At 41.1% G+C, this 72089-nt stretch overlaps 2 protein-coding genes across 2 annotated transcripts in view; one reads left to right on the forward strand and one right to left on the reverse strand.

Moving 5' to 3' along the window:
- Positions 1 to 7613: 7613 nt before the first annotated feature.
- TENT5D (terminal nucleotidyltransferase 5D) lies at positions 7614 to 32588 on the reverse strand. The gene is made up of 3 exons (XM_073360934.2): positions 32309 to 32588; positions 21623 to 21746; positions 7614 to 13889 (listed from the first exon to the last, which is right to left on the reverse strand). Exon 3 carries the CDS (start codon positions 13868 to 13870, stop codon positions 12695 to 12697), a length of 1176 nt encoding a protein of 391 aa, XP_073217035.1. The 5' UTR covers positions 13871 to 13889; positions 21623 to 21746; positions 32309 to 32588; the 3' UTR covers positions 7614 to 12694.
- Positions 32589 to 64824: 32236 nt separating this feature from the next.
- CHMP1B (charged multivesicular body protein 1B) overlaps positions 64825 to 72089 on the forward strand; it is a 19311-nt gene continuing 12046 nt past the window's right edge. Inside the window, exons 1-2 of the mRNA XM_073360935.2 lie at positions 64825 to 65048; positions 71095 to 71192. Of these exons, the coding sequence (XP_073217036.1) occupies positions 65033 to 65048; positions 71095 to 71192 (114 nt within the window). The 5' untranslated portion in view covers positions 64825 to 65032. The remainder of the gene's footprint in view (positions 65049 to 71094; positions 71193 to 72089) is intronic.

Consider the following 72089-nt stretch of genomic DNA (forward strand, 5'->3'; position numbering starts at 1 on the left):
GACAAGATGATCACAGGCCTTGGAATCTAGGAATGGAGTTGTGCCTTGAAGTTGAAGGTGAGGATGAGGAATTTGAACTCGACATGGAGGATGAGGAGCAGCCATCAAAGAGATTAATAAAAGGAAATGACATGGTCAGAGTCTCATGAGAGAAAGGTATGTACAGGGCCTGCATAACCTTAGTCACATACATAGCTCTTACTCATGGAATTAACTGAGGTGAATGAGTCTATTCATGTGAGTGGGAATGTACAGGTTGGTGCCAAGAGATTACTGAGACCTATCAACTGTTAGGAAACTATGTATCCTCAGACTGAAAATGAATAAGGGACAGTGCCTGGAAGTCTTCAATATACTGTTTAAAACAATAAGTCTCCTGACTCCTTTTGTTTTGCTAATCTTTGTGTGGTAGTATGTAGAGAGAAGGTTTTTTTTATATATATGCACACACAGAGAGACTGTGGTCTCATCTGTATGTGCACTATCATTATTATTATATTTGTATTACCATAGTGCCCATTTATTATTATTTATTTGTTTGTTTATTATGCATAATTCACCACAAAATGGACTGAAAAAACCAGCAACAGCGACAGCTGCAATGGAATCTGAAAAGTAAATAAATGAACATATGGGCAACATAATGTTCCTGTCTTGTCCAGAAAGCAAAACAAATCTAATGAGGAGTGGATCTGCATCAACACTGGATGTTCATTTACAGGAAAACCACTATAAGAAAGAGGATCCCATATGTGGAGGTTAGAAAAAAACGAAGCTGCAGCCAGAACTAGCAAAATATTTTTTTCTTGTCTGCCCCTCATCAAACATTATCTGTGAAGGCACCTGTAGTGTTGTTGTTTGATTTTAATTATCAAAAATCCCAACTCAGTGTTATATTTTAGACTACCTCTCTGCCAACCATATAAAGTGTTAAAGCTTTCCTAGTTAACGGGGCCTCCTTGCGGAAGCCATTCCTGCAAGCTCTTTTCAAGCAGAACATCAAGAGGAGTTCCAGGCTTGGAGCTTAATAAAGAAGGCCTCAGATCTCCATATTTATAGGAAGAAGTTCAAATAAGGTTTGGACTCAGGATGATCCTAATTAAAACACAGTTCAAGGGCCAAATTCTGAGATGGAAACAGCTTTCAGTGTAACCTAAAATAGCCTTAATTGCTTTGGGATCTGATTACCTGAGTGACATTTTGCTCTGTGCTGTGTTACTGCAGTTGAGATTATGTGAGTTGCAAGAGTTTGTTATAAATGGAAGGGAGCAGCTGGCAGGGCATTCTCTGTGAAGGCGCATTGGCTTTGAAATTGTCTGCCTGCAAATTGGCCAACCAGTGCCTGGAATTGTAAGCCTCTGAGGTTGACGTTCTGCCTCCCCAGGCAAGTGGAGAATGGATGGGTTAAAGAATTGGTGTATATAATGAGAGAGGGGATTATTAGCTGATGACTGATTGGCAAGCTTGTAGTAATGCAGCAATGGCAGTTCACTAATTTATTGTCCTGAATATTGTCACTTTAATGTATCAGTATATATGTGAATGGTGTGGACCCAGTTCCCCAAAGTTTCTTTATAATACATAGTTGAATGTCCAGCTTCAAAATCTATTATGATGTTGCACTGCTGTCCCTGGCACCAAATCCCAAACCGCTTAGTCATCTTTCTTCTAATATCATTTGCTTAGATTCTATATGTTGGATTCATTGGGAATTTATTAAGTGGGATTTTAAAGGAAAAAAAACCCTCTTCTCTGGGTTGCTTTCCATTTCCCCCACTTCTGCTCCAAATACTGTTTATCTGAAGTGTAGGGTAGGAAATGGCTAAGCACTAGTGGCTGTTGTAATTATACTTGTTGGACCTGTTGGTTAATGTAGTATAAACAAAGCTGGCTTAATAACTGGAGAGAAATGTTCATTATTTTTCCCTATAATTTGTTGAAATATTTTGTAATCACCTGGTCAGAAAATGAGAGGGAGATTTTTCACAAGTTTTCCAATTTTTCATTGAAAAATATGTTGAATTTTTTACCATCTCTGATTATAAATGTAAAAAATTATTTATTCTGACTCAGAGACATTCTTCCCTGATTTCACACATGATTGAAGAGGCCACTAGATGATCTGGTAGTCCCTTCTGGTCTTAAACTCTATGACTATGACTGTTAAAGTCATTGGAGTTTTGTGCAAAAATCAAGGGTAGAGTATGACCCATTTGTTTGGAAGTATTTTCTCTCTATTACAACCAGACATTCAGTAGTGGAAATGATATGAACTCAGTTATGTGGCTGGCATGTAGCGGTACAGTTCCCAGTAATTTTATTTGAAAATTCCTTCCATCCAACAAAGTAATAGTTGCAACACTTATTTCAAGCAGTTTGTGCATTGTATTGAACAAGTCTAAAAGATTGTGGGTGGGTGACTCTGCAAGAGGTAATAAGAGTACCTAAGTCATGAAAAACAAATAACCCCAACTATACATACAATAGGATGGGGGCTAATTTAGCTACAACTAATCAGGAAAGAGATCTTGGAGTCACTGTGGATAGTTCTCTGAAGACATCCACACAGTGTGCAGCAGTAGTCAAAAAAGCAAACAGGACGTTAGGAATCGATAAAAAAGGGATAGAGAATAAGACGGAGAATATCTTATTGCCCTTTGTCACAGGGTCCCCGTAGGCTTTTTCTTTTTTGAGCCTGCATGCTGCGTTTAGGTTCGTATAATAAAGAATCTTCCACACCTTCTTTTGCTGGATTACCCAAGTGTCTTTATTTACAGTGTTCATGCAGCTTCCAGGTCCCCCAACAGCTAGCGCCCCACAGACCCTCCCCAGGGTCTCCTGGCTTTTGAGGCTTCCTTCTTTAGTAAGGAGAGAGCAATACTACCCTCCTGTCTCTTCCCAGGCTAGCCTCCTCACTGAGGTTTGTCCAGGGCTTTTACAGCCCTCTCATGCCTCAGCCCAGCTGTCAGCACTTAGCTCAGCATGTTCCTCTGAGCCAGCTCTCCTTAGGGCTTGCAGCTGGGCTCCTGGCCAGAGAGCAGGCTGCAGCCAGCATTTTGGCAGGGCCTTAAGGGGGTTTACCCTTGCCCTGCCACACACTTATATAAATCCATGGTACACCCACATCTTGAATACTGCGTACAGGTGTGGTCTCCTCATCTCAAAAAAGATATACTGGCATTAGAAAAGGTTCAGAGAAGGGCAACTAAAATGATTAGGGGTTTGGAATGGGTCCCATATGTGGAGAGATTAGAGACTAGGACTTTTCATCTTGGAAAAGAGGAGACGAAGGGGGGATATGAGAGAGGTATATAAAATCATGAGTGGTGTGGAGAAAGTGAATAAGGAAAAGTTATTTATTTGTTCCCATAATATAAGAACTAGGGGCCACCAAATGAAATTAATGGGTAGCAGTTTAAAACAAATAAAAGGAAGTTCTTCTTCACACAGCACACAGTCAACCTGTGGAACTCCTTGCTTGAGGAGGTTGTGAAGGCTCAGACTATAACAGGGTTTAAAAGAGAACTAGATAAATTCATGGAAGTTAAGTCCATTAATGGCTATTAGCCAGGATGGGTAAAGAATTGTGTCCCTAGCCTCTGTTTGTCAGAGGGTGGAGGTGGATGGCAGGAGAGAGATCACTTAATCATTGCCTGTTGGGTTCACTCCTTCTGGGGCACCTGGCATTGGCTGCTGTCGGTGGACAGGATGCTGGGCTGGGTGGACCTTTGGTCTGACCCAGTGTGGCCGTTTATATGTTTATGTTTAAAATAAATTATCACAAAACTGACCCTTCAACTGTTTGTATGATATTACATGTTATCTGTTAACCGTAAAATTGAACTTTCCAAAAATTATATGCAGGGCTGAGCTATCTAGGACTAATCCAAAATGAGCAGTGAGCATCAATGGCAAAATGCTAAGGAGAATTTTGATTCAAAACTTAGAGGCAACATTAAAGCAGAGAGGAGAATTACCTAATTTCCCAAATGGAGGAATTTTATTTCACTTTTCATCTGTTCCATCTCCAGTTTGCTTAAGGTTCATTTAATCTCATTACACATTTGGTAGTAGAGGGGGCTTTCTTAGAATAGTTCAAAATTTCTGTAGCAAAGGTAACATGGTGTCTGTGTATTCTCAGATTAGAAAGAAACATGAAAATGCATCTGCTCTACACTTGACACCTGTTGCCAAAAATAGCATTGTCTGGGATGTAACATGGGCCACGATCCTTGGCTGGGCCACAAAATAAACACAGACACATGACAGACCACATCTTTTATTAAATAGCCAGTTGAACTGGATCAACCAGACCTAAAGTAGGCAGAAAGCCCCTGCGGTATGTGAATGAGTTCAGTGTGTGTTGTAGTAGACAGACAGCAAACAATGCACAAATCAAATCAACAAATCCACCCTGGAGTTTGAGCTCTGTCACTAGGGCTATCACTTCATGTCATGTTAATTCCATTTTACTGTGAGCCCGCAGGAAGCAGAGGAAAAGCAAACAGTGTGTTGCCCGTCTGCTGATCCAGAGCTCCTGCAAGCAGAGGGAGGTTTCTATTCTAAAACCAGATGGTTTTTAAAAATTATCCATACAAAGTTCCTGCTCACCACTCCAGCCCTGCTTTAGTCCTCTGCAGGAGGGTGGGCTAGGCAGTGAAAATATCTGAGAAGGGCCTCTACCCCCCTTGTATTCTGCGCTGTGCGGGGTCCAGTGTTGACCCAATGAGAGCAGCTGTGGAGAGGTATTTGAGGTATCCCAGGGAAGGCCCTATTTGATCTGCACTTAAAGCATTTAGTAGTCACACGACTCGTTGCTGAGGATGTAGAGAGCAGCAATAATTATTCCAGCCACAGGCTGAGATAGCTGTTATAGAAAGGCCTTCAGGTTGGGAGTATGACTTTCATATCTACTCCTACAAAATTCCCCACACAAAGCCTAATTTCTCAGGTGAATTTCAACCTGTATCAGATCATTTAACGTTAGAGTGTCAAGTTTTATGTAACAATACCCCTGATAGGGTAGTGAGTGGGGCCTGAACCTAGGACCTCTGGACTAAAAGCATCAGCTTCTACCAGTGGAATGAAAATAATCAGGCATGGTAGCTTGAAGGCAGTAAAACTCTTTACATGGTTCAGCCCGTACATGGAGACAAAGTCACACTTGGGTAGTGTGTTTCATGCTGTCACACAGAAGAGTGCTCAGTCAGGTGAGCAGCCCCACTGTTTGCTCACATGAGTAAGTGCTCACCAACGTAAGGGTTGTGCAGTTGGACTCTTTATACTCAGCAATATCTGGCATTGCTCTTAGTGTCACATTAGTCCTGTCTGAGGGCTGTGAGCAGAATTTCTGAACACCACCATCTGACAGAATACCCGTGTTTGCCTGATCCTGGCATGAGAATGAAACACAACAATGCTTCTTGAATGCGCTGATAATAGAAACTGGTTTTTCAAGTGTTGTTCTGGAAAGCTATGTTGTGCAATATGAATCTGCATCAACTTATTAAAATGAATAAGCCAATAATACCTAAAGATAATATATTAGAGTTGGCAGAAATCAGTATTGTATAACCATTTTTAATTGTGTACCATCATATATATAATCTTTTTATTCAGTTGATCGATCAAAACCAACCAAAGAGCTTAAGTAGTATTCCATGTGCTTTCTATAATTTGATTTATTATTTCTAATCATTCTTGGTGACTAAAACTCTAAGTTTCTGCTTTGTAGCTTCAGGGGGTTTCATGTATATCAGGTGGGAATTTCAAAAGTGTTCAGTATTGGCTTAACTTTTTCCCAGTGAAATCAATAGGACTTTTTTCTATTAGCCTTGGTAGGAACAGAGTTAGGCCACCATTAAGTGTCTTCGAAAATTACAATAGCCATGTACAACATAAACAAATCTGTGTCCTGAAACAATTTCTTATTATAGTGCATTTGGCCAATTCTTGCAAAGAAAATAATAGTACAACGGTACACCAGAGTAACTAACAAGAGGAAGCATTTAAGCCACTTACTTGCCCAGATAAATCAGGTTTAAATAGCATCCCCCAAATTAATCCCTGCTTGTCTTGTACTCCCTATTTAACTTCACAGGGGATTGCAGCTTCTCTTTATTTGAAAAGTATATGGGCAAAATTCTTAGCTGGTGCATATCAGTGTAGCTCCATTGACCCCTCCAGGCTAGCCCTCTCAGAAACTGATTATTTTATTGATGTACATTTTTTAAGGAATTCATGCGCTCTAGGCACAAGTACAAATATTATAAAATGAAAACAAATCAGCCCAAGATTTAAAAAAAATAAACCCTTTACCAAACCCTACTGGATCCCCCACAAAGCTCTCCCATTAGCTTCTCAGAACCATACGGCCACTAAGTCTCCTCCTCTTCTGCCTAGAAAAAGCTTGGGATATTTGATAAACCTTGCAACATGACTTCAAGAGGGAGCCAAGATAAACCAAGGGGGGAATAAATTTCACAGTTAAGATTAGAATTTTCCCTCACAAGCAAACAAGTAGTAATGTTCGCTGGAATGCCTCAGTGATCTAAGCTGCCATGGTATCACACAGGGACAGATGAGGACCCATTGTATTGTCTTTCTATACTACTCAGAGAAATGACCTTGAAAAATCTGGGAGGGGAAACTAGATTCATCACTAAAACATGGAGGACAGGAAGGTACCCACCTACACTAGGTTAGAACAGGAGCGTAGGATGGCATGCCTGCATTTCATACATTCATTTATATTGATGGCATTTGTATGACCAGACGTCCTATTGACCCAAGAGAACGAATGTTTATTATTACCTACAGTTTGTTATGAGGTACAATCAGAATGAATTCATTTTATTCATAGTAAATAATTAATAATGGTCCAAAATCCTGCTCACCTATCAGATCTTAATGGTGTATTTTGCTAAGAGGCCTGCAGCTGGTGTAGGCTGCTCAAAACTGAACAGTGGGAGACAGGGAGCATAGGTGCTGGAACTAGGGGTGTAGCACATGCTCCTGCACCCCCTGGCTGGAAGTGGTTTCCATCCTATCCAGGGTTTACACTTTGATTCAATGGCTCTCAGCACCCTGCTATACTAATTGTTCCAGCACCCCTGAGATACAGGCCCAATCCTGCAGGCCTTACTCAGGTAAAACTACCATTTAAGTCTCTCCCTTGACCTCGAAAGGGAGTTTTACTTGAGTATGGAATGCAGGATGAGGACAAAGGAGGAATAATTAAATGCAACACATATTAAATTCAGTGAAAATGTGTTTGCTTTTTGGAAAGTGCAGAATTTACACAAGTAACTTAGGGCCTGATCCAAAGTCAATAGGTATTAGATAAGACCCTTAGTTCCTTCAGAGCCATTCTAGTGTCTTGGGTAAATATGTACTTAGGCTTACATTAACATGTATTCACACTAGGTTAAAATATGCATTTAAGCATATGTAATATCAAATAAATTACCCAGTTAAATATGTATTTTGATGCATGTATTATTTATCCCCTAGACAATCATGGCTTTTTTAGGTAAATATGTATTTAGGCACTTAAAATGTGAATTTGTGACATAAGATGCTTTAATGACTGCTATAAAGCTGTTATAATTTATGACAAATGTGGTACTTTAGGGCCTGTTAGTCTGTACATGCAACTCATTTAAATCAATGGTAATTCTGAGTGTGGATCAATGGCAAAATTGGGTTTGTGGTTTATTGACCTAAGAAACCATAATGGCATTTTTTAGCTGTAATATGTCAATCTCACTGCCATGCATCCACTCCACACTGAGGTGTCTTCATGCTAAAGGTGACATTTTTGTACAAAATAATGAATGTCTCTTTACAAGCAAACCATGCATCTAGAATAAACAGAAGGTTGTTTTTAATGCTCTTTCCCCTGATACCCAAAGGCACTCATCAACACCGTGGACTCATAACCTACAAATCTGTGTGATTAGTACAAATTTTTAGTATTACAATAGTTTTTCAACAACTTCAGATGGCACATTACATGAAATACTTCCTCACTGTAACAGTTTGTTTCTGGATACTAATCTATTAGTAGAAAAACACACTGACCAAACAAGAAATCATCTGTAGGAATTCTGGGCGCATTGATCTGCCTAAACTGTTTTTGCTGTTCTTTTCTCAGGAATATTTCTATATACAAATGTGCCTGATTCACCAGTGTGTTACTCCAGTTATGTGTTGGTGTAACTCCATTCAGCAGGGGCAGAAGCTTCCTGTAAATGGAGGGTATGTGTTTGTGGAGAGCTAGGAGGGGGAGCATGGGGAGATACTGAGAATGGTAGGGGAGGGAATCTTAGACCAGGCTGGGAACGACAATCCCATTCCAGCCCCTCTGGGTCCCATTCCCTGCCCCCCAGCACAATTGCAGGCACAGTGGCAGCTGCTCCAGCCCCTCTGGGGTGCTGCTGTTGCCTCTGCTCACCACCTCCCTGGGTAGGAACGAGTTTATATGGGAGCTAGTCCCCTTCCCCACTGATTCTGCCACCCCGTCTCCACTGATGTCAATAGATTTACACATGTGTGAACCTGGAATAATTCAGTGGCAAATCAGACCAATTAGTTTTACTTTTTACACATTTGTAGGATCAATGTAACACAACAGACAACATAACATCATAACAGAGAACAATTTCACACCTTTTTATCCATCACAAAAAACCTTGTAATGTGTTGAGCATAAAGCTCACAAATTACAATTTAAACAAAATACCAGAACATATATGCTTCAAATGGACCTTTTACAATTTAACACAAAATTCAAATGACATTTTTTAAGAAAGCACTTAAAACCTTTACACTTATGTGCTGACATTAGGTTACTTGAAGCTGTAAACTTTGAGAAGTTTTTAGTATGATTAAATAAAATCAGCATTACAATTTCCAGTCATCATTATAATTATTAAACAGATTGCAACATTGTAACAAGAAATAATGTAAACATGTAGCTCAGGATACTGGTACTGAAAAAAGTCTCTTAGAATTAACTCTGTAGAGATTTTTATGTGCACATTGTAAAATAGATAAGAACTGGAGAAGAAGTTACAGTATAGTATCTTTCAGGTTGATGTCAACGTTTTCAAGCAGCAGTCTAAAAATATCACATCCCTGTTTTAAATTAATTTACAGAATCAGTACTACCTTTAAAAAAAATCTCCAGGTCCATACCGCTGCTAAATATCAATGTAATTTATTCAATGAAATGTTTAAAAAGTTACATTTTGTAATTGTGTGCGTGTGTATATATCAAATTATTACCCTCCAATAACCTCCAAAATTGAAAGACTACCTCTAGGTAAGAAATACAAGACCTTTTCAATAAATTAAAAGGGATTAATTATACCTGAGACATTTTTGCATATTGGTGTCTTTGTACATTTACCTGTAGGTACTATAGTACGTCCTTTATGTTCTCTTGGAGCCTGAAACAAAGCCCATTGAAGTCAATTTAACTAATGCCATTAATTTGAATAGGCTTTGGTCCAGGAACTCAATTTTATAATCTGGATGAATTTATAAACAGAAATGTGTCAGAATTAAAAAAAATAAATCTGAGCCGTTGTTATGTGATTGCTTTATGCACATCCTCAGCTATTTCATTATAGGCTGTACTTTTCACAATGAGATCTCCACTACTCAAATAAGTATTATAATCCTACTAGACACAGACGTCACATTTATGATGCATCTGCTTGTTAGTAAAAACTGCTAACAGTCTGAAATGTTTCCCCAGTTAATGGTGGGTTGGGTTTGCATGGGCTGTAAGAAACCTCTCCTTCTTGGCAGACCTTTTTTCTGGTTCTTCAGAAGGTCACAACATTTCTCCACAAAATTCTCGTAACGGCCAAGGAGGTTTGAGGGTTTCTTGATAAGTTAGTGTAACATTATCATGCTAAGACCCCCAGTCCTGCAATCACCTACACATGTGGACTGATATTTCAGAAGAACCCAAGGAAAGGGGTCCAACTCCCATTGAAATTCCATGCGATTTACATGGCTAACTCTTTTCGACTTTGAAAATCCCAGCTGTGCCTAACATTACCCTTGTGAGTGGTCACACTGAAGTTAATGACACTATAAATGTGCTGAAAGTTAAAGCCTGACCATAAGTATTATCAGGGTCATGTCTAAATGAGTTTACATGGGGTTATATGGTGCTGTTTATTTTGGTGAAAAGCAGAATAAAATTACAGATTCAATATTTTATCTAGCGGAATCAATAAAAATTTACTACACCAGTATGTGGATTACCTGGTGTTTTACTGGGGGAAATTTTCTGGAAGTGCTTAAGTGCCATATAGCCTTACCAAATACAATAAGATAGAAATTTAAATTGCCAATTTTATTAAGTACAGTTTACACAAGTGACGGGATAAGAAATCTATGAGCATAGTGGGGGAAGTGAAATGAAATGCGCCCTGAGACAAGCAACAGGGCATATTTGATAAATCAAGAAAAGAAACAGATAATGTATTCATGATGGAGATCACATGATTAATTTGCCTCTAAGTGGATTATTGCACCCTTCTTCCTTTGCACGATCATTTCACATATATCATTCCATATTATTGAGTAGTTTTTATATTGCTCTACATTATACAGAAAGAGGCTAGCCCAAGTGCTGAGATTCAGCAAAATCTTGTTTAAAAAACAGCTGTTTATGTTCTACTTTACAGACATTTTAGTGTCAGTAAGCAGAGTTACATTTCATTGGCAAGCAAATGATTATAGATTTTAGAAAATATAAACTTGGAAATGTTTGAGTTAACATACCAATACGTAGCATATTTCTATGTAAAATAAATCAAACATTTTGCACACAGGAGATATTTTTCTAAGACCTGGGAGTTGTCTGTATACAAGTAAAATATAGTCAACACTTTAAAATATAATGGTCAGCCAACGTGGCATGATGTGAAATGATGCTACATCCTGTAACATCATGAGCTTTTGATACGGTGGAGTGACATATGAAGCATCAGAAATAAGAAAACCTGATGTTGACTAACAGCGTTAACTTTGTAACAGTATCCACTCTAAATGTTTTTGTAATTAGTGATTTTTTTTTTCAATTCCTGCTCCTGCTTCCACTTGAGTCATTGGCAAAATTCAGTTAGTTTCACTGAGAACAGGATCAGGTTAATTAGCCCCAATGCTGCGCACCATGAAGTGAATGGCAAAACTCCCATTTACCTCACTGGTGCAGGATCAGACCCATTGTAAGTATACGATACATTATATAACCCACGGGTGGAGTTCCAACAGCATATGTTTCAGCTTTCCATATATATATATGGAAGATAGATAGAAATTTAAATTTTCTTTGTTTTCTTTATTGTTTCTTTCTTTTTTTTTTCAGGAGCTATCCAGCATGACCAATTCTAGAATGCACTACAGCTTTCATGGAACAATTGGTGCTAGGAGGCACTTAAGTGACATGTTTAAAACTTATCTTTGGTAAACACACACACAAAAACTTGCAACTAATGTTTTATTTCCTGATCATGAACGAGATTTTAATTTGCTATTAGTATATGTGCACGCACATCTATATGTATACAGGACATTTCTAGTATAAAATGTCATATCAAATGCAAGAACTAAGAACACTTTTTTAAAATCACTTCAAAATGACAGTACTGTTCTGGTGGGGTTTTGTTTGTTTGTTTTCATTATTACCATACATATTTACGCTTACTTTTTTTTCCCTGGTCAGTATCAAATATGTATAGAAAGAAAGCTTCCACATGCTGAATGTTCAATTTCTTCCTCATGCTTTTAATATACTTTTCATAACTAACTGCAGAATAATTAAATCACCTTATACAATCTTCACTATCTGTAGTTCAGACTCAGGGCCCAATGCTGCATTACATGCACACTCAAATTTCCTACTGAAATCAATGGGTGCACAAGAAATACAGGATAGGGCTGCAATTTGGATTGATCCTGCAAGGTGCTGAGCACTCTGGTGAAGGATCTCAACTGCTAATGTCCTTAATGAGAAGTGTTCAACATCTTGCAGAATGAAGCCCATAGAGAAACACTTAACCTATGAGGGTATTTCATCATTTCAGTCAATCAATGCAAATTCCAAAAATGATTTTACAGTCTGCATTGCAAAATAGACTGTAGCAGAGTTATATGAGTGAAACTGAGGAACAAATTTGGCCCTGTAGGTTCAATATATCCATAATATCAATGTTTTCTAAATCTATCATCTTTAAATCAGGTGTTTCTACTGAACAACTTTAAGTTCTGTATCTTAGTGGCATATTTTTTCCAGCTGCACTATTTAAGTTATGCTAATGAATGGTTTAGAACCTAGAACAATTGTGCATGGCACTTTGTACAATTAGAATTGTTAATATCTTTCTCTTTTTGGCCAAAAGGGATAGACAGCTCAGTCACAGAGTATATCTGCTTTAAGAACATAAACGGTTCTTATGACGGTCATCATGAACTTGTTGAATAATGGCCAGTGATTTTACATATACATAAATTATTTCATGATGTGCTTACTGATGGTTTCAGCCCTGACTGATCAAAGACCATTGGCAATCTGCACAAAAAATGAAATTGAGTGATGTAATACTTGCTGTAACGAGGCCTTTATTTTGGACAAGTGCGGGAGCGGGGTGGGCAGTGAAGAGGCTAACTTTTACTAAACCATTCCACTTTGCATTTGTATATGAAATGGATATGGCTGATAGATGATAGGTGGCTGTCCATGAGCAACATAGTAATTGCTGAAGTTCCTGTCACTGATATATGGAGCGGGCTGATAGTAGCATGTTACGTTGGCTGCATTGGGGATGATGTTTTGTTCTCCAAGTACTTTTAAAGCGAGAATTGTAATCATGTTTAGAGTTTGTCGTCGTTCATGTCCCATGAGACAGACTGTGCTCTCATTTACAACTCCACGCAGAGTCATCAGGTAGTCATACTTGCTCTTTTCTTCCCCAATGAAATGGTTGCGCAAATATGACTCAATTTTCCTTTGCTGCTCAGCCACATCAGGAAAATCAATGAAGAATCTGGAACACATATAACGTTCTAAAGATTTAATTTCAGCCTCATCTGCTGGCTTAAAGTCACGAACCAGAAGGTTGCTGTATTTCAGAAGGCCTCCACCTCTGATTTCTTCAGGGTTCCTTGTGGAAATAAGTTTGTATTTTAAATGGTCCATTGCCTCATTGAAGTCTCCATACATGCTCTCTGCAATAATGGTGGGATGTAAGTCTTCTCTCAATTCACATTCCGTATCACTGTAAACATTTAACATGGAGTCCAGTATTATTTGAAAGGAGTCAACGCTAAATTCAAACTGTCGTCTGAGTGAGTTTACAAATTTTAGTTCTACATTCTTCCCACTGTTGTTTGACAATGAGATGAGGCTCCAGCGGTCATGATCAGTGGACACTTTGACCATCTTTTGCACATATGCATCCTTCATAGTCTGAGCAGTGATCTTTTCTTTATTGACACATTTTGGTAAAAAGTCCAGTAGGCAATTCAGAACTGCCTCCTTAACAACCTGAAATTCTTGTTCACTTGGTAGTTCAACACCAAAAATGATGTCCAGGTCTTTGTAGCTAGTTCCATTCTGTTTCACAAGGATGTGACTAGCTGTTGAACCATTCAGGCGGATGTCTCTAACAGTGATTTGCTTCTCAGTAAGCTGCTCCTTTACGACATGAATGATATCCTTTGGCTTTACCTCTAGTGTTGGAAAATTTCCTCTTCCATGAATGGGTATTACCTCAGTTAATACTTGATCCAGTATTTTTATCTGATCCCAAGTGAGACTACTGAATCTGTGATCTAAATCCTCAGTCATTGTGAAGTCAGTTGGTTAACTAGGAAAAAACAACGGAAATATTAAGAGGAAAACATTAGGGACACACAAAAGCCTGTCATATGCCATGACAAACACACATCTTACCTGTAGAAGGCACAATGAGAAAGTAATACATTTTACATTGAGCTATATCGTGAGCTGGATATCTGACTAAACCATTGCATTTTCATTGGCCATATTTGAATTTGGATTTTCTCAAGGTTTAACCCTATCCAATAACATTATATTATTGTTTAGTCCAAAATACTCTGAAGTAAATTTAGGAAACAGTATATGTTTCAGTGCAAAACCACTCACAGATTAACAATGTGAGCTTCCTGGTTGTTACAATTAAATTCAGTACAGTTTTCAACCTCCAGAATTAAATGGGCAAGTTCAGTTCTGTAGTCCTGAATAAAAAGCATCCATATACACATGGAACTGCTGAAGTGAATTATTTAACAAAAACAGAAATAATGCAAAATATTGATCTTCATGTATCTACCTCAGTATTTCTAATGCATTTGTTGCTGTAGTCTTCTAAATGCAAGGGTGCACAGCATCTCATATTTTTTCTTTTCTTTCATTATGGCTTAAGAGCTGGATGCTGAGGAATCTCTGGGCAAGTCTATCTGACCTATCTAAATAACTGTCTGGCAGCACTGTGCAGACCTTGCAAGTTCTGGTTCGCAGATAATGAACCCACCTCTGGTTTGCATTGAGGTTTGGGTGCCATTAAGTAGAACCTTTCTGGAAGCCTCTCAAGTCAGTCTCCAATATTTGTGACTGGAAATCAGTATAAAAGGCACTGGGTGAAATCATGACTTTAGCAAACTTAATTTTTATTTTTTTTTAAATTTTTTCTTTTACATCTTTATATTAAGATAAGCAGGCAGTTAGACCAGTCTGTGGATTAATTGGTTTAGGATTATAATTCACAAAAGTTGAAAAAAACAAAACAAAATGTTGTGCTTAAGATACTGCTAACTGAACATGTCCAAAACATTATTTTCATGAAGTTTCATAATGGGTTTTATGTAATTAAATACTCTCATTTTGAGAGGGTAAGTATGTACACTACAAATGTAATTAAACACAGTTACACAATTAGATAATTAGGTGTAATTATAGTAATTACATAAGTAGTGAAGAACTGCATTCAAGAAACTACAAAGTGAAAAAAATTCACAGTTGAGTGTTAGACTTCCAATATGTAAGGAGAGAGTCACTATCTTAACATTACCAATTACTAACTGAAATATTATTATTACTGAGTGGAAAATACTCTCCACATTTCTAACCTTTTCCCCCAGAATCTATTACTCCGCTACTAAATAAATAACTAATGCCATTTTGTGATGTTTCCCCTGTTGCCTGCCTAAGCCTCCTCAACTCCTCTGCAGCAGTTAACCACCAAAAATGTACTTAGTAAAGGAGTTTTATTGCTGAAACGCTATCAATCTTCTCCCTTAAAGGTCATACCATTTTTCATCACTCTTCCATAACTCCCATCATAACTCATGCATTGATACTGTGATTTGTTGATAACTTTTCAATTAAACTCAATGTTTGGGCTCTGACTCAGTGTGTTGAGTCTGAAGCTGCATATTGAGGCTGTGTTTGCTCTGACTCACTGGGTGATGGAAAGATGGATGGACCCTCCTGCACAGCCCAAGAGAAGATGCGATCTTTTGTTAATATGCTCACTCATGAGACTATCCAAATATTCAGGAATGAGCACTAGAAATTCCCCACCATGTGAGAGCTTGTTGCTCAGACATCTTATGGACATAGGTTTAGATAAGTACTAAAAATTGGCTTTGGTTAGTGGAAGCTATTGTATTTTCCTGTACATGCAATGTAATTTTTACTCCTATACTGCACAAGCAGTTGAAGTCTTGTTTTTAGAATACACTGCCCTTGGTTTTGTGGATGATTAGCTTGTATAGGTTTATGTTAAACTGAAGATATTCATATTTTGAAATTTGTTCCTTAAATTGTGTCAGCTGTTTATAATTATAATCAGTAATAAATGAGTTTAATGTGACTACTTTCAAAACACATTACTGCAACACAATAGAATGATAAGGAAGACAACCCTTACAATATACCTGAGCACTATATATAAACAAAACTGATGTTTCTTGTTGGCAGTGTAATTAATCAAACTTCTTCTAAAAGTAAAATACCAAATTCCTTCATTACAATGACTTTTGGATTAGTAGGTGTTCATTGTAACATGGATATTTTATTAAGTTGATACATTAAAATGTTGGAGCTTAGAACCAAAAGGTCACTATTAAATAACAGACAGGAAGACTTTAAAGTGTAGCTATAAAGATTTTGTAAAAGACAAAGAATGTTTTACCATTATACTAAAAAGAAAAGGAGTACTTGTGGCACCTTAGAGACTAACCAATTTATTTGAGCATAAGCTTTTGTGAGCTACAGCTCACTTCATTGGATGCATACTGTGGAAAGTGTAGAAGATCTTTTTATACACACAAAGCATGAAAAAATACCTCCCCTCCACCACACTCTCCTGCTGGTAATAGTTTATCTAAAGTGACCACTCTCCTTACAATGTGTATGATAATCAAGGTGGTCCATTTCCAGCACAAATCCAGGGTTTAACAAGAACGTCTGAGGGGGGGTGGGGGGTAGGAAAAAACAAGGGGAAATAGGTTACCTTGCATAATGACTTAGCCACTCCCAGTCTCTATTCAAGCCTAAGTTAATTGTATCCAATTTGCAAATGAATTCCAATTCAGCAGTCTCTCGCTGGAGTCTGGATTCGAAGTTTTTTTGTTGTAATATTGCAACTTTCATGTCTGTAATCGCGTGACCAGAGAGATTGAAGTGTTCTCCAACTGGTTTATGAATGTTATAATTCTTGACATCTGATTTGTGTCCATTTATTCTTTTACGTAGAGACTGTCCAGTTTGACCTTCAGCCCCCAACTAAAACCCCTCCAATGCATTATTAAGGATCTACAACCTATCCTGAAGGGTGACCCAACACTCTCACAAATCTTGGGAGACAGGCCAGTCCTTGCCTACAGACAGCCCCCCAACCTGAAGCCAATACTCACCAGCAACCACATACCACACAACAGAACCACTAACCCAGGAACCTATCCTTGCAACAAAGCCCGTTGCCAACTGTGCCCACATATCTATTCAGGGGACACCATCACAGGGCCTAATAACATCAGCCACACTATCAGAGGCTCGTTCACCTGCACATCCACCAATGTGATATATGCCATCATGTGCCAGCAATGCCCCTCTGCCATGTACATTGGTCAAACTGGACAGTCTCTATGTAAAAGAATAAATGGACACAAATCAGATGTCAAGAATTATAACATTCATAAACCAGTTGGAGAACACTTCAATCTCTCTGGTCATGCGATTACAGACATGAAAATTGCGATATTACAACAAAAAAACTTCAAATCCAGACTCCAGCGAGAGACTGCTGAATTGGAATTCATTTGCAAATTGGATACAATTAACTTAGGCTTGAATAGAGACAGGGAGTGGCTAAGTCATTATGCAAGGTAACCTATTTCCCCTTGTTTTTTCCTACCCCCCACCCCCCCTCAGACGTTCTTGTTAAACCCTGGATTTGTGCTGGAAATGGCCCACCTTGATTATCATACACATTGTAAGGAGAGTGGTCACTTTAGATAAGCTATTACCAACAGGAGAGTGGGTTTGTGTTTGTGTGCGTGTGTGTGTGGGGGGGCACCTGGATTTGTGCTGGAAATGGCCCAACTTGATTATCATACACATTGTAAGGAGAGTGGTCACTTTAGATAAGCTATTACCAGCAGGAGAGTGTGGTGGAGGGGAGGTATTTTTTCATGCTTTGTGTGTATAAAAAGATCTTCTACACTTTCCACAGTATGCATCCAATGAAGTGAGCTGTAGCTCACAAAAGCTTATGCTCAAATAAATTGGTTAGTCTCTAAGGTGCCACAAGTACTCTTTTTCTTTTTGCGAATACAGATTAACACGGCTGTTACTCTGTTACCATTATACTGGTAAGTACAATATTTTAATTTTTTTTAACATACAGTATTCCAGTTCATCCAGGTATAACAGCTGGCAATGTTCTGTGGGTAACAAATAACCTCGAAACCTTCCCCCAAAGAGGAAAACTTAACTGACACGTAAGCAGTGAGTAATCCTATTGACTTCAGTGGGGCTATGCACATATTTAAAGTTAAGCATGTGTGTAAATGCTTGCGTGATTAGGTCCTTATAGAAGAAAGCACAAAGCACTTTTGCTTAGAGAACTTTGTTTCTTAAATTCCGTTTAAGGTGAAGAAAGGGACTTGACTGACTTTAAAAAATGGACTGGTTATTTGAAGCTCATCCTCTGGGTGCATATGAAATATGAGCTGTTTGACTAGCTCTGTAATGGAAAGCAGTAGCTTTATTGAGGATGTCTGACAACTGAACAAGCACATCACTGATGGATCAAGAGATAAGCCTCTCCACTGATAAGGAAAATCCTCCCATTTTCTTTCGGGAAAACAAAGATCAGCAAATTGTAATGATGTTATTGTAACATTTCCTTGCTTCATTTTATTTTCTAATCCACAGTGACAGCACATGAATATTGATGTGTATTTTCTTCCCCTCTCTTCAGTTATATACAATCTATATATTTGAAAAATTTCAGGTAACTTGTAAACTTAGGTACAGTTTTGGGTGGTTGCTAAAGCATTTATTTTTATTTTTAATATTGCTTGTAAGGGGCCCCAATTCAGCAAGCTATCTAAGCACATACGTAACTTTAAATGTGTGATCAGTCCTATTTAAATCAGTGGAACTAGTCATATGCTTCATGTTTTAAGCACTTGCTTAAATACCTCGCTAAATCAGGACCTAAATAGGTCAGTATTTTGTTTGTTTTCTTAAACTGATGCTGAAAAGACTTTTTTCATGTGTTAGACTCAATCCCATAGTCCTCACACAGCCCAAACTTCCCCTTAGTTTAGTGTGACATATATAGATTCGTAGATTCCAAGGCCAGAAGGGACCATTCTAATCTTGTCTGACCTCCTGTGTAGATAAACGCTGTACACCTGTATGAGTTTAGGGTAGACAGTATTCAACATGAATACTAAAGAAATTGCCCTTCTTCATATTCATTCCCTATGTGGCTATCATTGCACATTTATAATATTTACTAAAATCTGTTATAATGAAAACTGTGATCCTCCCTCCACAATCCTTCTCAAATCCCAGTACCCTGGGCTGGATTTAAATTGTGTGACATCATAATTTCTTACATTCCCATCGGAAATATTTTAGATAGAAAATCTTATTTCAGTGGAGCAATACAAAAGGTCTTGTGAAATGCTGTCATGGATGAGAATTTCCAAATTCTAATAATATTTTTTACCCAGTTTGTAACTTTTAAGGAAGAGAGCTACATAGCCATCAGATTTCCACAGCCCTACATCTCTAGCTATCCCCTCCTGCACCATGACAAAGAATTTAACTTAGCAAAAATTTTCTGAATGTGAAAGCATCTCATATGTTTTACATTCAATATATTCCTCTTTTAAAAACTCTAGGTGAACAATGGAGGGCTACATGCTGACTAGAAGCATTACAGTGAAAGAAAGGAGTAGTCTTTGAATATTTGTGTTGGAGACGTTTAATTTTTCTCCCAAGTAAATGATTCAAGTTCTGGGCTATCCTTGAGTAGACAGCATAAATCATTCCAAGTGGTAAATGGTTTGTAATGTGGAAAAAATATTTCCAGGGGTGGGTATGAGACCTTCAAACACATTTCCACTAAGTGTATATTAAAGGCCTGATCTAAAGTCCATTGAAGTGAATGGATAAACCTCCATTGATTTCAATGAGCTTTGAATCAGGCCCCTGTTAGAGAATTTGCATTTAGTTCTACAGTGGCAAATAGTTAGTTCTACACTACATAGTCCTCAGGTACAAGCAAGTTCCACCAAAAAAATAGATATGGAAAAAGAAAAACTTGCTGACAAGCGGTGTCTACTTCATAAATTTCCAAAGAAATCTAGATATTTAAAATCTGGAGGACATTCTCTTCCGATTTCAGTCATGTTTTGACTATAAACTTTTTAACATCCTCTTTTTATATGATTTATCTTACTGTTTCAAAGTATTTTCAGGTGGTTTATAATATGCTAACATTTTCAAACAGAACACATCCAAAACAATTTTTGTAAAGATATGCTTGCTCTATTTTGATCTCCTAGCTTTTATCAACACTAAGTATACAAACAAGCACACTGAATATTTTGATGCTCCATTTATCTTTACTTTTTTTCTGCACTTGACACAAATCACTGTGAGACCTGTCATAGATTACATTAAAAAGTCTCATCAGCTACATTAATTAGCCTTGCTCTATTCTATAATATTGTGATTTTTTTCCTAGTTCTGTGTTTTGGTTCACCGTACACTGGCTATCTCCATAGCTAATAACTTCTGTGCCATTTTGTTTAACTGTATAGCTAATTTAAAGACACGTTTCTCCATTAGGTAGGAACCTTTCTTGAAGTAATCTGCATTGACTTCAGGAACTACACCAGCATTGGCAAGTATGCATTTCTATTCACAGCACAAGTGTGCATGAGCGAAGTTGAAGCAATAATGGGGCAGAGATGAGGCACTCCAAGTAGGGAAATCTTCTGACCAGCCCCAATATCATCTTGGTTTTCAAGATCTTTTCCATTAAGCTAATGTTAATGGATGCAGTGAGGAGATTATTTTCCTTCTTATCCTGAGATTATGCACGAGTTGCCATAAATCAGTACAGTTACCATCTAGTTACTCTGAAATAACAAACAGTAACTCCGGGCCATCTGTTCTCCTGTGAGAAAAGGTTGCATGGCACTGCAAGTAAACCTCAACAGGAACCAAGTACTTCAGGCTGTACTACAGCATATCACCTTCAAGGATAGAACAAGTGAGTATTCAAAAGAGGAACAGGAGCATAACCAAATAAAATGTGCCTCACCTTTCTCCCAACCAGATCAAAGCTATTGGAAAAGCAGCACTGTCATGCACACATGCACTTGCCCACGTACATCAGTTTCCAGAACTGTGAATCATAGGAGCAGTGGTAATATACCCTGGCACAAAGCTGTGGATTTGGGAAAGGGAATCCCAGAGCATAAGGTGAACAAAATCATACAAAATGCTGTCCAAAGGACTGAACAGGTGGTTGGCAGAAGGGGTTAACAGATGAGTAATGAGGAGCTTGCTTTGTGCATCCAGCACTAACTTGCAATTCATGTTGCTGGTTTCACACAGATTATTTCTTTTTTCCCCTCAATCTTTCTATCATGTCGCAGAACATTCTTTTTCAGCTGCATGCGGATCCACTTTCAGGTTACATATTGTATGCCATTATACCTAAGTAATCCCTTTCATGTAGTATAGTCGTTTTTCCGTTTAACTTCTTCCCTACATAGCATGCAGGGTACACCAACATATATGATTCCTGATAAAGAATGTGGCTTATAGCACAACTTTCTCTTGTAATGTAACATCTACTGCTAAGTTAAAAACTAAGGTAGAATGCCCAGCATTAGATCTACTTTTGGCTATGATCATTTCTATTAACTTATAATGACACTTACTACATTATGTAAAGAAAAATACTTTTACTCTTGAATGCATACTACAGGCTCACTAAATTATGGTACCATGTTTCCAGGAGAATGGAAACAAATAGAGACTTACTGTGGTAGGAATATTGCCAATCATGTACTTCAGTAGAGTTAATAAGATGACTCACTGGGTCCTTTGGTAAAAAATATGAATCGTCATCTTGTCACTGATAAAAACATGAACCACCCAGGGAAAGCTGCAGGAAAAAACAAACAATTACAGTCTTTTTTAGATTAAATGTTAACTACTAGTCACCTGCTGTACATAATAAATCATGCATTATGGCTTGACAGCGCTGCAATCATGACAATAGCCTTGTAAGTCATAAATGATAAGGTAAGAGCTATGAATGGGAAAATAGAGCAGTACTTAGAAAGAATTTGAGCTTCAGGTCATTCTTAATCCTCTGCCAGTGTATTTACTCAGGCAGTAACTTGCAAGGCATTAATATTTTACTATTTCTCCGAGGGATTAAAGAATTATTACTTATAAACAAATTAACAGAGACACTGTGGAATTATACAAGCGAAGAATTAGAACCAATAACAACCCCAGCAAAATTAAATATTTTCCTTTCACAAATGCAGAGCAGGTTGTGTACATTTTCCAAAGATGTCTGCGAATCACAGAGGGCTCTCATTCCCTTGGCAAGCCAGACAGCAACCAATTCATTTAAGACAAGCATAAATGGCACAAGTGGGAACTCCATGCAACTGCATGTGTTGCATGGACTTATGGCTAGCTCTGCATAAACTATAAGGAATTTTTATTAACACTATATATGTGTGATCACAAAAATGTACAATTTTTATATACAATTACAATTATATATACATATTTTATATACAATTACTATTTAACATTTATTATTATTTAACATTTGTATTACTGCAGCACTAAGGAGCCCTAGTCACAGACCAAGACCTCAGTGTCCTAGGTGTTGTATGTACACAGAACAAAAAGGTGGTCCATGCTCCCAAGAGCTTATTTCAAGAAACAGTGACAATCTGATCATTTTTAATCTTTCCTCCAACACTCAGTTATTCCAGCTATATATGTCCCAATGTGTATAAACTCTAAGAAACAGCAAGGACCCACAATCCATCACAAGAAGGGCTCTAGGGATTCTGTGATCCTGCAATCACAGAATTTATTCCTTTCCACAGAAGTATGAGCCACAATCTCCACTTTTATTTAAAAAAAATATTTGTTTCTAATCTTTATGATTGCAGAGAAAACCTTGAAAACATGAACTGAGTGTAAACTGAGGCAGTGATCGCTACCTGAGTCTGCAAAGAGCGCAAAATAATTGCTCTGAGAGGTGTGAGCTGCCTTATTAATTTCAATTAGGGCCTTGTGGGTTTTTCAAAGATGCCACAGAACTCAGATTTTGGCTGCAGAATATGCCAGTTAGCTGCAGTCAGGAGCCTGACATTTTGTTTTCTGTCTCCTTACCCTGGATCTGCCTGCAGCTCCCTTTTGCTCTCCAGCTCTTCACAATGGTCAGCTAATTACAGTGCACACTCCCTGTATTATTCCATGGAGCCTGGCAGCACAGAAAAGGAGCCAGAGCAGGAATCCAGTTTGCAGACAGAGAGTGAAAGAAGGCAGAAGTGTAGGCTGGCAGCTGCAGAAAAAACGCAGCAGCTGAGGCCCAGGGAGCCTAGGAGATGATGGTTACAAGCTCTCGCTATCCCTGGAAAATACCGTCTAGGAGTCCTGCTCAGAACCTCCTTTCCCTACCAACTCTGAGAGAGCAGAGTTGGTCAGTCCAACTAGAGAGCATAGCAAAATACCCATCCCCAAAAATAATCACTGTAAAAAATAAATGGAGAAATTTCACATCAATGAGTATTTTCAACAGTGAGGTGTGGCTGTGTGTTTGTGCAGGAATGAGAGATGATGGATATTTCATGATGATAGAACTGATATTGCACTAGAACTTTGGGGTTGCCATTGTGGCATGTAGGGAATATTCACAAGGTAGGACAGAGTTTTGCTATGAAACATGCAAATTTTCTTATTCTGTAGTATGCTCATAAAAGCAACATCTGAGGCTAAATGCTTAAGCTGTTCTTTGGATATTAATCTCAGTAGTGGTCTATTGCTGATTCATATGCTATTTTACACTAAAGATACACTATCTTTCTCTCTTAACTATTCTACACTCATATTGTTCCCAATATTTTTCAAAATTAATAAATATTCAAAAGCTGCCATAGGCAAAGTTTGGTTTTGTCATCTCAAAAAGAATACTTTTGATTCTTGAATACAAAATTTGGGCTGTGATTATAACAAAGTAGAGACACACGCATTTTAGACCTAATTCTAAAGTCCTGTATACATAACGATTGATAGAACATAGTGACAACGAAAATGGCCCAGTAGGTAAAACATGGGATTGGGTTTCTAGTGTTCTGTTCTCTGATCTACAATTGACCCACTGTGGGGCAGGTCACATGCAGTCAGTTTGTTAAGCTGCTAACTCTCCATGTCTGGGTATCCACTTTGAGATATGGTGGCACAGATTTTCAGAACTGTTAAGCACCTGCAGCTCCCATTAACTTCAGCTGGAGTTATGGCTGCTCATCCCGTCTGTCTCAAATTGAGTACCCAGAAATTGAGGCATTCAAAATCAGTGGCCGGTTTCAAAAATTCCGGCCTTTTATCTTTCTGTGCCTCAGTTTCTAAGTGCAACAATTGTATTTATTTCTTTGGATTAATACAAAGTAAAACCTATCCTTTCTCTCCAGCACCATGACTCAATTTAAAATTCACATATCAAAAATACCCATCAGTATGACTAATCTCCAGCAAACGCAGGCAAATTACAGACTGAAACAACCCTCCTTTTCCATCTATTAACCATCCTCATAATTATCTCTCCTTTTCAAGTGATTGGGGGGGTGGGGGGGAGGGATGTGAGCTTTGCAGTGTGCCCTGAATGTTATCAAATTTGGACTACTGAAGACAAAGGAGGGAGGAAGGTACAAAGCCAAGGGGCTTTGGATGAGATGTAAAACTAAGGACACAGCCACTTGAGATCCATAAAGGTATCCTAGTTGCGTTAAACATCTTGTTCTGTCTAAATTCTAATTTAGGAAGTTGCATTCTGCCTATCTAATTTCTCTTCACTTCCTATTCTAAGATCCACCCCAGAATTAGCTGCATTTCATGACAGAAGAAATAATCCCTGTGTATACTCTATGCATAGTGTGTGTAGGTTTTTTAAGCATTCTGGAATCCTTTGTGATGAAAGATGTAGTTTTTTTAAAAGTTAGTTCATTATCTATTTATCTATTCATTATCTATTAATTATTATAAAAGTTAGTTCATTAGTTCAATAGTGTCAAGTGGAGTGCCCCAGGGGTCGGTCCTGGGGCCGGTTTTGTTCAATATCTTCATAAATGATCTGGAGGATGGTGTGGATTGCACTCTCAGCAAATTTGCGGATGATACTAAACTGGGAGGAGTGGTAGATACACTGGAGGGCAGGGATAGGATGCAGAGGGACCTAGACAAATTGGAGGATTGGGCCAAAAGAAATCTGATGAGGTTCAATAAGGATAAGTGCAGGGTCCTGCACTTAGGTCGGAAGAACCCAATGCACAGCTACAGACTAGGGACCGAATGGCTAGGCAGCAGTTCTGCGGAAAAGGACCTGGGGTGACAGTGGACGAGAAGCTGGATATGAGTCAGCAGTGTGCCCTTGTTGCCAAGAAGGCCAATGGCATTTTGGGATGTATAAGTAGGGGCATAGCGAGCAGATCGAGGGACGTGATCGTCCCCCTCTATTCGACATTGGTGAGGCCTCATCTGGAGTACTGTGTCCAGTTTTGGGCCCCACACTACAAGAAGGATGTGGATAAATTGGAAAGAGTCCAGTGAAGGGCAACAAAAATGATTAGGGGTCTGGAACACATGACTTATGAGGAGAGGCTGAGGGAGCTGGGATTGTTTAGTCTGCGGAAGAGAAGAATGAGGGGGGATTTGATAGCTGCTTTCAACTACCTGAGAGGTGGTTCCAGAGAGGATGGTTCTAGACTATTCTCAGTGGTGGAAGAGGACAGGACAAGGAGTAATGGTCTCAAGTTGCAGTGGGGGAGGTTTAGGTTGGATATTAGGAAAAACTTTTTCACTAGGAGGGTGGTGAAACACTGGAATGCGTTGCCTAGGGAGGTGGTGGAATCTCCTTCCTTAGAAGTTTTTACGGTCAGGCTTGACAAAGCCCTGGCTGGGATGATTTAATTGGGGATGGGTCCTGCTTTTGAGCAGGGGGTTGGACTAGATGACCTACTGAGGTCCCTTCCAACCCTGATATTCTATGATATTCTGTCATTATTGCAACAACAAAACCACTGCTGTATAAAAGCATAACAACAACTGTTGTGTCTAATAAGCAGAAACTTATTTTATTCACCTTTAAAATATCTGTTCACATTGTGATGATTTCTCCTAGTGATAAAAATTATTTTACAAAATGTTGATGCTATTTAAATATATAACAAAACCATCTGAATGCTAAAGTAAGCTCACTTCAGACCACAGTGGGATGTCAACATATCTTTATTAAACAGAGCTTCTTTAATTTGGCTGTTACTGCTGTAACAAGCTTTTAATTTAAGTATTTTTGAAGATAATTTCAGAGCCCTAAAATAATGTAAGTCCTGGTACCTATAACAGGGTACATCTTGCATAACCGATTACTCATAAAATTAGTTTCCTGGTCATGGGTAAATTTACCTTCAGTTGTTTGGGATTTTTTATATAATACTATAATTACATACATACATATATATTTACATATAATTTATATATAATTACTAGAACTACTAATAAATTATGAATTCATGTTTATATTTTCCAAATTACAAACACTATTCCATGACTACAAAATGTAATACTGGACTTTCCTTTTAATGCTACATTTACTTTATAAGCTACATTTTTGAAGTGGACATAATACATGAAATATTTTACTAATTTAAGTATCTGCTGTACAAGAGTTTATTCTTAATTTTGCATCAGTAAAACTCCCCTACAGCACTTCACATAACATAGCTCTTTTATAATTAAAGAAGTCTCATTCAGCAAGAGAACAAGTTTTTTCTACAATTCTATAATAAAGTAAACTGCATCATTTCATTCAAATCATATCAGGAAGAAGGAACAATACCGCAACCACAAGATCATAGTATTGCTGTTTTTCCATGCTGAAAGAAGGATGAAATGTCACTGATGACGTTATTGCCACACTGCTGAAAGACAGTAAAACTGATGAACCAAGGAAAAATGTGAAGCCTAGAACAGATGTGTGTGTTCATCAGTTTCATGCTGCCATCAATAATGGATGTTGAATGCCATGCAGTTGATGACATCAACTTCTAAGATAGTGTTATTCAAGCTTCCTATCACCCAAATTTATAAAAAGAGGAATCACCATGGCATTTGGATGTCCAAAGGCCAGGCCCTGTATGCCAGGTACAGATGTAGAGAAAGAGAACAATGTAGAAAAAGATCAGCTAACATTGTCACTAACACTGTAATACTAGCTCTGCAGTATTGAACAGAAAAATCACAGCCTTTTGTTGATATTTGGTAGAAGAAACAGTGTCTGCAGCCAGATACTTTGAATAAAAACAACAATAATACTACTAAATTCTATTTTATCAGTGGAATTCCATTTATTGATATTCAATATTTGTAAATGCTAGTTTTACAGATATTTTATATGCTACGTTCTAGTTTTGTAGATCAGTGGCCTGTGGGTAAACTGCTGATACCCTGTGATAACTGATGTAAATAAACCTGTTTTTTCTTGAAAGGTCCCTGAATTTTTGTCTCCTATCCCTGCATTGATGCTTGCAATAGACCTTTGTGTAGTTACAAACTCATTCTGGCTAATGAAAAGGAGCCAGATTAAATACTGAGTAAAATATATGAAACATGAGAAAAAACAATAGACACAGCGAGGCGGGGGACAAACTCTGTTCGAACACCCATGCTGCTCCTTGGAAATCAGTGGGATTACATGGATCCTAAGAGCAGAATTTGGTCCAAAATTGTTCATGACCAAACATTTTACCATAATGCAACAGATCTGTCCCCTAGATCCTGTTCAACACCATAGAACCATGCATACATTTAGTTTGCCCATGGTGCAAGAGCCAAATTTGGCCCAATATTTGGTTCCAAATCCTATAAAGGCTCCATAGGCTTGATCCTGCACCATTAATCCACTGGAAAGTATACCATTGACTACAGCGGATTACCATTGACTTCAATGGGAGCATCAGCAAACCCCATATGCAGAACTCCTACCGAAGTCAATGGGAGTTCCACACACAGAAAGATAAAACAAATCAAACGAGAGAGTGTGTTTTGTTTTTGTTTTCCTTATATACTGCCTTTCATTTAACATTAGCCAAATCATACAGTCCTAATACAGGCAACACTTGTACAGGAGTTTTATTCTGAGTAAGAACTAGAAAACAGATCCTCTTTCTTTTTTGTTTTCCTTATTATGTATTGTGATAACATGCTTGAAATTCATAGAAGTTGTAGATGCTGAACTGTTCGGTTTCCATATACAATATATTTTAAATGGCAAACTGTTAATCAACACTGGAATTACAACAGATAATGTCACCTTTACACATGCTGACTATTGCTTCTCTCCACAAGTAGTCCCAATGGATTTAATGGGATCCGCAGAATAATGTAGTATTCAGCATGAGTGAGGGTGGCAGGGTATTACACAAAGTGTCTATTGACAACTTTCACTATACATCACCCCATTATGCCCAAAGACTGAAAAAACCTGAGGGCACAAATTCATTCTTTTGCTACATCCAGGCAGCTTCATTTATTTCAAAGGAGTTCCATGAGTATAGCTGAGAGCAGAATATGATCATCTTTCTGCCCTACTGAAAATCTAAAGTAATGTCTTTGAAACCAACAGAACTACTCCGGATTTACACCAGTGTAACTGAGGGCAGAATCTGTCCCCAGAACACAGATGTTGGAGGAAAGTAAGCACAGAGAATACTGAATGTCACTATTGTTGTGTGTAGGAACTAGAATTTTAATATCTTTTGAATATATTGATATAAATCCTGCTTGCCTTACACACAAATAAGTAAACTTTAAGGTAACTTTAATATGATTAATCAGGTGATTTGCTCCATTTTTGATGTCTGTAACACTACTTGGTATGTTACTTGTCCCTCTGTAATGGTTGGTCAGTAGTGGACATGAGCCTACTCTAGATACTCATGACTGGAGTTCCTTCTTAACTGAAGTAGTAGTCTTACTTTTAGCTTTGGAAGTTCTAGGTTCATTCCCCTGCCCATGAGGACAGTCATTACATTACTTTCATTTGTATCATTTGAATAATTGCTCTCCATACAGTATATAACACGGTATAATTTATGCCACTATGAGGCAACAAAACACAATGCACAGAAAAAAATTGCCTTTAGACACAGACCAGAGCAAGGATAGTGTGTGAGCTGCACCTGTGAGGCTTCATGCCTCAGATACACCCCTTTGAGGCAAAATTCCATCTCTGTGTCAAGGGGTAGTAATCTGATGCTGATATATATCAACAGGAAATTACAGAACTTGCCCACCATCACTCATGCTGTTTCAGCTGTGCTGGCCAGAAAATTGTGGGAAAATGTTGCCCAGGCTCCACCCAGTCACCCCGCCATACCTGCTCGGCATCCACTTAAGGCTTGGCTTGGTTTGGTTCAAAACGCCCTGAATTCAGTGCAAAGACTCCCAGTGACTTCAATGAGCTTTGTATCAGGCCCTTTCTTCTGTGTGCTAGCTAGGTACATAGTTTGGACAGCTACACAAGAGTGTAAGAGGTGGGGTTCTTATCCATCTGTATGGCATGTAGTCCAAATCACAATATGACTTTAAAGTTCAAGACCACACAGTTTAAATCTTAGTCAGGGAGTCCCCACCATCCATTCACTTTGATTTCTCATTCATTTTCTGAGTTAACAGTGATCCATGTCACTACTGACAACTACATTGTGTTTTTTTAAATCAGTCCTGAAAAACCTGTTCTTTGGAATAAAGCACAGAATACAAAGCATATGCTTGTTTAATAAACCATCTTCCTTATGATGGAATAATAAGCATGTTTAGTTTTAAGAGTTAAAAATGTACCATAAAGAGATGTATTGGCGGGGCTGGGCAGAAGGAGATAAGGAGTCCCAGTTTATTTTTTGTTGTTGTGAAGGAATTATGTAACAAATGTATAGCCCCCCTCTTTTTCTCATCACAGGTTGGTTGTGAGCCAATCTTGATTTCTGCAAATGCATTCCTTATTTAGAAGTCACCATCAGATAGTTTCTGTGAACAAATTGCAATCCATTGTCTGTCTGTCCAACGACAGACCCTGAGCTCCTTGGGGTAGGGACTTTTCTCTTTCTGAAAGGGCTTAACACATCACGAATGCTAAATAATTAATAACAACATTGGTTGCTATTTAAACTATTTGCAATTTATTTGTGCTGTGTGATTTATCACCTGAGTCACATGGTATGATTTCTACTTCCTAGTTGGATGGATAATGAACAGTGAACAGCACACTTCCAGTATGATTTTTTGGGGAAATTATCATTTGTGCCAAAATTCATAAAACTTTTGGGATTTATCCAAATGTTCACAAATAAACCACTACTAATGTGCAGTGAATGATAAATCCAAACTAATGGCAGCAAAGCAAATCTGCCACATTCATTCACAAAAATATTCATAATTCACTTTTTGTATTATTTAATCCGCAAAAGTGACACACACTAGGCCCCAAAGTCATGTGGTTACTCTGGATTTTACACTAGTGTAACTGAGATCAGAATCTGGTTCATAGGTTATAAGCTAATTTATCAGTTAAATTCACATCTACAACAGGATTATTTTTAAGTCTGACTTCTTAAATGTTACTATAAACTCAACTAGTATTCTATTCCTATTTAGAAGCACTGAGACACTAAAGTGACAGGAATCATATAAGTAGATAGTAGACAGACAAGGTGGGTGAGGTAATATCTTTGATTACACCAACTTCTGTTGGTAAAACAGACAAGCTTTGGAGCCCCACAGAGCTCTTCACAAGTAGCTTTTGTCTCTTAAACTAACTGAAGTTGTTCCAATCAAAGATATTACCTCACCCACCTTGTCTCTCTCGTATCTGGGGACCAACACTAGATTACAGATGAATGAGTTCTGGGCAAGTGATGATTCCTCTGGGCAAGCTGATGAATCTGGTTTTGAGTTAAAAACCAAAACCAAGAGACTGTACACACCATGACCAGGTAAGATCTAAACATCGTGTAAATAGCTGGGAGGCTGTTTGCACCCTCCTATCCAAAGGGGACTATCATTTCCTAAATTTTTAACTGTTGATCTCCTATTGTTTATGCCAGGTGCCAGCTTCAATTGGTTATGATTACAAAAAAAAATTTTTTAAATCAACAGATCCCTTGCTTTGCAGTGAAGAAAATTATTTTAACCAGTGATTTATTTGTGAAATCCTTAGTATGGAAGAAGTTACACAATGGTCTTGAAAGTAGAGACCAAAGCGAATAGCCTGTGGTAATATTTAAGCGAATGATCAAATACATCACTACAATATGGAGCTCGAAGGAAACATACTTCCTCGGGGCAGCGAAGTTATTGAACAATTAGATCTACAGAACAGTTTATGCTGAGCGTCGGGGGAGGAAGGTAAGAAATTTCACTTGCTGCTTCACTGCAAATAAACCAGTGGGCTCCCCATTGACCCCTATTCCTAATCCTCCCTTACCCCCAAAATAGAAAGTATAGAGGAATGAACCCAAACCAGCGGTGCACACTGTGTCTCCAGCTTGTGCAGGCAGGAGCTGGGGTGAGCAGCAGCCGGCACGAAGCAGCCGGCACGAAGCACCATTACCTGCTCTGCTGTCCTGCGTGCCATCTGCCCACAACCCCGCCCACTCTTGCGAAAGAAGGAAAAGCCCAAGGGTCCCTATGGCCCCAGAAGGCACCTGTAGTACAAAGTACGACTCGGGAATGCCAGGTGCACGGGAATCTATAACCTCAAAGGTAAAGGGACCCTATAGCAGCCAGGGAGCCTAGTGCACCACGGAGCCTATAGAGCTCAGGATCTCTTATCACGCAGGGAGCCGCACCCAGGGACGCTATAGCACCAGAGGGAGCCTATAGAGCTCAGGATCCCTCAGCACCCCAGGACTCTTCGAGCACCCAGGAACCCTATCGCACCAGAGAGAGCCTATAGAGCTCAGGACCCCTGAGCACCCAGGGACCCTGCAGCACCAGAGGGAGCCCACAGAGCTCAGGACCCCTGAGCACCCAGGGACCCTATAGGACCAGAGGGAGCCCACAGAGCTCAGGATCCCTCAGCACCCAGGGACCCTGCAGCACCAGAGGGAGCCCACAGAGCTCAGGATCCCTCAGCACCCAAGGACTCTTCGAGCACCCAGGGACCCTGCAGCACCAGAGGGAGCCCACAGAGCTCAGGATCCCTCAGCACCCAGGGACCCTGCAGCACCAGAGGGAGCCCACAGAGCTCAGGATCCCTCAGCACCCAGGGACCCTGCAGCACCAGAGGGAGCCCACAGAGCTCAGGATCCCTCAGCACCCAGGGACCCCCACGAGCACGCCGGGATCCTGTGAGATCAGCGTCCCCGCAGCGCTCACGGGCGCTACGGCACCGACACGCACGCGGCGGCCGCCGGGACTCACCGGGCTGGAAGCTGCGCCCCCTTCTCGCTCCGTCCTCTCTCCCTCTTCCTCCCCACGGTCCCCGGGCGAGGGAGGCTCGCCCCTCACCGCCCCGTCCGCGCCGCTCGGGGCTGGCTCAGCCTGCGCCGCGGAGGGCGCCCGGCGGGGAGAGACACGCACAGGCGCAGGGACCCGCCGTCCCCCAGCGCTGAAGCGGAGCCCGCGGGGGGAGAAGCGGAGAGTCGCCGAGCCCGAGCCGCCGCTGCTGTCCGCGGCCAGCCTGGTCCTGAAATGAGCCACCGCCCCCTCCCCCGGATCTGCCCTTGTAGCGTAAACCCGTGGCCATGGCAACCCGGCGTCACACAATTTAAGGTGGCGGGGACCTGCGCGTGCCAGGGCAGCCCCCGCTCGGCTGCCGCGCCCGGGCCCGCCCCCTGGCGCCGCCCAGCGCGAGCCCTCCGCCCGGCTCGGGCACCCCGCGCGCCCGCCTCTCGCGCCCCAGGGCGGGCTGCAGCGCTGAGCCCCTCAGCCCCCTCTCCCGAGCGCTGCCATGGCTAGCTCCGCGGGGTGGGGGCGGCTCTCGCGGGCATACTACGCGGCTGTTACTCCTGCAAGAACCTGAGTTCCCGCCTGTTGGGGGCTGGGGGGCCAGCGGCTGGCTCCTACCCAGAATAAACGGCCGCGGAACCGCTCCCCGCCGCCCCCCCCACCCCCCAGCCAAGTTCTCCTCCCCATAGTTATTCTCTCTCTCTCCTGCCTCTCTTAGCAGTGTTGGCTTTAGGGTGCAAAGGCTCCCGTGTGCCTTATGCATTCACATTGCCCCGTGTCAGGATCTGGCCCGAGGGAAAACCGACGAAGGCTTCAGGCGGACGCAGCTTGGAAAATAATGAATGAAACACATGAATCGCGCAGTCCTGCCTCCGCCCACACTTCCTTGTCAGGCAACGGGAGTAAAGGAGGGCTGCAGGAGTTACAGTGCTGTGTGACCCTCAGGGGGACACGGATATTGACCAGTTCATGGTATTAAATTTCTTAATGGGGAATGATTTATAACTATTTAGCTGCTGTTCTGATCCAGAAAGGGTGCTGGGTTGATTGGAGAAAGCTGGGAATAGCAAAGACAAGTCTGTTTGGTGTGCTTGCTCATTTTAGCTAAAACCAGGACCCAGCACAGCTTCCAAAAAAGATCAGTAGAGAGATGAGAAGGGAACTTCAGACTGGGCAAGTTTTCATTTGACAGATCTTCCTGCATTGATAACCACAAAACTTTCTTAAGCCCCTATCTATCCTTAGCTAATGTATCTCTTATCAACTTAATTTTAAAATGTAAACATTTTTTTCCCTTGGCTGCTGCTGCTGAAATTCCTCACAGGGGGCAAAGGGCCGTTTATAAGGCCTTTTCATAGAATCATAGACATGTAGGACTGGAAGGGACCTCAATAGGTCCTTTAGTCCATTACGCTAGTCATTGTACACACAAGAGACAATCCCTGTCCCAAAGAATTTACAATCTAAATAGACAAGATAGAGAGAGAGCCCGAGAAAGGCAATATCATTACCCCAGTTTTACAGTTGGGGGATTGAGGCCTAGAGAGACCCAGTGTCTTGACCAAACTCACACAGGAAATCTGTGTCAGAGTCAGGAGATGAACACAGGTATCCCAAGTCCCTGGGCAGTTACTTGGCCATAAGAGAATCCTTCCTCTCAGAGAGGTGATCTCCTGCATGGCCTCCCAAAATCTTGCACCCTATGTCCGAGCGGATCTTGCCCCACATTGGCTTTGCTGTAAGAGGGCCCCTCTATGCATGCAGGATATGCCCCCTTTTGATGTAATATAAAATGTGACTTGTTTGGTTTCAATTGCAAATGGCAGATTATAAAAATCAGTCTTCCAGCAGTGAGCTTTTACATTTTATTATCTTTGATCAATTACTTAAATTGACTGGAATCAAATCTACACTGAATGAGGTTACAGTGTTTGTGATTTTTTTAAATCATCTGTATCTGTTATTGTAATATTAAATGTCTCAATTCTATTGTTGTGCATCTCCTTAGTTTGCTTGTTGAGCTATAGGCAACTAAAATGGCTAAGACTTATATCGTGATTGATTTTGAAAAAAGGCAGATTTAGTGCTGCAGTAACTCATACCAATGGACATACTTGGGGAAAAGGTTTCAACAATATATTAAACCATATTTTATTATAACTACTTAAATAATATATTGGACTACTACGCATTGGTAGACACTTTATCCACTCTTTGGCTGGCTCTTGGGCATAGTACAGACTCATCATTTTCATCTTATATCTCAGGAGCTGTACAGTCCTTTGCAATGATATCTGGCACACTTTTAACATAAAACCTCCAGATCAGCTGCTACTTTTTAGGGCCCTTAACAAACAAAATCAATATATCCTTCCCTTTCAAAAACAGTTTTGCTCATCCAGTGATAAGTGCTGTTGCAGTAAAACTGCATAATTGTCCAGGAATTTTAAAATATTTCTTGGGAATGGCCTTCTTTAAATCTTTAAGCTGTTGCAAATAAACAATAAGTACCTCTCATTACTTTATATTTTGCAGTTGTCCCCATGAAAACAAACTAAAATGAGATGTTTTATTGCTTCCAGATGCTCTTAAAACTGAAATTTAAAGCAATTCTTGGTTTTAACAGCTCTGTTTTCCAATAAATTGGCTCTGCAGTGGCTGGCCTGTTGAAGCCTGGCTGGAAGTTAAGTAGCCCTAAATAAACAAAACTTTGGCACAGCAGTTATTCCACATGCCCCCTCTAACCAACCGCCTAATCAGAAGGAAGCCTGTAGCTCTGCATAACCCAAATTATCTCCCATAGCAATCAAGTGATTAATCAGTCAGATTAATTAGTTAATGGTTTTCCTGCACTTCGAAAATAAGAAAGTGTTAAATAAGGACTAAATATTATTCACTTATGTATTTATTTATTATTTAAATATAATTAGGCAGGTGCCAGAAATGTCAGGTGGCTTGAAGGGAGGACTCCACTAAAGATACAGAGCTGGGCTTTCTCTGGATGACTGACAGGTCTAATTATGATGTCAGCCAGGCGGAGCTGTATATCTTGGCAATGTGCCTTTACCTCCTTAAGCATTGTAGAGGAGGTAAATATACAGCCCCACAGCTCATCCTTGATGTCACCATGAACGGACCTGTCAGGGGAGGTATTCAAAGGAATAGCAGCTATCCACATGTTTTAGAAACAATACAAACATGAGAGAGGGCATTAAATCACAGGGAACTATATCCACAGGATGAAATCCTGGCTCTACTGAAGTCACTGGCGTTTTGCCATTCACTTCACTGGAGCCAGGATTTCACCCATAATTGTTTTATGTTTGTTTTGGAAATGAGGATTCTAAAGACAAGCCCCCAAGCTTGAGTTCTCCACTGCAACAGTGTTTAGCACACCACTGCAGAATGGAGTTATGTAAAAGAAATGTCACTTTAAAATCTGGGTTTCTGTCCTCTCCCTTCACTCTGGCTCTGATTCAGGAAAGCACATGCTTAAGTCTATCCCAAACTAGCAAAACATTTAAGCACATGCTTAGTTTTAAGCATGTGCTTAATTTCCATTGACTGAGTGGGACTACTTGTGGAGTAAGTTACTACTCACTGTGACTTAGAGTGCAAGAATCTAGCTCTGAATCTTTGTTGTTTATATCAATTATTATAACCTCAGCTTAGTCATCATTTGGCAAAGTGACAAAGGATTGTTGATTTCTTGCTGAATAAAATTTTGGATGTTCAGCCAGTTTCCCACAGAAGCTTGAAATTATATCTTCAGACTGTTTTTATGAATACACAGCTCAAAGCCCATAATAATGTACCTGCACTGAGGATAATTTAATGTAGAGTAATATCTTTGTTGACATAAAAACACTTATGTTGTGCTAAACATCGTCCCTAGTTGCAAAGCTTTGGACCCAGTCCAAGTTTCAAATTTTCCCACATTTTTTGAGGATTTAGATGTGGGAATTTTGTATTGTAGAGAGAGGGCCGAAATGTAAAGGTCAGATCCTGATCTGAATTTCCATTGTGCTCAAGAGTGTTTAGCTCTTGGTTATATAACAGGCCTCTCTCTATATATTATGCATAACTACAGTGGAAGAAATTAGTTTATCTTGTTACCTTTTAAAAATTCCACCACTGAAATACATTTTACTTCAGAAGCTGCAAGATTCTATGTAATATGATGTATTCTCTGTTCAAAAAATTGTTGTAAGAGGAAATAAATCTATGACCTGACTGCTAAGTTAATACAAGAAAAAACAAATGCAGCTTCCAGATTGCAACTTTAGACATTCACTTTGCTGCTCCACAAAATGCTTCTAAACACAAATCAAAGAGCTGGTCCTTTCCAGACCACCACAATGATGTCACCAGATTCCACACAGTGCTGTCATCCCATTCTATGCTTTCCTTGTTGCTATAGCAGACCCTCTATTGCTGAGAGCCCTAAACTCAAATTCCAAAGGACAATTTTCCCTTTCCTTTCCTGCTCAGTATCTGGGTATGTGTATATATGAGGCACTGTGTGATAATCGGCTCTCACTCAGTCAGAGTGAGTAGCAGGGGACCATTTAATGTGCACGTCTCTCTTAATGAGAGTGGAAGAAGTGCTCTCCCCTAGGTTTAGAGTTTCTACAACTCCTATTACCTGATTGGACTTCTGTAAAGTTTTGCTTTTCAGGATGAAGAGAAAAGGATGAGTTTTGCACATTCCCTTTTATGTTTGTTTGTTTTTTGTATGCACCTCAGGTAGAAAGGGGGAAGGGTTAGGGCTATCTTTCAGTTCATTTTAAATGTATGTGCTTTTAAAATTCAGGTTGGTTTTTCCGCTACTGCTGCTTAGAGCAATAGCAAGAATGAGAGTGGCATGATGAGAGATTAAAAAGACTGGGACTATTCAACTTGGAAAGAGCTGATGAAGGGGGATATGATAGAAGTCTATACAATCATGAATGGAGTAGAGAAAGTGAATAAGGAAGTGTAACAGTGTAAACAGCCCAGGAGAGGGCGGTGGCTGGGAGCAAGCGGTTCCCAGGCTGATTGGGGAAGCAGGCTCAGCTGTGGCCACACCCTCAATCAGGGCTCTGCTGGCTCTTATAAGAGGGCAGTGGGCCAGGAGCAGATAGTCTCCTGTAGTGGGAGATGGGCCTGGCTGTTGTTGGGGGGTACATGCTAGGGTACCTGAGATGAAGTAGGACTGGGGAAGGTCAGAGGAGCTTCCAGACTGGAAAAGCCCTAGGCTGCAGGCCTGGCAGATAGCCTAAGATAGGATACTGGGGTTGAAACAGGGCAGCCCACAGGTAGGCAGAGGCAGCAGGTCTAAACCCCTGTTGCCTGGGATGATTGGCTTATATGCTGCAGCCTGCCCAAGTGTGCGGGGGCTCAACAGTGACTGGCAGTAGCCAAAGACTGAGGTGAGGTGGGGATAGTGGGTGGGGGTTCCCTGGGAAGGGGAGACCCAGAGACTGGGGGTTCTGCCAGGGGGCAGCACCCTTGGTAAAAGGGATATGGGGGTCTGGGAGGGACATGGGGGGCCAGCAGCAGCAAGACACCAGTCTGCAAAGGGTGCTCTGGAGGCTGGAAGAACTAATTCCCTGAGAAACCAGCAGGAGGTGCTGCAGGGGTGATTCTCACCCTGTGATAGGAAGGGTTAGTTACCCCTTCACATAACACAAGAACCAGGGGTCACCCAATGAAATAAATAGGCATAGGGTTTAAAACAAACAAAAGGAAGTACTTCATACAATGCACAGTCAACATGTGGCACTCATTGCCAGGGCATGTTGTGAAGGCCAAAACTATAACTGGATTTCAAAAAAAGAATTGGATAAAGTCATGGAGGATAGGTCTATCACTGGCTATTAGCCAAGATGGTCAGGGACACAACCCCATGCTCAGGTGTCCCTAAGCTTCTGACTGCTACCTGCAGCAATTGGATGACAGGGGATGGATAATTGCCCTGTTCTGTTCATTCCCTCTGAAGCGTCTGGCATTGGCCACTCTCAGAAGTCAGGATATGGGGCTAGATGGACCATTGGTCTGACCAATATGGCCATTCATATGTTCTTATGATAACAATTAAACTTCTTGTCTCAAGTCTTCTCCTGCCCAGAGGCTCAAGCTTTGCATTGTAAGTAGCTAGAGTTTTGTCACTATGCTGAAGGGGAAAAGTTTGAAACTCTCAAATTTAAAAAACAGTATTTTCAACTTTTGCTCAGAAAAGTGTGTATGTGTATAAGCAATTTGCTATTGTAATTTTAGTTTGAAATAGCTTCTAAATTGTAAGGGGGGGGGGTCACATTCCAAGCCCTATACAGAGCAGGTTTTGCAGATGGGATAGACAACACACTATAAGGCAGTTTAAAGAGGTATATGTGTAAGGTTTAATTTTAAAGGGAATTTTAAATTGGTAGGTTCTGTATGAAAAACATTAATACAATAGATGTCTATTCAAAGATGTGCTGTCTTTAGTCTAGTCCAGTTTGAACAGAATTGACAGTGCTGTTTGAAAGAGAGTGGGGGAATCCCCTGACAGTAACGAGAAGCAAAATCTTATTCAGAAACGGGATGAATGATCTAACAGAAGATAGGGTTCCCTGTACTGTGATTCAAGTGAGGAGCCAAGATGGAGGATTGGCTCTGGGACATTTCTCTCTCTGTTCAATCTCTTGGATTTCACAGAGGCACACATAATTACAATTTTTAAACTTAACTTTAACAATACCCCTTGTTGTCAGGCTATATACTGTTGAGAATGAGCTGGGTATCATGACTATGTAGACTTTAGTAAAGTGGGGAAGAAGCTGATAATGCAAATCAGTGAGTTCAGTTTTGCTTCATTTGCTCTGGGATGCCTTGAGAAACAGGAAAGAATCCAGGGTCATAAACCTGATTATCCTTCTAAAGACAGCCCATAGCAACATTAGACAGTATTGGAAACACATAGTCCAGTGCAATGTGCACAACACAGCATATAAACTTAATTGGTTACATGAAAGAAGAAAATCCTGTGTCATGTTTTGATTTAAATAGTACAGTATTATCAGCAAAGTGCTATTGCTTACCTCTTCAAACATAACAATGCTGAAATCTGGAGCAATTTAAACTAATTTGACTGCATATGTAAATAGAATACGTCCTCAGCAGCTGAATTTGAGTTCAGTGCAAGCTATTATCCACCTGTGATGAGACAATTGGAGAGCTGTTCTGTCTGAGACCAAGTATAGAAATGCTTGGACCTCTAATCTCCTCTTAATTTCAAAATATTAATTCCAGAGAAAAACAATAACACTCAAGAAATCTGAGAGATTTCCATAAATTTTTTACTAAAACATTCACAGTCAACTTTTGGTCTGATTTAGAACTGTGCAGCCACATGGCAGGAAATGGGACTGCATAAACATAAATGTTTTGTTCTGGCTCTTTTGGTTATTAGGGGTCAAATCGTCTTCCTTGTGCAAAGCTCAAGGAATTTGGTTTTGTGCAAAGGAGGTCCTGTAACAGCTGGGGAAATAGGTGAAATCCTGCCCAGCATGCTGTGGCTTAGCAGTGACATCAGAGTGACTCCACAGTCATCTCCCTGCATAGATATATTTGAGCTACAGAGTTAGGTTTCTGTTGGTCATTCCTAAACCCAAATACAATACCACACCTTTCCAATATTCTTTCCGAAGTTATCATGGATGGAGCTCTCTTAGAGCATAGCTGTGTGGCATAGAGGGGATGTACAGCTTTGTTTGCTTCACGCAATATTTCTGGACCACACAAACCACTGACAGGAAGCATAAATGTTTGTTAATGAGTAAACAGCTTGTTGCAGACTCTGGGCTAGGTTTACTAGTATGCTCCAGTTGTTTTTGTGCTGCTACAGCAATGTCAAGCAGCTATGAACTCAGATTAACCAGCCACTGGATGATTCCCCTTGCACAGGAGAGTCCTTGGGCAACATAGAGTTGTCTTGCCTTCTCTTGGCCCCTGGCACACAAGACATACCTGAGGAAGTATGAGTCATGTGTGGGATATTCCCGCATCCACCTGGTCCCTAGCTGCTGTAGCTACGTCTGGGGGGCTATTGGCAGATGCTGTAAAACAGAGAAGCCTGAAGGCTGTTCTAACATGCTAGGAAGTGGATTGGAACTAGGATGGCCACAGGATTGGATTCTTCTGCCCTCTAATCATGTACTGATTATAGCTCAGCCAAACTGGAGGATCTGGTCCAGTGTTTGTACAGTAGTTAAGTGAATGCCTCTAACTTTTGCCACATTAAGACGCTCCAATTCAATCAAATATACTACATGTCATCTTTAAAATAATAAATATTAGGGGGAAACAATTCTGTTACTTTATTATCTGTGCCTATGAGAAATATCCCTTATTTTGTGGGGGACAGACCTCACTTATGATGCAATGATTTTGATTTGCTTTTACTGATTTCCTTTGCCATGTATATTTTAAGCAGATACTGACTTCTGTGGAAGAGAGCATCAATATTTATTAATCTGAGGCATAACTATTGACCAAGGTGAAACTGAAGTCAGTGTTTACCTTGAGAAACAATAAATCTGGAAGTTCACTGACACACAGTATGTATTAGCATATATATGTGTGCATATTCCGAGGGCCAAATCCTCCTCTTAGTTATACACATGAAAACTTGTAAAAACCCAGTGAAGTCAATCAAGTTGGCTGGGTGTAAATGAGGGCAAAATTTGGCCACAAAATGCTAATTCTGCATTCATTCTATTGGCCAAAAAGTATCAGAGCCTCATCGTGGGGTGTCAAATGGTGGCTGGCCCATTTAAGGGGAGATGGGCTCAGCCCTACCTGTCACATAACCAACTTTCCTCCCCAAGTAGGGAGAATGAGGAGGGTCAGGTGGCCAAATCAGGCCTAGCATAGATAAGGAATGGGCTTTGAGAGAGAAGGGTGCAGACTGATACTGAGAAGGTGCCTGAAGGGAAGGGGGTGGGTGCCTCCTGGCCTCTTTCAGTTTGGAGAGGAATAAAACAAAGAGGAAGACAATCAGCTAAGTGAGGGCTGCAGCTGACTGGGATTAAAACAGCCTTGAGGAGATTGTGGGGCTCCTTTGTGAGGAAGAGAAAATAGCAGAGAAACAGGTAGGAGGAACTAGGCCTTGCCGGAGACTGGGCAAAAGAGACTTTCCTTTGAACTTAAAGTAGACCCCAAGAAAGGGAACTTTGTCTTATACTTTTGAACTCTCTCTAGTCTTATTACGATGCCCTGAGAGAAGGGGAAACTGAGCCACCCTGGACCATGAGTGGATGCTGGGGAGGGGGTGACCCTGTTTACAAGCGGGTTGAAGAGTTTAAGAAAACTACTGAACAACTGGCAGAGCAGGTAATGACAATCCCTGCTTTTCGAATTCATCGCCTTTTTCAGCTGAAGGAACTGTATTAACAAAATTATAGTCAGCATGAAGCCTAGTATGTATGCTAAGTAACTGAGATTTACTCACCTCAGACTAAATCCTTAAATGCTTTTTGCAGTCAGCCCAGGTCAAAATGCAATTGAAAATAAACAATTCTTTGGGTAATGGTGGTGGGGGAACCTCCCATCTATAGGGAATCTGTGAAGTAGAATTCCCCAGCCCCCTGTGTCCAAAATAAATGACTTTTACGTCACAGGAGTGTACAAAGAAACATGAGGGGGATGAAAAATGGGTATGTTGCCTGCACATGGGAAAGCAAGCCATGGTTCCAAGTATAGTGCAAATCTGCATAGCACAAACTACACATGGCAAAAAGCAGCAGGTGTTTCCAGTACCCTGGCCCCAGTGCTTAATTTATAATGAAGGAGATGCCTGGGCTCAAGCATTTTTTTTTAAAAAACTTTTGTAACTGACACAGCAAGCCCAGAGGTACTGGGGCTGTGAAGTGCTAAGCCTAGAGGTGCCAGGGCTCAGCCCAGGTAAGCCCTGCAACAAATTAAGCACTGCCTGGCTCCCAATATCCAGCAAGATCTGTCTGCCAGCCAAGTAGTTGAGTATTCTAGATGAGCATCACATGTAGGGTCTGAAGATTCTTTTTCTGAGCTCCAACAAGCTGCAGCAGGATTTCAAGTAGACAAAGCTTTTCTGTTTAGGATTGGGTCCCTATTGAATAAGTATAACTAGACTGTCAGTATGATTTCATTCCTCCAAGATAATACGAGTTAAATATGAAATGGATGTGATGTGTTTACTGTAAAACAATTTATATACTCTGCAATGACACTGTATTCAAAGTGACTAAGTGCTCCTGTAACCATGATTTGACTAAAGTGTGCACAAAGTTAAACACAGACACAGAATATTTTATACAAGTAAAATGTTTAAAAGAATATTGATCTGTATGAATGATCATTATATACAATGGCATTTGTTGGTCAAATCACATTTTTGTCATATCAATTTACAAATTAGAATTGGTAAATAGTAATAATACTTAGCACTTCTGTCGTACTTTTCGTTGATAGTCCTCAAAGCACGTTACAGAGGTGGGTGAGTATCACTCTGCCCATTTTAGAGGGGGAAATTGAAGCACCGAGAGTCTTTGCTTTGACTACAGTCACACAACAAACTAATGGTTCCCAATTCCTAATCCTTTGTCCTATTCACTGTCCACACTGAGATCAATTAGATAGTCTAATCCATGCCCTTGGTTCTAGTGTTATGTCCAACCTACTCTTAACCACACACTGAAATAAAAGTTTTACTTAGAGCTTGTTTAAATATAAAAGTTGTACTGCTTTGATTATACGGGATAGTTAGTGTGACGGGTTGAACCCCCACATGCGGGATGCCACCTGATGTGCTGGGGTTCCACTGAGCCTGCCCATTCTACCAGCCTGGGCTTCTTCACCCTGTCCTTGCTGGGCCAGGCCCTCAAGCCTTCTCTAGCGCACGTCCAGCTGCAGACACAGACTGAAATCATCATTGTGAGGTAGGATTCAGCTCGGAAATGTACCCAGAACTCACGTGCATACCTCCTTTGGGCTGTAAACCCAAAATAATATTGTACAGAAAGATCTGCACAGCGCAACCTCATAAAAATTTGCCCCCCTTCCTCAATGTGGAGAGCTTCCCCCCCCGATATGAATTACACAAAAACAAGACATAAGTTTAATAACTACAAAAGGTAAATTTTAAATGATTATAAGAAATAGCAAACAGAACAAAGCTGATTACTAAGCAAATAAAACAAAACATGCAAATTAAGCTTAATACACTCAAGAAACCGGTTACAAAATGTAATTTCTTACCCTAAATGTTGTTTTAGGGAGGTTGTAGAGTTTCTGTAGTTTAGAGAGCCAGTTATTTCTCTTTATAGACTGGACTTCTGTCTCAGCCTGGACTCAGCCCCTGCCTTTCCTTTCAGGTGTTTTTAGCAATCTTCCTTCTTGGACAAGGAGGCAATGGAGAAGAGTCCTGGTTGCCTCACTCCCCATCCTTAAATAGAACTTACATAAGGCAGGAACCCTTTGTTTCCAGTGGAAAAATACTAGCAGTGTCCAAGGTGGTATTCTGTGCCAGGTGACATCATCAGATGGCCCTGCAGTGTCAAAGCAACATCCCAGGAAGCTCTTCAGGATGGTGGAAGATTAGTATCGTCAAAGTTCTATTGTCCTTGTTAAATGGCTCATTCAAGCTGATTGCCTACTGTCTAGTGGGCGTTTCCCCAAATACACACAGTTGTAATTGTTACAAAGTCAATATTCCTAAACTCAGATACAGAAATGATACATGCATACAACTTGGATAAACACATTCAATAGATCATAACCTTTTCAGTGATACCTCACATGACCCATCTTGCATGAAACATATCTTAGTATTGCCATATGTCATAACAATGTTTCTGTGAAGAATATAGGGTGTAATGTCACCGTGAGCACAATACGACTTCCCTAGTGTGGACAAAGTTGAAGCAATATAAAGGTGCTTTATACTGGTATAGCTTATTCTTATAAGGGAAGGACAATAAGCTACATGGGTATAATGTACCTTTATACCAATATACAGCATCCATATCAGGGGTTGTATTGATATAACTAGATCAGTATACAATCACACCCTTAACTGAAAAATATTCTGGTACAAAAACTGTATGTAGACTATGCCTTATTTACTTATTATGGGCAATATTCTGCATTTCTTACTCAGAAGAAGTCAATGGAAGCTTTGCTGGAGTAAAGGGTTAAGAATTTGGCGCTATGGTAACTGGAAGAAATACTGATGCTTTTGGGGGCTTTTTTAACATTGATAGATATGAGTGCAAAGCCTCGAGCAGCTTCCTTCCTGTGTTTGCATACCCACAGTCCCTTGCAGATTCCTGTCTTCAACACCCTCCTATGCTCTGGCAACTCTCTTTCAGGGTCTCTGATCTTCTAGTAGACTTTCTAGATGCACAATAAATGGATGCCCCTAGAGGACATAGGAACATAAGAATTCCCATAATGGATCAGATGTGAGGTCCAACTATTCAAATATTCTGTCTCAGAGAGTGTTTAGCACCACATGCTTCAGAGGAAGGTGTCAGAAGTCTGTCGGATAATCTGCCCCATACATGGATCTCATCCTTCTCTCTAATGAGAGAGCTGCGACAGGAGAATGAATTCAAAGAATTGGACCAGTAAATAGAAGGAAGATTGGAGGCTACGTGGAATGAGGCCAGGACAAGAAAGCAACAGAGATAAGGGAGATCTGTTAGGGGAACCTGTGGCTGATCTTCTGGATAGAGTATTGTATGTGAGATTCCATCTTGCAGCAGATTGCAAAGTGTTCTGCTTAAATAAAATATACAAATATAACCTGTAATTCTTCTGCAAGGCTGTATGTTTGACTGCAGGACTAGAACAAGAATTGTTAAGAAAACTTTTGAAATATAATCTAAGTTCAGTCCATACTCATAGTACAAACCAACCCAGGACAAGGAGAAGAAGAAAACAAGTCTTTATAGCTGAACTTCAGCATGACAGGCTCCAGAGTATGTGAAGTAATTGGCAAGGTCCTGTACTCTAAATCCTTTATTGGAGGCACACTCAAATGTGACACTTATATCTCCTTCATGCAACGTCCAGTACAATATGAGTATTCATAAAATCAAGTAGTTGCAAAACCGCATTTAAAGTCAGGTTAAATCTTCATCATCACTGACAGTTTCCAAATCTTCCTCTAAATCAAATGATTTTGGGCCAGATTTTGGTTCCCCAGCATGGGTATGTGAAGATGCCACATGGTGACCTTACCCATTAATCTTGTTGCCCTGGGATCAAGGTATAGCAACTGTGATTGAGGCCAGATGTGTTACTGCCCTGAAAGGGTAGATTAAATTGGGGTGTTGCCAGGGTCTGAGCTGACTGAGGCAGAGACGAGGAACAGTGCATACTGCATCTCCAAAAGAAGATATAAGAGTCACTTCCAGCATCACTGCCTCCAGCATCCTCAGAAACATTGTGCCTGCCACAGCATCCCACAGGCAGAATGGCTCTGGTCACTGTCTCTGCAGTGCATCTTTGTATCTGCACTGCTAGCACGGTTCCTTGCAAACAGTGAGCAATCTAGCACTTAGCAAGGTCTTCAAGATTAATTTGAATTTGTTCCTGGCACAGGGTGTTTCAATAACTGTTCTCATGTTTAGTGTTAGAAATATGTAAATATTTATTTGGTCAGGTAGGATATGATCAGACCTGAGCAAATAATACATATAAATTGATTTGACCAGCTTAGTTTCTTTTTCTCCTTGCTGCTTCTCCACAAGCATTCTTGTGATATTCTTGATATTATTTGCTGAAAAAAGTCTGCAAACAGCTTTCAGCATGTTGGTTATTTGCAAGCAATTATTGATATTCCATAGTTGCTTCCAGCTAGAGTTGTGCAACATTTTTGTTATGAAACCCAACTACATGAAACTCTCAATGTCTGATTTAGGTAAAAATTCAAAACTCTGTCCGGATTAGTTGAAAGGTTTGCTAAGTTTCTTGAACATTCGTGCGAACCTTGCGGTAATATAAATTTCACATTAAAACTAGATGAATGTTAGTGTTTCAGCTGAGTTTCACTTTGTGTTTGGGAGTTTGTTTGAATCTGAAACTCAAAGTAAAACTCAATATTCTGACTAATTTTGTGCAGATGAGAACTCAGTAACAGAACACACAATCCCCACTAAGCCAAAATAGCCCCATTTTGAATTTTCTCCTTATTTCCATATAATTGACAAAGTACCTGATCGTGTGGCTCTAACAATCAATGGTATTTGCTCTGGTTTTGAGTCAGAAGACATTGCTTCTTACAGAAGCAAGGCAAATCATTTTCCTAAAACTTCAAAATATGGTCTTACCAATTTTTTTTTTTAAAGAAAATTAAGTAACGAGTAACACCTAATGCAGTTTACCACTTGATGTTTGGTGGCATGTGCATACCACTTGGTGTAAACACTGACAGAGCACTGCACTGTTCTCTCCTTTCTTATGAGAATAGATTAGGCTATTTTTGTCAAAAGGTAGAAATATTTCTGTTAAGGTTCCTCCCCCACTCTGAACTCTAGGGTGCAGATGTGGGGACCTGCATGAAAACCTCCTAAGCTTACTTTCACCAGCTTAGGTTAAAACTTCCCCAAGGTACAAATTAATTTTATCCTTTGTCCCTGGATCTCCACTGCCACCACCAAACTCTAACTGGGTTTACTGGGAAATGTAGTTTGGACACATCTTTCCCCCCCAAATGCCCCCAACCCTTGAACCCCACTTCCTGGGAAAGGTTTGGTAAAAATCCTCACCAATTTGCATAGGTGACCACAGACCCAAACCCTTGGATCTGAGAACAATGAAAAAGCATTCAGTTTTCTTACAAGAAGACTTTTAATAGAAGTAAAGAAATCCCCTCTGTAAAATCAGGATCGTAGGTACGTTACAGGGTAATTAGATTCAAAACACAGAGAATCCCTCTAGGCAAAACCTTAAGTTACAAAAAAACCACACAGACAGGAATAGTCATTCTATTCAGCACAGTTCCTTTCTCAGCCATTTAAAGAAATCATAATCTAACACATACCTAGCTAGATTACTTACTAAAAGTTCTAAGACCTCCATTCCTGTTCTATCCCCGGCAATACAGACAGACAGACACAGACCCTTTGTTTCTCTCCCTCCTCCCAGCTTTTGAAAGTATCTTGTCTCCTCATTGGTCATTTTGGTCAGGTGCCAGCGAGGTTACCTTTAGCTTCTTAACCCTTTACAGGTGAGAGGATTTTTCCTCTGGCCAGGAGGGATTTTAAAGGGGTTTACCCTTCCCTTTATATTTATGACAATTTCACAGTACAGAACTTGGATACCTTATTAGCTTTGAATGTTTGGCAGTCTCAAATAGGCAGAGTGAGAAACTCAGGGGTTCATTGTATCATCTGTCATGTTCATCAGAGGCTTGTCTGGATTTTTATGAACAGATTCTGTTATGTCTGTATGTGTCTAACCCCTTCTTCTCACGCCAACCAAAAACCTCAAACCTCATATTCAAAGAACTTTAAGGTCACAAAGTCACACACTCAGAAGTTTGTAAATACCAGTATTAAGGCTGCATATGGAACCTTAATTTGGCCTGCTTGTATAAGTGCATCTAACTAAAGACTGTATCCTAATGCAAACGCTCAAGGAGGCTGAATTAACATTGTACAGGCAGCTTTAATTCTGGCATTGCCAAACTTTTGAGTGCCTGGAGTTTGCAATCTCAGTGTTCTTTTAACATAGTTTTTTTTAAAATGTAATTTCCTATCAAAAATTAATCTTTAAATTTTGCATTGTGAACCCATATTGACTCCCCACATGGGTAATCAACAGGGTTGGGTTCTTCATGTTCACAGCCTTGACCTGTACCACTTAGGCTAACGGTAGCTGGTAGCAGAAGGCTGTTGTCTTCTATGTGGAGCTGTCTCTAGAGGGGTATGGAAACACAGCACTGGTAGTCACATCTATTTGCTAGACAGCAAAGGAATGTTGCGTCTCATAAATAATTAGTTTAGCTCCAGGTTTGGGAGGGGAGTGTGCTATTGTGGCTACAGACCCTTCTGGCCATGTTTTCCCCAATCTCTCTCTGTCCCCTGCATCTATTCCCAACGCCCCTGTCACCATCCCCTCCCCAGCTCTTGCCTGTCCACATCACTCACCCAACTCCTGACCCTGTCCCCCTGCTCCTATCCTTCTGCCATATGACTCCTGCCTTCCCCTCCACTCTGTACTTCCCCCATGTTTCTATTTTCTCCTGTACCTGTCCTCACCTCTCAGCCCCCACTCGTAACCCTCTTTACCCTGGTTCTTATCCGCCCCCTTTACTCCCATTCTTCACCCATTGACATTCAAATCCAGCTGCTTCCACAGTGTCTGGGCACCAGCAGGGGGAGCTCTGAGAGTACAAGAAAGTCTCCCTGCTCTCAGTTCCAGTGCCCAATACCACAGTGGCACCCTGGCAGTCCAGAGGAACAATTGTAGAGAATGTCCTGCTCACCCCCATCCTTAGGAGGGGGCATGCTCCATTGGTCTGCGGGTGGTAGTGGTGCATTTGCAGCCTGGATGCGGTGGAGGGCTATAGCATGCTCAATGTATATGGAAACTTCAAAGAACTGAGCTGCCAAATTCTAATGAAAGTACTAAGGATGTGTGAATTGAGATTTTTCAGATTTTTTTTAACTTGGGCAAGTTCAGATGAATTTTCACAGGAATGACAAGTCATGTCCATGACATGAGGGTAACCCCTCTGGCAAATTTCAAGTTCCTGCTCCAGAGGTTTGAGGCACCAAAGCTTCTCAGTGAAACAGTAAGGTTTATTGGGCAAAACGTGTTTTTCTCTAATCTCCCTGTTGGAAACAACTAAATCATTTTAGCTGAAACTTTTCAAAAGAATTTGGCCTGAGGCAGACTCCCAGCATAGGAAATTTCATCCCAAAGAGTATAGGTTTGCTAAAGTTATAAGCAACTGAAAACTGGATTTTTAAAATAAGTGTCAGGACACCTTAACTGTAAACTGTGCTGTGTGGGATTTTCAAATGCTCTGGGGTGGGATTTTTAAAGCTGCCAATCTGTGTAACTTCACAACTACCAATGGAACATTCTGTCAGAAGTAGAATAACCAAAATATATCCATTGCTGATGGGCTTTCTTTAATATGTATCCATATTTGTCTTAATAGGGTAGTATCTCTAGAATCTTCTGTTACTGAAATATGAGTAGTCCCACTTGAATCCTCTCAAACTTTCTCTGTTCTACTTGAACAATGTTTGACTGGTGATATAAGCCCCTCTTTAAAGGTCTCCAAAATATTTTCACAGTACATGGCACCATTTTCACCACCACCATGCCAATTGTTCCTTTCCTGCTATTGTTCAAAGTCAACATTGTGGTGGTTTAATGCATGAACCAATAGCAATTGTGCGTACAAAGCAATTGTGCTTTCTTGAGTGCCAGACGGTCACATACGTTCACTGGATATCAGAATTAAATGACAGAGGGAGAAAGATACATTTAAAAACTGTTCTAAAAGGCTGTGGAGAGCAGATTGGTGGCTACAATGAAGTCATGTGAGAGACACCTCATGCCCCTCCCTTTAATGATCAAAGTTCTAATGTGTGTAACAAGATTCTAATTCAGGAACACTATAAAAACACTGCGAGGAATATAACCTTTGGAACACTATGGATGACTACACCTATCCATAGTGCTTTTCACCCTGTAGATTGCTTGACTCCTGTCAATCCTCCTCCTTCCTCTCTGCTTCAGAAGGAAAGGGAGTGAGATAAATTGATAGTGGTAGGGAGAAGTAACAGTCGAAGAAAAGGAAGGGTATAAGAAGAAAGTAGGAAGAGTAAAGAAAAAGATATGTGAAGGACTGACTAATTGTTGACTCTTAGTATTTATTTGGAACAAGTACCTATGATAAAAACTTCAGCTTTTCCCATCTGAATAATCCACGTGCCAACTACCGTTTTGTAAGGAGAAGAAAAGAATTAAGACAGTCCTTTACAAAGTTCTCCATATGAGCAGCATATGTGCTAGTAGCTGGGGGACAGACTCTGCTTTGAGTCATATCCAGTGTAGCCCTACTAGAGTCACTCAGTTCCATCAGATGTAAGTTAGGGTAAAACTTGACCCTGGGTGACTCCATTTGTAATCAAATGGAAGATCAATATGACTTGACAGGTATGCAACTGTGATGCTCACACTGACTTCAGAGCCCATTTCTCTCTCCTATGCATGACATCAGCAACTCATGAGTCATTCTGAGTAGACAGAAACGGTAGTGGTTTCCACATTTACAAATTGGAAAATCTTGGACCAGATTATATAGTGTCTCTAATAGAGAAATGGCCCAGAAAAATAGCATAGCATATACAGTAGGTTGTCTCTTCAGGGGTAATCCATGTATTTAAAAACGTTTCATGCATCTTGTGACAATTTACTGTGTTGTATGAACTACTGTAGCAATCACAACTGAAAAGAATAGTCAAGAGTGACATACAGAACAAAAGACAATCTTTTACTGAAGGAACCACCCTGACAAATTCTGAAGTACTTTGATCAGTTTTGAGATAACATGTTTTCCATATTTTAAATGCTAAGTGAATTAACTTGTGAAAGGTATTGGATTGACAGTCCTGATGATGCACATCCTCTCTTGAGTCACAGAGCTGGCAGAGCATTAATAATAGTACTGCAGGCTTCCCTGCACTACTGTCAGGTGGTTTTTGTTTTTTTTAACTCCAAACCACAAAAGTGTCAACAAATGACAACTGTGATGGTAATTTTGAGAGGTTGAAACCACCAGTTCATGTCTAGAGCTGAGCAAAACTCATTTGTGATTTGCAGAGGTTCCTGCCCAGAGCTCTCAACTGTAGGGCATCTTACATTGCTGTTTTTCTCTGATGCACAGCATTCTCTCCTGTGTTCCCCAGGAGGGGATGCTGGCTGGCTGGAGAGAGGGGGGGAAATGTTCCTGTTGCTGCAGCTCTCCTAGCGTTCCTGTCTCTATCTTCCCCCTCCCTCCACCAGATAAGAGAGTTGCCCAGGAACTGATATTAGATTTTAGGTAGGAGAAAGGGTGAAGCAGCTAGACTGACTCCCTATTCATGAGAGGGCAGGGAGGAATGAGAAGATCTGGCTCTGAGATGGAGGGCTCTTTCTATTTCCTCCCGTCCAGGCTTCTGCGTCTCAGGAGGAGAGCTGAGCAAGGAGCCCAGAAAAACTGCAGCAGCAGGAGGACCAGCTTCTCCACCATCTCCCTGGAGAAGAGCAGCAGATTGAAGGCTCACAGGCTACAGTATGCAGTGCAACATTTGCACCAGCCCTAAAGTAAGGGTTGGGGTTGTTTTAATTTTGGGGGGTGGGAGAAGGACAGTCAGCAATAATGTGGGACGAGGCAGCTGGAATTAACTGCATGTCACTGGGTTGAAGGGGTTGGCTGTACTAATTGACTTTGGAGACAGTTACAGCAGGTCCTTACTTTCCCCCTCCAGACTTTTTTCCTCTGGTGCCCCATGAGACACCTGCAGAGCAGGAACCTCTCCCCTAGCAGGGCCTCCCAAATGACCCCAAAGTGAAACAAATGTATTTCTTTGTGCATTACACCATAAGCAGTATTTTTTGTCTGAAATGTGTTTTAAGGCTGCTTTCTCACCTTGAATCAAGTCAACCAGGTCTGCAATCTGTAAACAGTTGTTCCCCACAACCTGATACAATTAATTTGGTACAGATTGCAAAACTGCCTTACTTGTTTTAAGGCTGTTTTCTCACTGTATAAATCAAATTTTAATGTAATCTTTAAATTATGATGCAACATGAAATGAAATGCATGCCCACATTTTGGTCACTTTTTACACATTTCAACGGCATGTGTCTCATGCTGGCAGTTTTAAGGACTGAGAAGCATGGTTCATACTAAGCTTTCAGCTTTGGTTTCCGTTCAATGGGCTCACACCCTTGGAGTTTCACCTTGACTTTCAGGTTTAATCAACCCCCCAGAATGAAAACTAAACAGGTCCAGTTTCATGTGAAAACCCATGCAAACTAAGCTTCAAACAAAATCATAACCTAGGCCTATGTTCATGCAATTTTTAGCAAACTGGGCTCCGATTTGTAACAAAAGCAGGCAAGATGGGCATGATTTTAAATGAAAAGTTTATACAGCTCTGTTCATCTCATATCTTCCACCAATGAGAATAACTTTAATTCATTTTTGAATGGGGCTGGATTTGGACTGGTAACCTACAGGTGAAAGTGTCATTCTCCCATTCACTGACCCATCCTCATAGTCTCTGTCACATAATTTAATGGCCCAAATCTGTCTTTTTCACTGCTCAGACAATGCAAAGTGGCCAGATATGGCCAGTGAAGACTTTCCCTTTCAGAGGCAAGCTCCCTTCTACAACAGCAGGCTCGCCACCCCCAACCCTGGTGTAGGGACCATGGTGTGGGAGACACATGCGGCAGCACTCCATTACACTGATTCTCCACCAGCCTTAGCTTCTCTAATTAATACTGGGACAGGGCTGGCACTGAATCAGAGAACTGAACCCAATATGTAACTCACTCTAAGGATGCAAAGGAGAGCTGAGCTGTGCAGCTGTCCTGTGTGACACATTTCCAATTCAGTATTTATTTTTGTTTTGACAGAGACAACCCAAATGCTCCATTATTTCACTGAAAGTGGTCCTACAGATTTTCAGATATTATTCATGTGGTGATTATTTTATGGGAAGCTGAGATATTGTTTTGACTGTGTCATAAAGATTCTCACTTGTCAACATTCCCAGCAACTGACTGTATGTACATCATCACAAATCTGTAGTTTCCTTTAATAGAAACATTTAATTGCCAAAATAGATCTTTAGGAGTGAGTGTGTGTCATCCTTTTGTTTGTTGTTTAAATGCAAAGAATTGACTCCTTTGAAGTAGTAAATAATAAGACTGTAAACATTCATAATAAGTGTCAAGATGTCAATTTTAGTACACCGTACCAGAGGGAGGCAATAGTGCACATGCGCAGAGGCAGGTATATAGGTGCCTAGTGAACTTTTACTGCAAAAATGTAAGCACTAAATGAGTTTAGGTGCATACAGGGTTAGACAGTAGCCAACTGGGAGTTTTGTGGATCGCAGTGATGCCTAAAAATGGGACTTAGGTGCCTAAGTGGCTTTGTGGATCTTATCCCTAGGGCTTGTTTTCCAGAGGCTCTGAGTACCCGTAACTCTAACTGAAGTCAACAGGAGCTGAGGGAACCCAGCATTGAAATCAGGTCCTGAGAATTCTGGAAATAGAATACAGATCATTTGACTCTTCCTGTAGTTAAGGTGCAGGACATACTCCATTTCTGTGAAGAAACCAGTTTAAATGGTTTCTTAAAATATCTTAAAATATCTTTTAGAAATACACTTAAAATATCTTTTAGAAATACACACCACTTTTTCTTTTTCAAAGAAATGTTAAATAAATGATTGGAAATTAACATTTACTGACACTTAAAAATTGGCTAATTTTAGTCAGCTTAGATTTACAGTGTCTTTCGCTTGACATTAACAGAGGAGACAGCAGGCTGGGAAATTATAACAGTAGCAGTGAAGAAGGGAGACAAAAGTAACGGCTGCACCTGGTTCATTAGCACTGTAATTACTTCTTAAAACTCTTCAGCTGTTAACTGGCCATCAATAATTCATTTGTATAATAAAGGAGATGAAACAATAGCTTTTTCCTGTTTAAAATAGTGATTTATTAATCACTTGACCAACTGATAGCTAATTGATCATTTGTATTTTACTGACGTCATTATAGTTATTAACAGGACTCTGTACATACAGGGCCAAATCCTCTGCCCAGCACTCAGTGCAAGCCACTGGTCTAGCCACTGGGGAGAAATCCTCCCTGAAGTCCTTGAAGTAGCTATGGAGTTGTACCATGGAGGCTAGTGCTAGCTCAGCCTAATAGATGAAGTAACTTTTTTTGTAGGCCATTATATGATCCCCTGAATGGAGAAAATATGGTGGGAGCAGGTCAGCCAACCTCGCCTATCCCCCTAACCTACCCATGCCCCAACCCCTCCTGCTCCAGGCTTCCAGCCCCACTCCTGCACTGCAGTTCCACTGCCCTGGAAGCTTCTGCACTCAAGGAGGATGGAGCTGGAGTTGTCTCAATTTTGCTCTGGTTATGGCTGGATTAAGCTTGCCTTGGCTTCCAACAGTGAGATCTGTGGAGGTAATATGATGAATACAGAGGAGTCACTGTTGGGGAAGTTCTGGGGAGCACTATGTGCATCCAAGGTGTAATGCCTTAGAGTGTTACCTGTGTGCCACCCTTTGGAAAAGGTCATCAGCCCTTCTCTGCTGTACAGGGCCAGCGCTGTTGACTATGATGGTGGGGACTGAGGCCAAAGTCCTCCTTCCTTTAATTCAAGAGATAGCCAGCAAGCGAAGATTAGACTTCTGAAGTGGTTGCACAGCACTCCCTGAGGGCAAGGACTAGGATTTAGGATGCAGACCTTGCATGGAGTATGTGGTGGGAGAGGTTCCTTGTGCCTTCTTGGCCTTGCCAAGCCAGGCACAGTGGGGCTCAGAGTTTAACATTCATGGGCCTTTTAGTCCATCCATGTTCAACACACACACACATACTGGTACCCAATTGTACTTGACTACAATTATGTAACCTCTTACATATGTTCATTCCTGGTCCTATAAATCACCTGCTAGTCTGTCAGTGAGGGGGGAATAAATCTCTAGACAACATATTTTCTTTTTTAAAAGAATAATTTTGCACTTTTTTCCATGTTGGCCTTTCTAACGAGCCACATCAACTCTGGTCTTTATTTTAATGTAATACAACTATGTAGAAAAATTGTTTCCCCTCTCAATTAATGAAATTTTATATTATTGTTATTTGGTCATAAGCGTTAAAGTTGTTCAGTTGTCCATAGAGTCTTCTAAGGTTCTGGAGTACTAGCGTTTTTTTTAAAAGGCTTAAATATTTTTGAGGAAAGAGTCTTTCAGTCACCCCCTACCAAAAAAGAAAAAATATATTTTTTCCTCCTTCGAAGTCACCTCTGACTCAGGGAACTATGTGATTGTTTTGTTCCCAGACTGGTGCTCTAGCTCAGTTTCTTTTTAAACTGTCTATGCACTCCTGGTTGTAATGTGGGATAATAAATGAGCTGTAGTTTTACTGGAAGTGATTCAGCTTTTGACATAGTAGGCTCAGAATGATGATCGGTAGGCTTGCACTAGTAAATCTAAGGTAAATTTTTTCAAACATCCCCAGGTGACTTAAGAGCCTAAGGGCCATTGACTTTCAACAGCTTTTGAAAATGTTACACATAAGTGATTGATTTGTAAACCCCAACTTCATTTCATTGTCCTTAATATTTAAAATCCTATATAGAACTCCATTGGACTTCCGTGGGGCAGGATCAGACTGTTAATTTTTAAGGGCCCAATCCTTCAAAGTGCTGAGAGTTCACCACTTCATTGATTTTATTTTTTAAATTGTTAAAATATAAAGTAACTTAAATTTCAAAATGAAAAGATGTTTTGACCTGAAAAAAATGGAACTTTTTCATTTAGAAAATGTCAGTGGGGGATGTTGTGACAATTTTCAATTTTTTTCAAAGCCAACCCTTTCCCAGGAACAGTTTCAGTTTTGATGAATCAGCATTTTCTCGTGAAAAAACGCTTTAAAAATTGGCAAACAACTCTAAGAAGTATCCTGTAGACACTTTTGCCTGCAAGTGACTTCACTCATGCGAGAGGCCCTATTGCTCTCAATTAGTCATGTTCGTAAGTGTTTGCAGGACTGGATCTGTTAACACTGGTGTGATTACCCCATTAGCAAGAACCATCAGGGTAATTTGGCCCTGCAGGTGCATTAGGACTGGTACAGGGATAGAGGGAGGGGGCATGTATTTCCCCTATTCGATGCTGCTGTGAATGGGGTGCCAGTTTGGGAACTATCTTGGGCTTGGGAAGTTCTGAAGGTTGCTCTAACTTGTATCCCTACTGCAGAGGCCCTTAAGAGTGGTTGCAGTGGCACAGAATTGCTGAGAAATGTTACCCTGTGCACTCGCTTTCTTGCCCTCTCCAGATCACCCTGGAATGCTCTCTGCACCATGTCCTTGTGTGAGAAGAGGGCAGAGGGGGTGCACAGTTGGCTCTGTGCCCTTCATAGAGGGCATCTTGTGATGGGTGTGTTCTCTGGGGGAAAGTGCCACAGGATAACCTTGCATCAAGCCCTCTTTCTAGTAGTATTTGCCAGATTGGGTTCTAAGGATCAAGTTCTGCCCTCAGTCGCACCCATGAGGTCATATTAAAGTCAATGGAGTCCGTGGCTGTCAACTGTTCGGCAACAAAGTGATTCATGTTTGTGTTAGGATTATGGATCAGAATGTAAAGGTATTTACAGTACTTCATTTATAAGAAAAGCTATTCATTATTTGTCAAGAGGACTGTCATTAGTATTCTGGGTGGCTACATGAACTGTTAAATGGATATCTATTGGACTGGTTTCAGAGTAACCGCCGTGTTAGTCTGTATTCGCAAAAAGAAAAGGAGTACTTGTGGCACCTTAGAGACTAACCAATTTATTTGAGCATAAGCTTTCGTGAGCTACAGCTCACTTTATCGGATGCATACTGTGGAAACTGCAGAAGACATTATATACACAGAGACCATGAAACAATACCTCCTCCCACCCCACTCTCCTGCTGGTAATAGCCCATCCAAAGTGACCACTCTCTTTACAATGTGTATGATAATCAAGGTGGGTCATTTCCAGCACAAATCCAGGTTCTCTCACCCCCCCCCTTCCAAAAACCACACACACAAACTCACTCTCCTGCTGGTAATAGCTTATCCAAAGTGACCACTCTCCTTACAATGAAAATCACCTTGGAGAGTGGTCACTTTGGATAAGCTATTACCAGCAGGAGAGTGAGTTTGTGTGTGTGGTTTTTGGAAGGGGGGGGGTGAGAGAACCTGGATTTGTGCTGGAAATGACCCACCTTGATTATCATACACATTGTAAAGAGAGTGGTCACTTTGGATGGGCTATTACCAGCAGGAGAGTGGGGTGGGAGGAGGTATTGTTTCATGGTCTCTCCTCATAAGTCATGTGTTCCAGACCCCTAATCATTTTTGTTGCCCTTTGCTGGACTCTCTCCAGTTTATCCACATCCTTCTTGTAGTGTGGGGCCCAAAACTGGACACAGTACTCCAGATGAGGCCTCACCAATGTCGAATAGAGGGGGACGATCACGTCCCTCAATCTGCTGGCTATGCCCCTACTTATACATCCCAAAATGCCATTGGCCTTCTTGGCAACAAGAGCACACTGCTGACTCATATCCAGCTTCTCGTCCACTGTCACCCCTAGGTCCTTTTCCGCAGAACTGCTGCCTAGCCATTCGGTCCCTAGTCTGTAGCTGTGCATTGGGTTCTTCCGACCTAAGTGCAGGACCCTGCACTTATCCTTATTGAACCTCATCAGATTTCTTTTGGCCCAATCCTCCAATTTGTCTAGGCCCCTCTGTATCCTATCCCTGCCCTCCAGCGTATCTACCACTCCTCCCAGTTTAGTATCATCCGCAAATTTTCTGAGAGTGCAATCCACACCATCCTCCAGATCATTTATGAAGATATTGAACAAAACCGGCCCCAGGACCGACCCCTGGGGCACTCCACTTGACACCGGCTGCCAAGTAGACATGGAGCCATTGATCACTACCCGTTGAGCCCGACAATCTAGCCAACTTTCTACCCACCTTATAGTGCATTCATCCAGCCCATACTTCTTTAACTTGCTGACAAGAATACTGTGGGAGACTGTGTCAAAAGCTTTGCTAAAGTCAAGAAACAATACATCCACTGCTTTCCCTTCATCCACAGAACCAGTAATCTCATCATAGAAGGCAATTAGATTAGTGAGACATGACCTTCCCTTGGTGAATCCATGCTGACTGTTCCTGATCACTTTCCTCTCATGTAAGTGCTTAAGGATTGATTCTTTGAGGACCTGTTCCATGATTTTTCCAGGGACTGAGGTGAGGCTGACTGGCCTGTAGTTCCCAGGATCCTCCTTCTTCCCTTTTTTAAAGATTGGCACTACATTAGCCTTTTTCCAGTCATCCGGGACTTCCCCCGTTCGCCACGAGTTTTCAAAGATAATGGCCAATGGCTCTGCAATCACAGCCGCCACCTCCTTTAGCACCCTCGGATGCAACTCGTCCGGCCCCATGGACTTGTGCACGTCCAGCTTTTCTAAATAGTCCCTAACCACCTCTTTCTCCACAGAGGGCTGGCCATCTATTCCCCATGTTGTGATGCCCAGCGCAGCAGTCTGGGAGCTGACCTTGTTCGTGAAGACAGAGGTAAAAAAAGCATTGAGTACATTAGCTTTTTCCACATCCTCTGTCACTAGGTTGCCTCCCTCATTCATTAAGGGGCCCACACTTTCCTTGGCTTTCTTCTTGTTGCCAACATACCTGAAGAAACCCTTCTTGTTACTCTTGACATTTCTCACTAGCTGCAGCTCCAGGTGCTATTTGGCCCTCCTGATTTCATTCCTACATGCCCGAGCAATATTTTTATACTCTTCCCTGGTCATATGTCCAACCTTCCACTTCTTGTAAGCTTCTTTTTTATGTTTAAGATCCGCTAGGATTTCACCGTTAAGCCAAGCTGGTCGCCTGCCATATTTACTATTCTTTCGACACATCGGGATGGTTTGTCCCTGTAACCTCAACAGGGATTCCTTGAAATACAGCCAGCTCTCCTGGACTCCTTTCCCCTTCATGTTAGTCCCCCAGGGGATCCTACCCATCCGTTTCCTGAGGGAGTCGAAGTCTGCTTTCCTGAAGTCCAGGGTCCGTATCCTGCTGCTTACCTTTCTTCCCTGTGTCAGGATCCTGAACTCAACCAACTCATGGTCACTGCCTCCCAGATTCCCATCCACTTTTGCTTCCCCTACTAATTCTTCCCGGTTTGTGAGCAGCAGGTCAAGAAAAGCTCCCCCCTAGTTGGCTCCTCTAGCACTTGCACCAGGAAATTGTCCCCTACGCTTTCCAAAAACTTCCTGGATTGTCTATGCACCGCTGTATTGCTCTCCCAGCAGATATCAGGAAAATTAAAGTCACCCATGAGAACCAGGGCGTGCGATCTAGTAGCTTCTGCGAGCTGCCGGAAGAAAGCCTCATCCACCTCATCCCCCTGGTCCGGTGGTTTATAGCAGACTCCCACCGCTACATCAATCTTGTTGCTCACACTTCTAAATTTAATCCAGAGACACTCAGGTTTTTCTGCAGTTTCGTACCGGAGCTCTGAGCAGTCATACTGCTCCCTTACATACAGTGCTACTCCCCCACCTTTTCTGCCCTGCCTGTCCTTCCTGAACAGTTTATAACCATCCATGACAGTACTCCAGTCATGTGAGTTATCCCACCAAGTCTCTGTTATTCCAATCACGTCATAATTCCTTGACATCACCAGGACCTCCAGTTCTCCCTGCTTGTTTCCAAGGCTTTGTGCATTCGTACATAAGCACTTGAGATAACCTGCTGATCGCCCCTCATTCTCAGTATGAGGCAGGAGCCCTCCCCTCACAGACATTCCTGCCTGTGCTTCTTCCCGGTATCCCGCTTTCCCACTTACCTCAGGGCTTTGGTCTCCTTCCCCCGTTGAACCTAGTTCTATTCAGCACAGTTCCTTTCTCAGCTATTTGAAGAAATCATAATCTAACACATACCTAGCTAGATTACTTACTAAAAGTTCTAAGATTCTATTCCTGTTCTATCCCTGGCAAAAGCAGCATACAGACAGACACAGACCCTTTGTTTCTCTCCCTCCTTCCAGCTTTTGAAAGTATCTTGTCTCCTCATTGGTCATTTTGGTCAGGTGCCAGGGAGGTTACCTTTAGCTTCTTAACCCTTTACAGGTGAGAGGATTTTTCCTCTGGCCAGGAGGGATTTTAAAGGGGTTTACCCTTCCCTTTATATTTATGACTCATCAGTAAAGCCAGAATACCCCCCATTGTCTCAAGTCTATTAAAAATACTTTTATTAATCTTATTTTCTTCTGCAGTATATTTACAGAATCCATTCAAGATGACTTGTCTGCCATCTGTTATGCTAGTTTCCATTTTTAAACTGACCCAATGGTTTTATCAGGATAGTTGGACAAGGTGACCATGAGCAGACATGGTGAACATTGAAAGTAGTATTTAGATACTGGTAGCATTTTTAAAGGCTAGGAAGATATTCTAAGTAGCTTCTGTTCTGGGAGTTTTGCAGGTATGTGGTTTTGGTATCTCTGGATGGCCATATACCTATTAAGAATGAGAAAGTAATGTACAATTGTAATAAATGAAGTGGGAGGGTAGCTTCCTTTTATGAACACCCAGCCAGTAAGTTAGCTGTAAAATCCCTCTTGGTATCTGTCCTCTGCTTGCTTTACCTGTAAAGGGTTTACAAGCCCACAGGTAAAAGAAAAGGAGTGGGCACCTGACCAAAAGAGCCAATGGGAAGGCTAGAACTTTTAAAATTGGGGAAAAAAACTTTTCCCTCTGTCTGTTGTTCTCTGGGTTGGAGGGGGATGGAGCAGTAATGCTATAAGCAAAAATGCTGTGCAATATTTGAACCAGGTATGAAAAAGTATCTTCCATACCTAGAAGAAATTATTTGGATAGGGAATGTTTAGTTAGACTCAATCAGGTTTATTTCTTATTTTGGCTTGTGGATCTCCTCTGTGCTAACCCCTGATGCTTTTGTTTGCTTGTAACCTTTAAGCTGAACCCCCAAGAAAGCTAGTTTGTGTGCTTAATTTTGGAATTGCTCTTTTAAAATCTAGCAAATCCTAAATTCCAGATGTATTTTTTTTCCTTATTGTTTTTAATAAAATTTACCCTTTTTAAGAACAGGATTGAATTTTTGGTGTCCTAAGAGGTTTGTGCATGTTGTTTGATTAGCTGGTAGCCACAGCTAATTTCCTTTGTCTTCTTTCTCAGCTCTTCCCCAGAGGGGGTGGTGGTGGTGGTGGAAGGGCTGGAGGGTACCCCACAGGGAGGAATTCCCAAGTGCTCCTTCCTGGGTTCAAAGGGGTTTTTTTGCATTTGGGTGGTGGCAGTGTTTACCAAGCCAAGGTCAGAGAGAACCTGTAACCTTGGGAGTGTAATACAAGCCTGGAGTGGCAAGTATTAATTTTTAGAATCCTTCCGGGCCCCTACCTTCTGCACTCAGAGTGACAGAGTGAGGATTCAGCCTTGACAGCAATTAATAATGTGTTCAGTGAATTTTCCTTTTGTTGTTGAGAAACACTGCTTTTTGCAAATAAAGGCCTTGATCCTACAACTTGCTCCATAAGAATGACTTCAACTGGGCTCTACATAGGTGTCTTCACAGAGCAGTTTACAGGATTGGAGTCTTATTCTTTATAATAATTTCAACTGACAATTCATGATTTGTAGATATGAACATGTGATAATCAAATTCAGTGTTGGCTCGTTATATTGGACCTATACAGGTCACATAGTATTGTTTCTGGTCCCTGTATAGATGACCATAACTCTCATAATAAGCTTTCTGGTGCAAAGATTCACATTTTGAACATGAACTTAACTTTCCAGGAATATTCACTGATATTCAGCTAAAATTAATTGATTCAGATTTTCTGCTGGGGTAAATTGGTGCGGCTCCATTGACTTTAATGGAAGTGTACCATTTTACAGCATCAGAAAATTTGGTCCACTGTTTCCACAAACCTTTCTGCTGGGGAATATGTTCTTGGAAAGCAAACACAGAGGAGTGAAGACAGCCAAAGATAATTCAAAACTTTATTCAAACAAATATCACAAACAATTTTTTCAGGAATTTGTTCATTTGTTATAAATGTGTCTACTTTAGATGCTATTTTTCCAGCATATTCAAATCACATTGTAGAAAATTGCAACAATGGCAAATGTGCTCAAATGCAAAAACTCCATGGCTAGAGAAAATGATGATGTGGGATTTATTTCACAGCAGCACGACCAGTGGAGCTGTCCTTCTTCAGTATAACTTACAAAAATTATGTTTATGGTTAACTTCAATCAGTTACATATATTGTGTTCCATTGCATTTTCATTACACCTGTTCCGTTAGCTATTGGCAGCAGTAGCAGACACATTTATTGTTTAAAGCTTTTACCATATTTTCCCCAGGATATCAGAATTTTCTGTTATTGTCCCATCCATTTTTTAAAAAAGTTACCACTAAAAAGGCATTATAAAAAGATATTACATTTCAAATGAAACACCATATCCTGAAAACAAATAATAACAAATAATTTAGTCCAAATTTGTTCAGCTAATTCTTTTTCCAGACAAAAAATATATACTTTTTCTGGTTACCGTTATATGGTAGCAAAACAAATAAAAGTTTGACTTTTGTAAATGCCTCTCTGATATTGTGAAAATTATAGGTCAAATTCTCAAGTAGTATAAATCAGTATCCCTCAGTTTTAACTTTGCATATTCAGAGTACACCCATTGACACTGATGCACAATGCTAAGTCCAGGCATATGTATCTGCAGTATCGGCATTCTAGATCGCAAGTTCCTCAGACAGAGACCCTTTGATTTTTTTTTCTGTACAGCACCATGTACATTTTTAATGCTATATAATTCGTAAAAAACAAACTCATCGATCTAAGAAGTAGAAACTTTTTAATAAGTATTTCCCATGGACATTAATCATTTAGTCAACCGTGTGTGTGTTTTCTTTTCCCCCTCCCCTTTAAAGGTTACTTACATCTTATTCCACGAAGTATGCCAGTGGCTGTTCTGCATGAAATAGCTGGTGAATTTGAGGCTACTGATGTTCTCTGGGTCTATGAGTACAATTGGCCTAGAAGTGCCCTACATGGCCATAGAATCATTGGGGACCGCAAGGGTCACAGGACATTAGAGCTAAACTGGTTTTGTTTTAAAGTGTGTATCTATTAATTTAACTAGCTTCATAAATAAACAAAATGAGTAAAGCCATTATTTTTAAATGGAAGGTGGATGAGAACAGAAGTAAGGGCAGAAAGATGGTATGTTTTCTAATGATACTGAATGGCATATTTAGAAAGAACCATCACATTAAAGCGAACTCAGCACAACATACCATACGCCTACTATTATCCATGTTACAACAGAACTCCTTTGGATTAGATCCTGCAAGGTGATGAGCGCTCAGGGTTTGATCCCGTGAAGGACTTAAGCCTTTAGGTACATAAAAAGTCCCATTGCCTTAAAATTAAGGAAATGCTTAAGTGCTTTGGTGGATTGGATACTGACTAGAGCTGTGCAAATAACTAATTTTTTTTTTTTTTTGGTTTGCTAGCAGTTCTGTAAAATAAAAAAAGTGTCCATTCAGTGGAAATGCATCCGATGAAGTGAGCTGTAGCTCACGAAAGCTTATGCTCAAATAAATTGGTTAGTCTCTAAGGTGCCACAAGTACTCCTTTTCTTCTGACATATTAAGCAAACTGAAAAGTTGAAAAAATGGTTGCAGGTCAAACAAAACACTGGATTAGACCTGAAATTAATATTTTAATTTTGAGCTTTTAAAAACATTTTTAATAAAATTGAAGGAAATTTTAAAATGAAGTCATTTTGACTAAAACAAATTAAATCTGTCAAAACTAAACTTTAGAGGCACTGTTTGACTAAAATTAATTTGGTGAAAGTGACATGAATTCACAAAATGTTTGTCAACTCAAATCTGCATTTTTTTGTGGAAAAACGTTTGGATGGAAATTTTCACTCCCCTCTAGTCCTGAATGTTCAGTACTTTGCAGGATCAAACCCCAAGAGTTTAGCATCAACCTGCATGGATACTTTTACATTAGGTAACAGCATGAGAAATGGAAGAGGGCCATTACAACAGTGAGTCGATTTCCAATGCCAGGCAGCTTGATGCCCCAGCGAGAGGACTTGCCAGATAAAGTGGAGAGACGGTTAGTACTAGCCAAAAGGCTGACTAGAGGCGACCCCTTCCCTAATTCAAGCTGTAGTTGAGGAAGAGACCTTCAGTCAGGGAAAGAATGGGGAGGCGGCGTAGGGTGTGTGTGGGTTTTCAGTGTTTAAAGTCGCCTGAAAAAAAAAGGGATCCCGCATGAGGTGAGAGCTGCACCTCTGCAACCTCGCTCTACTCAGTTATTCAGGGTGAATGGTGTGAGCGGGGACAGATGGGGAGGGGGCTGTGTGTGTGTGTGCGCGTGTGCCAGCACCGGCGTTGGGGGCACCCAGGTGTGTCAGGGCAGACCACTGGGGGGAGAGGGGACAGCGTGCGTAGTGGGAGGGGGGCTGTCGGGATAGAGCAGGGCGGGGACAGACGCACCAGCGACGCGCGCCCCGGCACCCGCACACCGCCGGGCGGAGGTTTCGCGCGCACCCAGCCCCAGCACGCCAGCCTCAGCGCACTCTCATCCGGGGATCTCCGCTCCGTCTCCTCCCCCCGCGGTGGCGCGCGCGCGTTCCCTCCACCCCACCGCTCAGGCGCCGCCGCCGCCGAAGGGCTCGGAGTCCCGCCCTCCCTGCGCGAGACGCCGCTCGGGGCGGGGAAGGCGGAAGTTGGATCCCAACAACCCCCCGAGAGCCTGGTACCGCTGAGCTGCGGTCCAGAGCGTCCCCCTTCGCCGGCCGGGTCGGGCCCGAGGAGCCGCTGCCGCCATGTCCAGCATGGAGAGTATCCTTTGGGCCGCAGGACAGCGCGCCCGGGAAGGAGGCGCGGGCAGGGTCCCCGAGTGTCTGCAGCCCCGGCCCTGCCCCACACGGGGCCCCAGCAAGATGGGTCCCGGAGAGCTGGCAGGACCCCCTTGGGGAGGAAGGGCCCATTTCCTCCCCCCCGTTCCCCCCCCCGCTGAGAGCTGGGAGTTTCCCCTGGGGGGGGGGAAGGGCCCATCCCCACCCGCTCCCCCCCGCCGAGAGCTGGGGGTTTCCCCTGGGGGGGGGAAGGGCCCATCCCCACCCCACCCGCTCCCCCCCGCCGAGAGCTGAGAGTTTCCCCTGGGGGGGAAGGGCCCATCCCCACCCCACCCCCCGCCGAGAGCTGGGAGTTTCCCCTGGGGGGGAGAAGGGCCCATCCCCACCCCCCCGCCGAGAGCTGGGAGTTTCCCCTGGGGGGGAGAAGGGCCCATCCCCACCCCCCCGCCGAGAGCTGGGAGTTTCCCCTGGGGGGGGAAGGGCCCATCCCCCCCCCCCCCGCCGAGAGCTGGGAGTTTCCCCTCGGGGGAGAAGGGCCCATCACCCTCTCCCCCGCCGCCCCCCCTCGGGGGGAAAGGGCCCTATCGGGGGCGGGGTGGGCTGTCCACTCCTGCCTTTGAGTTGGGGCCTGGCACTGTTGTTGACTGTAAGGACTCCATTGAGTGACAGACACACCAAACCCCTTCCTCACCAGACAGGCGATGGGCTGGCACTGAGCACTGCCATTTGCTAGACTGACAACTTCTCCCACCCCGAAGAGGGGCTGGCTGCATTGCAGGGAGTGGCCTGAACCATGTGACCATTTCTGGGTTCCCATAGCCCAGTGTTTTATTTCAGCATGAAAGCAAAATATTCATTCAAGCCTTGACATGGGCTCAGACCATCTCCTTTTACCATGCCACGCCTGCTGGAGGCATGTGATACAGGGTGGATGTCAAAGCAAGTGCTCAGAGTGCAGTGTTTCATCCAGTTTTGTTTTGATCTTGGAATATGTGGGAAACTGGAAGAATCTTGAAATGATCCATAGTAGAAACTGATAATTTCCTTCATTGTAAGACATGATGAAGGCAATGGTTTAATTATAAACTGCTCATTTTCTCTTAGTACCGTGACAGAAATTGTATTGTTTTATTCTTGGATACAAGCGATTAAAAAAATTAATCCTGATTAATCACGCTGTTTATACAATAATAGAATACCATTTATTTAAATATTTTTGGATGTTTTCTACATTTTCAAATATTGCTTTCAGTTATAACACAGAATACAAAGAACAGTGCTCACTTTATATTATTTTTATTGCAAATATTTGCACTGTAAAAAAACAAAAGAAATAGTATTTTCAATTCACCTAATACAAGTACTGTAGTGCAATCTCTTTATCATGAAAGTTGAACTTACAAATATAGAATTATGTAAAAAAAATTGCATTCAAAAATAAAACAATGTAAAACTTTAGAGCCTACAAGTCCACTCAGTCCTATTTCTTGTTCAGCCAATTGCTCAGACAAACAAGTTTGTTTACATTTACAGGAGATAATGCTGTCTACATCTTGTTCACAGTGTCACCTGAAAGTGAGAACAAGTGTTCTCACGTCACTGTTGTAGCCAGCATCACAAGATATTTACATGCCAGATGTGCTAAAGATTCATATGTCCCTTTATGCTTCAGCCGCCATTCCAGAGGACATGTGTCCATGCTGATGACTGGTTCTGCTCGATAACAATTCAAAACAGTGCAGACCGACAGATTTCATTTTCATCGTCTGAGTCAGATGCCACTGGCAGAAGGTTGGTTTTTTTTTTGGTTTTTTTTTACACTGGGTCGGGTTCTGTAGTTTCCACATTGGAGTGTTGCTCTTTTAAGACTTCTGAAAGCATGCTCCACAGCTCATCCCTCTCAGATTTTGGAAGGAACTTCAGATTCTTAAACCTTGGGTTGAGTGCTGTAGCGATCTTTAGAAATTTCACGTTGGTACCTTTTTTGTGTTTTTTGAAATCTGCAGTGAAAGTGTTCTGAAAATGAACATGTGCTGAGTCATCATCCGAGACTGCTATAACATAAAATATATGGCAGAATGTGGGTAAAATAGAGCCGGAGACATACAGATCTCCCCAAAGAGTTCAATCACAAATTCAATTAACACATTTTTTTTCAACGAGCATCATCAACATGGAAGGATGTCCTCTGGAATGGTGGCCAGAGCATATAGGGGCATATGAATGTTTAGCATATCTGGCACGTAAATACCTTGCAATGCTGACTACAAAAGTCCCATGCGAATGCCTGTTCTCACTTTCTGGTGACATTGTAAACAAGAAGTGGGCAGCATTATCTTCCATGAATGTAAACAAACTTGTTTGTCTTAGCGATTGGCTGAATGAGAAGTAGGACTGAGTGGACTTGTAGGCTCTAAAGTTTTGCATTGTTTTGTTTTTAAGTGCAGTTATGTAATCAAAAAGAAATCTACATTTGTAAGTTGCACTTTCATGATAAAGAGACGGCACTACAATACTTGTATAAAATGAATTGAAAAATACAGAAAATTGGAAAATTGGTGCTGCTGGCAGTCAGGTGCAAGTTTGCCCCATGGACTGAATGGGCATCCCCCAACCCAACCAAGATTGGGGGAATGAAAGTGTGATGTAAAGACACCTTTGCTACTCTCCCTGTCCCTCCACTAAAGTACAGTGCTAAGTGGATATTGATCTGACCCATTACATAAAACAAGTCAGACTTGAAATGGGAAGGGAATCTGAAGAGTGGTAAGATCGAATGGAAGAGAGACCAAAGAGCTGTTCTACGAGCCAGGAATAGTTGAAATGCCATAGCACTCTGGTCATGCCCTATGCCAGAGTCTGAGACAGGGATGACATAGAGCCAGTTACTCTAGCTTTATGTCAATTGGGGTTTTCCTCACACAACAGGAATTGTTAGCTGGATGGATCATTTGGCTTTGAGGCCGTAGCAGGAGCCAGGAATTGGCCTTTTTCTTTTTTTCATTCCTGGTAATGATAAGAAATCATACTTAACGTCCTTTATAAACAAAAATAGAATAAACTTTTCCCTGGTATATAAAATGATCTTACCTTTAACCATTTTTTTTCTATAAGTTTGGCTCAGTAGTATCCTCATCTGTAGTTCTAAGGATGTTGACAAGATGAAATGTTTGAACAGGTTTCTAAATAAATTATGGTGAATATAAGAAGTCTGGTTTCATTTGAGTTATCCTATATTGAGACAAGTACGTTTAAAGGTTGGCGCAAGTGTGCCATGGCATGAAAGAGCTGTGAGGCAACAGATGATGTATTGTGCTATCTGGTGTAGAAACATTGAGAGTAATTGAGGAAGTTTAAAAATAAAATCCTGGTGTGTGTCACAATGACTCAAAGCCATCGATTTAAGGAAGTGATGTAATACTTTACATGGTCGTTCTGATCATTGACCTGAGCTGGATTGTAGTTGGCAACCTATAGATGAAATACTTTATAGCATATTATCAGTTCCTAGGCCGGGGATCTCAAACACGCGGCCCGTGGGGTTATTTTCTGAGGCCCGCCAGCTCCCCACAGCCACCCTATCCCCCCAGCGTTTACCTAGAGCGGCTCCGGCCTGGCCCAGCGCGCACCGGGGACAGGGCAGGCTCCCTGTCTGCCTGCCCGCCCTGCCCCCGCGCCGCTCCGGGAAGCGGCCGGGACCTGGGGAGTGAGGGCACAGGGGTCTGTGTGTTGCCCTGGCCGTGCCTCCGGGTACCTCCCCCAAAGCTCCCATTGGCCGCTGTTCCCCATTCCCAGCCAATGAGAGCTGTGTGGGGCGGTGCCCGGAGGTGGGGCCAGGGCAACACAGAGACCCCTGTTGTCGTGTTGTCCCGTCCTGCCTGCCCTGCCCCCGGTGCGTTCTGGGCTGGACCCGCACCCCTCCTGCACCTGAACCCCCTGCCGCACCCCTTCTGCACCCCGACCCCCTGCCCTGAACCCCCTGCCGCACTCTGCACCCCTCCTGCACCCTGACCCCCTCCTGCATCCTGAGGCCATTGAGTAGAAGTAGAACAAGTTTTATCTTTATACAAACACCTTATTTTAACTGTTAATCTTCGTTTGTAGAACAAGTGTCTTAATGGTGTAATAAACATGTTTTAAGTGGCCTACAAAGGATTTTTTTTTTTAAAGTAAGCTTGGTCCCTTTTTTTGCTGCTATGATGATGATGCAAAAAGAAGATCTGTAATGGCTTTCGTTAAATGCTTCACTCCCCTCCCCCTCCGTTTGAGTTTTTCCTTAGAAATATCAGGAATATAAAGTCTAGTTTTTCCCTTGTTTTGTTGGAGGGCACTTGAGAGAAATAAAAATATTTGAGCTCCACAACTCAATTGACAAGTGTTTTTAAAAACAAACAAACAAAAGAAACAAACATGAACGTGTTAAAGATTCTTTTACTTAAAATATTAGACATGGAAGCTAAATAGGTGTCGACAAAAACAAAACAATTTTAACCACTCTGATTAAATCTCCCTTCTCTTTTTGTTCCCACTGTTTTCATTCTCTTGTGATGTCTGTCTTCCAGCCCAGTCAGGACCTAAAATGCAAATGTAAAAACAAACAGAATGCTTTTCTTGGTGGAGAAATTTTTCAGGCCTTTTTTACACATCAGAAACAAAGAAAGTACAGCTATCTTTTTTTCCTTTGCAGCTCACCTTTAATTGGATTTATGATTTAATCAATATTCCCATGATGTTCAAACTTTAAATATGTGATGGTACAGTGACATTGTAGGGCCTTGCACACCAAACTTATACACCTCTCTATTACAAAAGTGAGTCATCATGATGAAGTCAGTTGTTAAATCTTTTTTTCATATTCACCTTCAAGCCAGGGTCATCTATGCAACTTTGATGCAGAGTGTGTGGTTTGGGGGGGTGAAATCCTACAGTTCTCCAGAAAATTATCATTGCATTAATGTTTAGCCTAGTTAACATTTGGTATTAACAAAGAAAAGATTGTTCACTAGTGGTCAGTGGGCCAACTGATGAGTGGATGTTAGGGTGAAGAATTGCATAGAAATAATACACACATGGTTTCAGAAAAATCATTCTTTGCCTCCTAAAAGGAAAATATTCATCCTTCCAGGGACTTATAAACATTTATTTATACCAGAGAACAATTTCTTATTTACATGTGATGAATTTTTTATATTTGGTTAGTAGGGTACTTATGGGCAATGGTATTCCATTAAACAGCACATGTGACAAAATGATCTATTGTCATCTAGTAAGAGTAAAGAATTTATAACTGAAGGATGTTGTAAAGCCTCACCTTGTCCTGGCCAGGTTTTATAGCACATATGATGGGTAAGATTTCTAATTTTTCTCCCTACCTGATAGGGAGATGGGTGAGCTGAAAAAGAGTGTCATGGTAGCTTTGTTTTTCATCTCAAATTTGCCATAATTTTAAGCTGAACCTTTTTGATTTTTCTCTGTGGGTTTGTGGCACCATAGCATTCCTTGGAGCAGGAGGTAGCATCCTAGGGTTTTGAAGTTAAAACTATATAGATGTTGTGTGAATGCTAGGGATGGAATTTTCAGAAGTGCTTAGCGTTGCGACGACTCTGCTCCCTTTGAAGTCCATGTTAAAACTATCATTCTCTCCAGATTCCCAGGACTTCAGAATCACCCTATCTGTATGCACACATGTTCTAAAGACCAGCATTTTTTATTCCTGTTAACTACTTGAATTGGGTCTTTCATCAAAGTAAGCTAATTTTGATTCTGAACTTGTTTTTAAAAAAAGTGTCCAAACTATGGTTTTAAGCTAAGATGACAAAGGAACATGGGCAATGTAAAATTAAAAAGAACAAAAAACCGCATCTTTGTTTGCTCAGTTTCATGCAAATTAAAGGGGCTGACCTACCAATAGTAAAATTTGCAGAAGGAAATACAGTATGCATGTAGTGGGCTACTAAATTCAACGGAAAGTGACATGTTCATATTTTAAGTATTGCTAGTATTTTGTAGATCCTTAATATGCATTGCAGAACACCTGTTTAACTTGAAGTTTGCTGCCAAAGAGCTCAGCAGGAATGCAAAAAAATGTGATAAAGAAGAAAAGATTGAAAAGGCTAAAATTAAGAAGGTAAGTAATGAAACCACATTGTGTGTATATACTTAATTTTTATATTTTATGTGAGGCAGGTCCTTAACTTGTACTTTGTAATGGTTTTCCTGGTGTGCATTGTAATAAAACAGGAAGCGTATGTAGATTGGCAACATACTATGTCCTATTGGCTGTAACATATTTGTGACTGGGGCCTGGTCTACACTACACAGTAAGGCAGCTTATGTCAGCCTAATTATGTCAGTGTCTGCAATACAGCCTTGGTCCTACCAATGTAAGGCCTGGTCTACATTAGGGGGGAGGAGGAGGATCGGTCTAAGTTATGCTTCACGTAGCTGAAGTCGACATACTTAGGTCTACTTACTGCAGTGAAGACACCACGGTAAGTTGACGGCTGATGCTCTCCCATTGACTCCACCTGCACCTTTTGCCCTGGTGGAGTACTGGAGATGACGGGAGAGCGCTCGGTGGTCGATTTATCACATCCAGACTAGATGCAATAAATCAACCCCCGCTGGATCGATCGCTGCAGTGGGTAATGTAGACAAGCCCTAAGTGCCCTACTACACCAACATAATAACTCCACCTCCACAAGAGGCATATGTCAGTGTAGTTAGTGATGCGGTGTCTGTAGACACTGCAATCCTTACATTGGCTGTTGGCTGTAAGTAATTACTGCAGTGGCTATAAGTCAGCCTAACCTACATCAATTTAAGATTGTAGTGAAGACATACCCTTTGTCATAGTATTTTTTATATTCTTAAAATATTGTACATATTTGTTAACGCTGAAATGGAATGTTTCATAACTTTTTCTTCAAAATATGTATGCTGTGTTCTTGTAGTGCAGTTAATTTTTTCCTTGACAGTGTTTCTCTAAATTATCTTAATGTTTATCATATACTATTAAATGTGA

This window comes from Lepidochelys kempii, chromosome 9, assembly GCF_965140285.1.
Source record: "Lepidochelys kempii isolate rLepKem1 chromosome 9, rLepKem1.hap1, whole genome shotgun sequence".
NCBI lineage: Eukaryota > Metazoa > Chordata > Testudines > Cheloniidae > Lepidochelys > Lepidochelys kempii.

Coding starts and splice junctions, on each gene's coding strand:
- TENT5D (XM_073360934.2), bottom strand. CDS start 13,870: ATGACTGAGGATTTAGATCACAGATTCAGTAGTCTCACTTGGGATCAG.